Consider the following 72,089-nt stretch of genomic DNA (forward strand, 5'->3'; position numbering starts at 1 on the left):
AGACAATCCGTCGTTTCAATTGTCAGTTCTCCGGCTCCTAATCAGTGGTGGAAATCCTTCTGGGGTCTTCCCCTTCTACCTCGATTCAAGGTGTTTTGTTGGAAGATACTTCATAATGCCCTACCATTATTGGAAACTCTGGCTTCCAGAGGTCTTCCGGTGGATCCACTTTGCTGCTTTTGTCGTCTGCATTCTTAAACGACTGCCCACTTGTTCAAAGATTGTCCCTTAATTAGTTCCCTTCGGGATTTAGCCTTCCCCTCTCTGAATAGTGTGGCCTGGTGGTCTTGCACTTCAAGGAGTCCAAGGATTAGATAGGTCTCACATCCTTCGTCTCCTTCCTATGGACTATCTGGATTATTAGGAATGACAGTGTTTTTTCGACAGGCGGTTTGGTCTCCCTGTTTAATTTCATCGTCTCTCTAGGGAATGGACAGCTAGAGCCCTTCAGGCTCAGGAGTTCCGTCGACACCTTACCTCCTTGGCTGGAATTCCTCTTAAGCCGGTCCACCAAGTGGCTCCTTTGTGTATACAGGGGGATTCTACGGATATCTTAGATCATTGTTTAGTTTTTGATGGAGCCTGGCTTTGCAGTGATAATCGTGCAGGTGCTGGCTGGATTATTTGAGATGCGAACTCTGATAGAGTTTCTCGGGGGTGGAGCGTGTGCTTGTCGGGCTCATAATGCTCTTCAGGCGGAACTGCAGGCCTTCTTAGGGGGCCTCCGGTTGGCCTTGCGCAGGGACCTTCTGCGTATTCTTGTTTATACTGATGCGCTCTGCTCGTTTCCTTGTTCCAGTTGTCTCGGTCCCTTTGATATCTCCTACTTCTGGTTGCTACGGGAAATTCAAGAGCTTCTTCCCCGCTTTTTTGTCTTGTCGGCTATGTAAGGTGCCTCGACAGTGGATCGCTCTAGCACATTGGTTGGCAGTTAGTGCTCGGGATCGTCGCTACCTTTGTTAGTCCTTTTAGTTTTGCAGTTTTTGTTTGTTTTGTTAGTGATCTTTGTCAAAATAAATAAATAAATAAGTAACAAACTATAACCATTACTGAGTAATATTTATTTTGATATCTTATAAACATATATTCAAATGAATTTTTTTTTTCCCAAATGAGAAGCTCTTTTACCATTTCCACTTACAACAAGCATAAGGGTATTAGAGCAAGATAAACTAAGATCTTACTAACTCATCACGCTTATTCACATAGTGTTGCTTATAACACCATTCAGAAGCTGAGATTTGGTATAGGGAGAAGTACATCGTCAACAAAATCATACACACTGTCCGAAACTCCAAATATTAATATTAACTACAGAAACTGATTTCATTTATAATCAAGAAATGACTCTCTATACACAAAAATAATAGTAATAATTTAATCTTGTTCAAGAAAAGAAAAAATAAATCATCAAAACTTCTCAGCCATTATAGCCCATCACATCTCACCTAATGCTTTTTTAATATCACCCTGCAGAACAAGAGGTCAAAGAAGAACATTCAGATTTCTGGAAATATAGCAATGAGAGTGCGAGATGTAAAGATGAGGAAAGACTGGAAGAGCATGAAGCACCTCGATGGAAAGCGGAGGAGTTGTTGTACCATATCGTTTGACGACTTTTCCATCCTTGCCAACGAGGAACTTTGTAAAGTTCCATTTGACACTGTTTCCAAAAAGAGATGAACGCTTACTTGCTTTAAGGAATTTGTACACAGGGGCTGTCTTCGGTCCATTGACGCATACCTGTTACAACAAATTCAAGTACAAACAATTGGGAAGTGGCAGAAAATGTGATATTAGTAGCTTAGTGCTATAGCTGGAAACAGATAGATAAATAATTATGCACAAATATATCAGTAACCAGGTTAGCTTCAGCTCTTGTTAGTGTAATGGGAGTTCAAGGAATACCACTAAACAAGAGTTATTTCTGTAATCTCTACTTTTTTCTTTTCTCACCCACCTTTTCTTTGTTTCATCTTGTTTAAATAGCTGTGTTCGAAAATTGTCTTCTGTCACTTGGGTTCCCCCACCCCACTTGGTCAAGCAGCACACGAAGGGGTGGGTGTGTTCAAGAAAATTTTTAAATGCAAACATCCTAAAGAACTGATGCGATATGCTCCTTGACTATAGATAAGAGAGGTGCATACGAGAAAAAGATAAGAGAGGTGCACTAGTTGCTCGTGCCCACTAATATAGACCCACGGCAGTGAACTATCAACTTAACACACCGTTCACTGGTTCAACACCCCCTCCACCACCCCCCCCCCCCCCCAACCCCAAAAAAAGGGGGGGGGGGCAGTGGGAGCACATTAACTTCCGATGCTCTGACAATACGCAGTGTGGAATTCAAATATGGGAGTGCCAAATGTGCATGATCAAAGTGGCAAAATCACTATTTACAGTGAGTCAGAAACCTAAGACCTGTCAACCAGAGAATATTCAAGTGGAATTCCATTTGACTGTTCACGATATTCTGACCTGATTGTTGCTGTTATTTTTCAAATAATAAGATGCTGATAAATGGAAGCTGCAGGCCAGCTGCTGATCTAGGGCTGAGGAAATTCTTGATTTTTTTTTTTTTTTTTTATTTAGTGGGTTGAAATATACACAACTGTTATATAATTTTCACTTTTAAATCAAATTTCTTTTCAGGAAGAGAAGCTTAATACAACTGCTAGATAAGCAAGCCAGTGACCAAGCCGTACTTAACACTACTTTCATTCCTTGTCGTCAAGCAAATCCATTTTACTTTGAAATAGTTTCTTTGGGCATAATCCCTCAAAAAGTAGGAGGCTCAGGTTTTGATAGCCCTCTAAGATATAAATTAATTATTAATAAATATAATTCATTAAAAATTAAAGAAAATTTCATCATTAAAAAGACAGGAAAATTTCTAAACCTAAACTAATAATAATTTTTTTCCCCTCATTCAATATCAGTTAGATAGGATACACTACCATAAAAAAATCCAAAAGGATGCAGAGGACACCATTCTATGGTCTCTATTGTCTATCACACAAAACCTGCCAACTACAAGTTCAGCCCATGAAATCCAATTATGCCTTTTCAAGTTTCAAACCACAAAGCCAAAAATGGGTAAAATCTAATCATTCCTTTTCAGCCACAAAACTACCAGTGAGAAATACCCAATCTTTCCTTTTCAACCACAAAGCCATAAATGCTCTCCTCCCTCATACTTCCACATAATAACATCATACCAGTAAATGCTTCATGAAAGACCCAAACCACAACCATCAAATCCCAACATATTTCATAATAAGAAACTAATCTACTATACAATAATATACTGCTCTTAGATTCCTCACCAATGGCAAGAAAATATGAAACCCAAAATTTTCACTGTTAGGTACGTAGCACTAACATAAGAAATTTGACACATAGGGTCTAAAGTCTAGCATGTATTGAGCCATACTGAACATGCAGTCAATAAAATTGTTTTGATTTGCCTTAGAGACCTTTGCTTTCCAACTAAGTGATAGAAGACGAAGTATATTTTATAAGGTGTTGTATGAAAGAGTACTCAAAGAATTTTAGAAAAAGGAAAAATCGTCGAACACTCCTAAGAAATTTGTAAGCCACCCTAAAAATAAATAAAAAATCAATGCCTACTCCTGACCTCAACTAAAAAGGAAGTTACAATCAGAACACACTGCATAGTAGGAAGCTGAAAGACAACAAAAAGAAATGTAAAAAAGGCCATGGAATCCTCAATCAATCAAAGCCTTAATCCCATAAGTGGGAATATGACCAAGGGATAATTGAACAAAAACACCTAGATCATAAATGCAAAAGCATCATATTTGTTGCTTCTAAAGACTGGGTACCAAAAGGGAACTTGATTCAAGGTAGAATGAAAAAATATATATAGCAACCAAGAAAATGTTCCAAGGCCATATAACAGCGACATAGTTCTCCTCACAGAGCCTAGATCTCTTTTGTCCCATTACTATAAAATATAAATCATCTCTTGTATCCTCCACATTCTAGATAAAATAAAGTTTCTAACAGACGACATGTGAAGGTATATTATTACTAAACATGAAAAAGGCCACACATCAAAAGAAATCCGCACAAGATTATAAACTAAGGAATGCTCAATGAGGACAAGTATACATTCCACAAAAATGAAACTCCCAGCAAAAAAACTGCAAACTTACCTTTTGAAAAATGGGATACTCAGCACTGAATCTTGTACAAGCAAAATTTGCAGCATCTTCACTTGTCCCAGGTTCTTGCTTTAGAAATTGATTGCAAGGAAAAGCCAAGACTTCAAAACCTGAGATACCAGATGCAAAATGACTTTTTCAATAAAAAAAAAAAGGGGGGGGACAAAAAGGTTTCAGTTGAGTATAAAGAGATCGAAATGAGTGAATAACTTCTCTGAATAAAGCACAGTTAGCACAACTGATTCAATAAAAACTTAAAACAATTTTCATTCACAATCACTCGCCTACGTTTCCTAATCTCTTTTTGTGTCCCTTCACTCACACACCTAGCTCTAAGAAGAAGAAAGGCATTGACATCTCTTAAAAGTCCGAATTAAAGTGAGTACCAACTACCAAGATATTTAATGTCATGTTCACTTCAGACATCCCCTTCAAGCTTCAACCAGTCATAATACATACATATAAGACCCTTCATTGCTAATAGAGAAAATTCGTTTTGGACAATACATTTGTGATGAGTCTTTGGGTTTTTTTTTTTGGATGAATTATTAGTGTGACAATCCAATAATGCAAAGCATGTATTCAATGCACTGTGTCATCCTAGAAAAATCATTTCATTCTTCATTGATGAGATTTTTTTAATTTTATGAATAATTAGTGTGACAATCCAACAATGCAAAGCATTTATTCAATGCATTGTCATCCTAGAAAGATTAGTCATTTCATTCTCCATCGGAACTCCGCCACTAGGTTTTCCGCTGCAGTCCCAAGCCTGGATAAAGGAGGGTTACGATAGGCCAGTGACATCCAATGTAAAACTTTGTCACATTGCTTGACATGAGCCACAATTATTGAGAGTACTACTAGGATCGCTGACCTCTTGGGAAGTTCTCATGTTGGATTAAGGCATTCAAGCAGAAGAAAAAGATGAAACTCATGAAAGTTTAAGTTCTTTTAAATTCTAAGTTCTAGCAACAGGTTCCAAAGATTCCTAGATCACCACCAAGGTTATGAAGGAAACAATTGAGTCAATAACGTGTATCAGACAAAAAAGTCCTGCATATGCCTAGAATCAACACTAATCCATAAGAAATCAATAGGTAAACAATAATAAAAACCCCACAATTTACACTGTATTTGCAACATAGGAAAAGAAAATATATTATTAAAGGTACATATGGATATGGTATTATGATTAAGGACTATTAGACTCCAATGTCCGACACAATTCTTCGTCTAACAGTGATCCAGTAGTAAACAAGTCTACCAACATTATTACTTATTCATTATTCCCATCCCATTTTCAAAACCATGGATTTAAAAAGAGCCATCTCCTGAACCCTACTGCCATCTCGCAAATAGTATCACCAATAGAATCATTATAATCTCTCATTAGTCATACACAACAAATAACCCCCAATCTTTTTTCTCAAATCCTTCCACTTTTCCTCCTGCTCCCAGAACCATCACAAAATAATTTTCTAAATTTGGTCATTTTCTCAATATCTCACACTAATTTCACTAATTGTAGTTCTAACTTCACAAACAAAAGACAATCACAAGTTTATCATACTAATACATAACAACCCAAAAACAAAACAAACAAAAAGCAAAAATCTTACCATTATCCCTGTATTTCTGGTACAATTCTGTCAACTGGGTATAATTTACATTGGTAAACCCACTGCATATACCAACAAAAACAACAAAAACACAAATTCTTACACTATAAACAACAAAATATAATAAATTCAAAAATCAACAAACCAATTTAAATCAATGTAAAGTAGGATTACCATTTTGAAGCAACGTTGACAACCAAAAGAACTTTCCCTTTATACATACTTAGATCAACATCCTTTCCCTTATTATCCTATTCACACAATTGAAATTATAATAAATACCTTACATCCAATTTTGGATTTCTCAAGTGGGATAATACAATTTTTCATATAAATCAACCAAAAAAAAAAAAGAAAAAATTTCAATTACCTTAACAGTAAATTCATGGATGGATTGTTGTGGGACTGATTCAACAGCACCCATTTGAGTGGAAAATGAAATAAAATTAAACAAAAATAAAAAAAAAAAAAAATTATAGTCCCTTTTATCTGAAACTAAGATCGACTAAAGATTGAGTAGATGAAGATGATTGTGTTTGTGTGTGTAGGTTTTTTTTTTTGAGGGAATGTGTTTGTGTGTGTAGGTTGTTAGCTGCCATAAGAAACGCGGCAAACACTGATTTATTTACACAGGATGGTATTGGGTGGGCCTCCAAGGTAGGGGCATTTTCATTATTATTATTTTTATTGGTAGAAAAGCATTAATTAAAAATGTTGGTAGTGGTTGTTCCACCTTAATTAGATTAAATAATAATAATAATAATAATAATAATAATAATAATAATAATAATAATAATAAAAACAATAATCTAATATATATATAAATAAATTAGGCATTTTTCGGGAGCATTTGATGCGCCACATAAGAAAAAGGTATTATTTTGACCAATGAAATTTTAGATTAATAATTTATTTTTAGAATTAAAAAAATTCACTCGCCACCTAAGAAAAAGTGACGAATAAGATTTAAGAATTTTGCCATAAAAATAACGAATAGTGAACAATTGAAATTTAAATTATTTTAAAAACTAATAATTATGTTTTTTACATATATGGATGTAAATCTTTGATCGTAAATATCTTTAATCTCTCCCTAGCAAATATTATAAAAATTAGATATTAAAAATGTACTCATCGAAACGAATAAAACTAAATCTCATATCACTATGTTTTTTCCTTATATACAAAGAGAAATTTAGAAGATTCCCCCTAATTTTTTTAATAGTTAAAAGATTTTAGATGAGACTGACATTTTGAACAGAACGAGTATATAAAAAAACGCATTTGCAAAGAACTTATTTTAATCAATAAATAAAATGATTTGTCATTTATTTTTTATTAAGAAAAATTAAAGAATAAGGTTTGGAATTTTAAATTCAAGCGCCACGTAAAAAAAAATAAACCTATGAAAGATAACTTTAGTGTTAAAATTTAAAAAAAAAAATTATCTTATGATATTAGGAATTTTATTCAAATATCCGATGAATGATCTTCATATTAAAAAAATCTTAAATTAATTAAAAAGATTTACTAGAACCGTGCATCGCACGGGCTTATATCTAGTAATAATAATTATACTCCCTCCATCCCCAATTGATAGTCACTTTTGAAGAAAAATCACGAGAATTAAGGAGAATTAAAGAAAGTATATTGAAAAAGTAAATTTACATTGGGTATGCAAAAAAATAGAGAGAAAAAGTAATTAAAGTACATGGGAAAGTAAAATTTACATTGGAAAGTTAAATTTGCACAAATATTTTTGCAAATGTTAGAGAATTTTGGTAAAAAAATACTATTAATGGTACTTGAAAAAAACAAATGTGACTTACATTTTGGGTGCCCAAAAATGGCATAAGTGACTATCAATCGGGGACAGAGGGAGTAATTATTATTATTATTATTATTATTATTATTATTATTATTATTATTATTATTATTATTATTATTATTATTATCTAAAAAACAAAAGTCATACAACCTACAATAAATTAGTGGGAAGCCGAGATACAATTTGAGCTCCCACTCCTCTAGCTATAGCAAAGCTTACCTTAGTGAAGATATGAGCTGCCGCACGAGCTCCAATGTCTTACGTCGTCGAGAACCACTGAACCCGCTTCAGCAATGCAACAGGCCCCTTCTCTAATCCCACAAGAGAAGAAAAGGAGAAGGGGATGAAACCATATCCATTCGCCCGACAACGAGCTTCGTACTTAACCCGCTTCCAATGAGTCGCATCAACCACAACCCGTCCAGGAACAAAAGTCATCTAGCCCTGTTTATGTCAAAGGAAAAGACCATGTGAAGTCGACACATACATCATGACCACAATTCCATGAATAAAGTAACATATCGGCAGGTCTGAGGGCTCCGTCATTCCTCCCGACAATCCTATGTCAACCTCCTATCTTGCTGAAATCCCAGATGTGTAGCGAATATCAACAAGGGTATCCCGAACAACATTATGTCGATGTTTAATACCCACAATGCCAGCACACGACGACGGATGGTCGCCGAAAATATCCCCAGTAAAAACCCCAAGCAGAGCACGCCGTCGAGATAGAGAACAATGGAACACCCATCCGGTAGAACAGCACACATCGGTATGTTTTCGCGTTCATCGTCTGACTCAACCCAAAAATAGGGACAACCCATAGCCAAGCAAAGGTGTGAACTCCTTGCTGCGATTTCCACAATGCTGATTGACGAGAAGATAAAGAGAATGTGGATTCTAACAAATGTGGTAATCTTTTTGAAATATATATCTACCGATTTCTTCGGGATTTTAGGGGCAGCGATCTTACTAGGATTACTCAAAATTTCATACTCAACCACTCCATTATATAGAAGCAACGCATCCGCGAAGACTCGACCTAGGCCAACAACGCTAGCATGCCGTAAAATCTGTGTCTGCAACCCAACAAACTATAACCGAGAGGCAAGAAAGGCATAATGACTAACATCACCTGCGGAATAAACACCAAGTCCGCCAAATGCAAATGGTAAGGTGGCAAGCCGCTACTGCCCATCGCCAAACCCAGGACCTGAAGCAGTAACGATACGCTCTAAGGACGATCAAAGAGCCTTGTAAAAAGTGCGCTAAGCCACCTCAAAAGTACTAGGAGGACAAGTACGTAGAGAAAATTAGAGTTTAGAAACTCCGGTACATGCCCTAAGTAACAACAACTCACACTAGGGATCATCGAGCTTAGCAACTCTATCCATTAAAGCAATGGTCTTGGTTACCCTCTGTATCACAAGGTCACCTCCAAAACCGGGATCAGAACTAGCTAGACCGCCAAGTAACTTAACACCATGTGAAGGTCGAGAAATATTAGTCGGAAAGACACCCACAAGCCTGCTTCGAGGGTCCTCTAAAGGCCAGAAAACTTCAATTTTTTCCACATTGTGATGTAACCCAAAACGAGGCCCTTCCTCCATGATCAACTCCAAAACTTTCCCTATCACTAAAGTGTCACCAATAACATTGTTGTCATCCAAATACCACGCCTGAAGACATAAGTCAAAAGCATCTCTGTTTTTACAAACCAGGAGCTGTAAAACCAAAGCAAAAAGTAGAGGACCAAGGGGAACACCCTGCTGCACCCCCTGACACGGCCATAAGGATTGGTCCCCATAATATAATCTGGCTGGATTTGAATAGAAAAATTCAACCCATCGCAAAATGCCCATACAATGACGACAAACTTCACGTAACATGACCGTACGATCAATAAGATTGAAGGCATTTTGAAAATCCACTAATAACATAGAAAGACCAACCTCAGAACTGCGATCCTCAAGCAACTGATTGAAAAATACCAAACTACTTAACTTGGAAGTATATTGATAGTATGACATAATGTGTGAGATTTGCTAATGTACAAAATGGCAATATTTTATGGAGTAAATTTTTTTAAGTTAAAGTGGAATGATGATGTGAATTGGAGGGAAAGATTGAAAGGGTCAATGTGGGTGTAAAAATGCAAATAAGTCAATAAAAAAGATTATTGACCTTTCAGCTAGAGACCTTTTTAGTGTATGATCAATATATGATTCCCAAAATAAATAAAAAAATAAGAAAAGGTAAATTATCATTAAAATGAGAACACAAATATAAGTAGGAGGTTTTAAAGAAATAATAGGCTGGCGATTGAATTAGATGCAAGGAGAAAGAGATGATAAAAGCATACTAATGCTATTGCTAACACTAATCTAGGCTACTAAACCTAAAGTATTAAAGAACTAAGAATTGTGAAGCTTAAAGAAATGTAAATTGCAATGTTGTTTTTGATCCCTGATTATGATGTGTCTTACGGTTTATATAGAGAAATTAGATGGAAATTATGCATTGCAGACTTTGCACTTATTTCCCACTTTCTAGTGACAGTTATCGGCCTTATTGAAAACTTTTCCTTTTGACGCTTCAAAGAGTTTGAAAAATTGAACATCAACATTTATCTTATTTGTCGTGTTTCATGTCTTCCATAATCTTCTACAGTCATTGTCCTTTGAAAGATCGCAAGTCTATGAGCTAATTCATTCTCATCCCTTAGAACATGTGTGACAACAACTTCCTATCCTAGCTCCTTAACCATGGTCAAACCATCATTCGATAGCATACAATTTAGCAGCTAGAGAGTTTATTTATTTTTGGGATTGTATTTAGCTAAGAACCCCAGGCCACATATCAGGTTTCATTTTAGCGTCTTATTACCCCTTTACCTGCAACAACTTTGCTAATATGTGCTCCATAAGAGTTCAACTTGAAGAAACCATCCTTGGGGGGACACCAACTCTATTTACCACTATTGTACTATACTTTCTCCTCGCCCTTACAATTCTTAATATGATTAGATAACTGTAGACACCCATTTGTGTCTCCCTAAAATCAAACCCAGTGATGAATACCTTTCACGTCGAATTATAATCGAATGAAGTGAAAGTGTGGAAAGTCTAGTGTTGCGGTTAGTTTTTAAATTCTCTCTTTCTGTTTTCAAAAACCTATTTTATGAAAATAGTCAATCCAGTTTAGTTTGGTCCATGACAAGGGTCCAATAATAGTGTAGTTGGATAGGGCTTGAAAGGAGCTTTCCAACGATATATTATAAGCCCAATTCCGATGAATAATGAGGAAGTTATAACCAAATTACTAAACTGAGCCCGGTTTGATCTTTATATGCGGCCTAATGATCTAGAGGAGAGCCTATTATGAATTATCATTCCTAATGCAATTAGGATTGATTATAGTCTTCTAGAAGCTTCTAGAAGGTTCTTTTGAATCCTAATGTGATTAGGATCGATAATTAAGTTTTATGAGTTTTATTTGGAATAAAAGAAGTGTTTAAAATGAAATTACGATTTTACCCCTCGTACGGACTTTTACGCTTAATTTTATCAAAAAATAGAAAACGTGTGGAAAATCGCATGCAGCGCCGAATGTCAGGTTGTCGCCTAGCAACAGACCCTGTCGCGCGGCGACAGGGGCTATTGAGGCGACAGAGGCGTGTGTTATTCCTCTTCAAACTCTAACTATTTTCATTATAAATAGCGTCCTTAGACCTCAATCACCAATTCTCATCAGTTCTCCATCTAATTCTCACTAACTCTCATCAAGAAATCTTGATATTCTCTCTCTCTCTTTTTCTAAACCAACCCCTTTACCAATAAAATTCTGCATTCACAAGATCTAGACACACCTAACTAAATTCGAAGTTGCCTTCGTCCTAGACGTGAAAGGTTGATATTTCTGAGGGTTTAGTCCCAAATATCTATTTCAATTATTTAATTTAATTGTTTGATTTTATATTTTCTTTGAAGTTACTAACGTGTGTATTTTGTTATTAGAAAGAGGTATGAGGCATCCAAGTAAGTACTTTAATTGTTTAATTGATATTACGGTATAGAAATCATGCTTAGATTGTTATTTTGATTCATAGTATCATGTTATGATATTTTATTGCTTCCTAGTATCATGTTTAAGGTAATAACTAAAAATTCCTAATATCAAGTATGATTGTTGTGAATGCTTCTTATTGTCTTTCCTAATAGCATGTTAATATCATGTTAGGGCTAAAGCTTTGATCTTTAATGTTTAGTGACATGCTAGAGTTTGTTATTAATCTTTTTATTATCATGCCTAAGATCTTGCTATTATTATGCTTTATTGTTAACATGATTATTTTTATTATTATTATTATTGTGTTGCTTGATATTTATTGTTATTGCTTGATCACGCCTTTTATGCATGTTTAAAGGGAATTTGTACTTGTAATCACGCTTAATAAGATAATTAATAATCTTGTTTATGATTAATATGATTATAATTCAAGTGATCGTCAATAATAGATTTATTTGTGCATTAATATTCAACCAACATAGATAAACAGGTTAGGATAAACCTAATGATTGCATGTTATTCAGAAAGCGCACATGAATACGAGAAGAATAAAGTAGAGGCCTATTTTTAGGGCAGGTTTAATCTCTTTTAGATTGGATTTGAACCTTCATCCCCGAACTCCTAGTCTTGGTTCCAGACCTATTGGAGTTGACAATATCTTAGATCGTTAAGGGGGTGTAACCTTCATCCTGTGAACGGTTTACAAGTTCCTAAAACTTGTTGGCGACTCTTTTGCTCTAGCTTCCTTCCCTTTGGACGCCACCATGCTTAAGTGTATGATTACAGTGGGGTTCAAGTTTCGGGTAATGCTTGAAAAATTCCCTACAGTTTTTGGCGACTTCACTGAGGAGGATTTCTATTTTTATTCCAAAAATTTATTTTGGCAATTATTTATAATGAGTGGATGAGACTCGAAAAGTTCTAAGTATTTCATGTGCGTAATTTTGATTAACATTATTGTCATATGCATAAAAAAAAAGGGTTCTCATTGGAAAGATCATCTGTAATGAGTAAAAAAAAACATAGGATTTTTACACGTAGGAAATTTGAGGAATATCTTTCACAACTAGAATCGAAATAATATTGCGAAAGCTGGAAAATTCTAAGAACATAGACAGTTGCTGAGGCATGTAGGATCTGGCGTCTTGGAAAACAGATCCTGTCGCCAAAGATATGGTTCTGTCGCCTGGCGACAGGGCTCATACCCTGGCGACAATCTCTGTTGGCTGGCGCTGCGTTCTTCCAATACCGAGCCAGAAATCTGCCTTCTTGTTTTGCCTAGTTCTAGCACTGTTGGCTCGATTCTACTTCTTGATTGAGTTTTTCTCACTTTTCTAAAACCCATATGTGTTCTACATACGGAGATAACCCTCTGGGAATTCATGCTCCATCTACTTGATTGAACGCTTTGAGCAACAAAGGGTACATCTGAGAATGTTGAATTCACCAAACCATGGAAGCGAGTTTAACTCGCGGGGTCCCATCCACACGCGCCAACCCTTCCAAAGGTAAGGCTTCCACACGGTGCATCCGGACTCATAACCATGGACTTTATTTGACTAACCCATATCGTGAACTTTAGAGAACTAGAGCCATGGTTAGGTTGCAAACTCATTGCATCATATTGTGACTACTTGACTACTTGTGCATCTCTTACTTGTGCATACTTATTATGTGACTAAACTAATCGTTTGGTTTGACTTGTGTTTGTAAATAAGCCTTAATAAACTAACCAATGACTAAAGGGCTTTTCTTAATTAATTGATTAATTAATTTGAGCTAAAAAAAAATTATACCTTAAATCGAGTCTTAGTTCCTTTAAGTCAAACCCGGATTTTTATTCCCGTATATTGTACAAGCGTCAACTTGTTTTGGTCATATCCGGAGTTATAGGAATAACTACGAGTAGTACAACCCATGGATCTGTAGCTCCGAGTTTTATCTTTAATTTGGTGTTGGTTTCATCCCAATCAGATTCACAGATTACAAGTTATGACTAAAATATCACAGCATGTCCAGTTTAATGCATATACATGAAGTCTTAACTAAAGCTATGTTTGGATAACAAAAAATGGAAGGAAAGGTAGAGAAGGGAAAAAAAGGGAGACAAACTTCCTTGTTTGGATAATATGTTGGGGGAGGGGAGGGAGAGGGAGGGATCCATTTTCCCTCCTCCTTTAATAAAGACCATCCCTTCAAAATTACAGAGATTTGAAGGGAAAATGAAGCTCATCATTTCCTCCACTTTCCCGTCCTTCCCCTTCCTCCTATTTCCCTCCCTTCCATTTCCCTTATAATTTGTTATCCAAAAATAGCATTAGTCTTTTCTTGAGTCTAGTCACATAGTCTAGCCACATGGTCATGACACGAGTCTCAACATGTCACCTACACTCACTAGTCTTAGCACACACTTTGTATATGTCACCATGACCATGTCTTAGGTTCATGCATGAGTCATTTTCCATCATTCGAGTGGGGGGTCCAATCTATTCCCATTCTCTTCCACATTCTCTTCCATGTTGAATAGAGCTTGAGTAAAAATAAATAATAAAATACTTATCTCTAATTTCCCTTTCCACAGTACTTGGTGAAGGAGAGAAGGGCGATTGATCAAGGACAAAACCTTCATTCAAGTTCAACTTTTTGATAAACCAATCAGCCGAAAAAGAAAAGCTAAGAAGATAATGGAAAGTCAAGAAGAAGTCAATGAGCTTAAGAAGGAAATGGTTGACGTGACTGAGGGGTTGAAGGCTTTAACCCTTCACATCAATGACCCTGTGAAACAACAACATATGAAGCTCATGAGAAAGCTTGAGAAAAATCTCCAATGACTATAGATTTCAGGGCATTAGCTCACAAGGGGTCTCAGTGAACAAGGAGCTTCTTCCGCAGAATTTCAAAGCCAATGACATCCCTAAGTTCGAGGCAACAGATAATCCTTACTTCCACTTAAGGCCTTTGAAACTATAACGAACATTAAGGGGATTGATAAGAATATTTTTCACTCTTTATTCTCAATGTCTTTAGAAACCGTTTGTCAACATTGGTTCTTTTCTCTTGATAAAGAAAAAACCTCCACTTGGGATGGAATAAAAAACACTTTCATTGACAGATATAAGTGTAATATTCAAGTCGAAATCGATTATAGACAACTTAAGATGCTAAGACAAAAAGAGAATGAAGGCTTTACTTCTTTCTTTAATAAGTGGAGGGAAACTTCCGCTAAGATGATAAAGGTGCCCACCGAAAAAGAATCAGTAAGGATGTTTATCAAGAACCTCCCAGAGAAGTATTCGAAGCATTTAAAATATCAACATAATTTGTATACTTTCAAGGCCGTCTATGACATCGGTATTGAAATCGAAGATGACCTCGCAAAGCAAAAAGCTACAAACAATAGCTAGTAACAATAGTGGCTAGAAAGGAAAGAAGAATAACAATCCTTCTTCTTTCGAAAACGCCCACTCGAGTAACAATGTTAGTACCTTTGACCATAACGGTGTCTTAGCTATGGATAATCAAGGATCTAAAAAGAAACCTAAAGAGAGTTCACACCCATTGGAATGACCTATGATGTTTCTTTTGATCGTCTCTATGATCGAGGATTAATCAAACCTATTGACCCTATCAAGGATCCAACACCAGAAAAGCGATCTTCAAGATGGGATCCTAACTCTTATTGCAAGTACCATCAAGGAAATGGTCACACCACCGATGAATGCTACAGGTTTCAAAATCTCATTCAAGATCTCATAGAAGCAAACAAGATCATAGGAGTTCAACTTTGCTAATATGTGCTCCATAAGAGTTCAACTTGAAGAAACCATCCTTGAGGGGACACCAACTCTATTTACCACTATTGTACTATACTTTCTCCTCGCCCTTACAATTCTTAATATGATTAGATAACTGTAGACACCCATTTGTGTCTCCCCAAAACCAAGCCCGGTGATGAATTCCTTTCACGTCGAATCATAATCGAATGAAGTGAAAGTGTGGAAAGTCTAGTGTTGCGGTTAGTTTTTAAATTCTCTCTTTCTATTTTCAAAAACATATTTTATGAAATTAGCCAATCCAGTTTAGTTTGGTCCATGAAAAGGGTCCAATAATAGTGTATTTGGATAGGGATCGAAAGGAGATTTCCAACGATATATTATAAGTCCAATTCCGATGAATAATGAGGTAGTTATGGCCAAATTACTAAACTGGGCCCGGTTTGATCTTTATATGCTGCCCAATGATCTAGAGGAGGGCCTATTATGAATTATCATTCCTAATGTAATTAGGATTGATTATAGTCTTCTAGAATCTTGTAGAAGGTTCTTTTGAATCCTAATGTGATTAGGCTCGATAATTAAGTTTTATGAGTTTTATTTGGAATAAAGAAGTGTTTAAAATGAAATTACGATTTTACCCCTTGTACGGACTTATACGCTTAATTTTATCAAAAAAAAGAAAATGTGTGGAAAATCGCATGCAGCGTCGTGTGTTAGGCTGCGCCTAGCAATAGACCCTGTCGCGCGGCGACAGAGGCGTGTTTTATTCCTTTTCATTATAAATAGCGTCCTTAGACCTCCGTTTTTAATCACCAATTCTCATCAGTTCTCCATCTAATTCTCACCAACTCTCATCAAGAAATATTTAATTGTTTTAATTGTTTTATTGATATTATGATATAGAAATCATGCTTAGATTGTTATTTTGATTCCTAGTATCATGTTAAGATGTTTTATTGCTTCCTAGTATCATGTTTAGGGTAATAACTAAAAATTCCTATTATCTAGTAACCAAACTTTGCACAAGTGTATGTACACCTCAAAGAGGTCTTTCAAGGGTTGTAATGTGGTTAAGCTGATGGTTTAAAGAAGAAAAGGGTACAAGGCTCAAGACCCAAGAGAATCCCCAAGATGTGTAATTGTGAATTTGAAAATTTTGAATTTTGCAAGTTTATTTTCATTTTTTCTTCTTTCTTTTTATTTTATTTTTATTTTTTTATTCTTTTGAATCAATGTAGGCAATCTCAGATCATGCGGTCCATCACTCACTTAGAATTCATGTTTCTCAGGCACGGTACCAAGCACTCGATGAGAGACGCAATTTGAGACGTGTTCATATCATAGACATTGGAACACTTGCCTTTAGACATTGTTTTATTGTTGCTTTGCTGCTTTTTTTTTTACTTGCTTTTTGAATGTTATACAATTACACATCTTCCAATCCCAGGGTTAAGTGAATGTGGGTTGAAGAAATGAAGGCCAAACGTTAGACGAGGCTCAAAGTGGTTGATGAAGAAATGGAATGTGATTGAACGGTTAACAGGGAATGACAGGGTTGCAAAGGTGCCTCAAGTCATCGGTGTACCTTGCGTTTAGTTCGGTAATTGATATTTTTTTTGTTAATCACATTATTGAATGTAAGAAAGAGATGCTCGTTTATGAAGAAGGTAAGAAATGTGACACATAGACACATGGATAAGGAGAACCTATGCTAGACTTTTTAGGGGGAGGGTTTGAAACAAAAAAAAAAGAAAAAAAACATGAAATCTTGGAGAGAAGCTTGCATCGTGCTTTGTCTTCATGGTTGTTTATGAGTTACTTCTTGCCTCCTAGTGAGGAAAAAAGTTTGTTGTTGTTGATGCTTTGATTGGAAGAAAAGAAGGAAGGAGTGACGTTTCCCTTATTCTTCCAACTATTGCCTTGTAATTTTATACTCAAGTACTGTGTAAGGATGAACTCACTTAATGCATTCACTCAATACTCGGATTGGAAAGGAAGAGTGTATGAAACAATTTTGAAATATGATGGGAAATACTCCACTCATTCCTATTACGACGGAAAACGACGCATGCATGGTCCTAGTATACGATCATAAACAATATAGTGCATTACTCGAAGACAAAGTGTGTGCAATGACTCAATATGTGTGATTAGGTGAGTTTATTAAGACTCATGGTATGATCGCATGGCTAGACATGAGGACGTTTTGAAAAAAAAAGGACCCAATGACCAAATAGCACGGAAGACTAAAAGACAAACTAACTTGATTAATTTTATCCAATTTTAAGGTTTATGCTATTTACTAGGTGAAAACGGACCATTGACAATCATTAGTCATAAATAATATCAACCACAATCAAAGACAAAGAACACATGTTAAGGTTAGCACAAAAATTGATCACAAGAAACTAGAAAGAGGACTAGAATTCTAGAAGAGTTAGGACTCATGGATATAAAAATAAATAAATAAATAAAAATAAAAAACTATAATCTTATATTATATGAGTTGACACGGATTAAAAGACTTGACTAATACTAGCTTGACAAGAAAAGATATTATTTAAAAAAAAAAAAAAGTCGAAGCTAAAAAGACACCTAAACTGGATAGGCTGTAGTATATCAGTTATAACTTTTGATCTGTGACTTGATAGGGACGAAACCAACTCCAAATGAGAGATAAAACTCAGGGCTACAGATCCATAGGTTGCAGAACACATAACTCTTTCTAGAACTCCGGATATGACTAAAACAATTTGACTCTTGTGCAGGATACAGGAATAAAAATTCGGGTTGACTCAAAAATTAAAAAAAAAATCTATGGCTCGACTCTAATAATAATAAAAAAATTGGGTTTGATAAGAGAAAAAAAATAATTAAAAAAAGTCAATAAAAAAATGCACATATAAGCATATCGTCACGCATGATGCAATGAAGTTCGCAACCTAAAGTCAAGTTCTATGTTCGACTATGGTCAAGCTTTTGGGTGTCAAAGGGTACCATGGTTAAGACTTTGGACGCGTTAGCAAGGCAGCCTCCCTTGAGGGTGTATGCCAATGGGCGGCTCCGCGAGTTCGTGATGAAATCGAACTCGACTCCATGGTTTGGGTGGATTTAAAAACTCGGATGAACCCTTATTGACATGAGCGTTTTTGGGTTGATAGAGCTTAAATCCCCCGGGCTAGCCACATACGTAGAAGACGTACTATTGTGGCAAAAAAGGTAACCTAAAAAGCATATGCATATGTGACAATGCCAATTAAATCGCAGGAATACAATTCAAGAATCTTTCAAGTCTCATCCACTCATTTTAATTAAATACCGATCACTCAAATTGATAAATAACCAAGAATCCTCCCCAGTGGAGTCGCCAAATTGTAGGCGTCGCTCGAAGTGCGCCTATATTTAAAGCATGTGGTGAATATGCTTGGCACTCATAGGAAGTGGGAATTGACATAATACGATAAGGGACACGATTAGGGACAAGGAAAGTAGGGAGCCTCCAACAAGTTTTTAAGGAACTTGTAAACCATTCACGGATCATAAAAGGCAACCACGAATAAGGGACAACGATAGGCAACAACAATTGACCCGTGAAGGTTACACCCCCATTCATAATCCATGAGATTACTAACTCCATATGGTTCGGAACCACGAAAGGAGGATCGGGGATGATGGTACGAAGTGAGTCATGGAGTCACATTCGCCCGTATTGGCCTCTACTCGATTCTTATAGTGAAAAGTGATTCCTGCGATATCAAAGGCATACAAACAAAGATTCAATTTGCTCCAAACTATTATCAAGCTAAATTGGTTTAATATTAATGAACATATAATTCTAAAATATTTGTGATCACTTGATTAAACATTAAGATTAAAAAGGATCCTAAACCGGTTGTCCAAATTATCTTATTAGGCGTGATTTTCAATTACATATTCCCTTTAAACATGCAATATGGTGATCAATAAATATAATAGAATAACATCAATATTGGAAGAAATTTAAAAATAATAGTGTTAGCCAAATCAAATAATAATAACCTAATCATGATGCTAGAAATATTAAAATAAAATAAGAGTAATTAAATTAATTAATTACTCACATTCTGCGCGTTCCTTTAAATTGCTACATCATGAATAAACTGTTAGTAACTTCAATAAAAATATAAATCAAATGAAAATTAAATTAAAGTAGAGTTGATTTGGTCCAAACCCTCAGTCAATTATACCTTTCACGCCTTGGTTTAAGTATAGAACTTTGGGTATTGTATGAACTCCTTGGAGTGCTTAATTAGGGAAAGTATTTTGAGAAAATAGGATGGCTAGTATTTAGGCTAAAGAGGGAGAAGAGAATTATTTTATGATCAAGCTTGTTGATGATTGAAAAAGGGGTGATATGACCTTTATTTTAAGGGGAAAAAGAGGGTCGAAGAATCAAGAAAAGATCGAGTTCGAATCGGATTAAAACTCTTGCGATAGACAACAGTTTTTACGGTTTTTGTTTTTATCATATCTTTTGATCCAGAAATCGGAATAAGATAAATAAGATATCGTTGGAAAGCTCTTAAAGTCTAATTTCTAACCCAATTTTAATCAGATTAAAATATTTTGTATAAGTAAAGATATGGCCGAAATAGTGGGACGGTGTCAGTTTTGGATAGAGTTTTTTTATTCATATCTTTTTCGTTATAGCTCGGAATTGATATTATAATATATCATTGGAAAGATAATTTCAAGGTATATCCAACCATATAAAATTTGGATAAAAACTATGATGCACGAAAATAACATCTGTCTATCTTTGAACGTCTTTCAATTCGGATATAAATAGGATTTTCAAAAAAAGGAGTTTTATTCAATTTCAAACTATTTAATCTTATCTTTTCAAAAAGGATAATTAAGATCTTTTAGAAACTTATAGAAGCTTCCAATTAATCCTAATTGGTTTAGGAATGGGATTAAATAAGTTGGACCCTCCACATGATCATTGGGTCGTAGGTAAGGTGGGCTTAGGTTCGGTTTGGGCTCGGTTTAATATTTTGGCCATAACTTATTCGTTATAACTCGGATTTGGGCTTATAATATATCGTTGGAAAACTCTTTTCAAATCCCATCCAACTATTCAATCATTTGACCCAGATTATGGACCAAAATAAACTGGAATAAACATTTTTATATAAAGGACAGGAAATGAATGATTTTAAAGGATACGGAATGAATTATTTTGGATTTAAAGGCACGAAAAGAGGAAAATAAGTTATGGTTTGGGGAAATGGGCTAGGAATTGGTTTGTTTTTATGAAATGGAAATATGGATTTAAGCACTCTAAGATTAAATACTCAACCCGACCAATAATGGCGGTGAAAGGTTGTTCATCATCGGGTTTGGTTTTGGGGAGACATTTTTAGGTGTCTACAGCGCCACGATTTGGCTCTGGCGCCAGACGCTGGATCTAGCGCCAGGCGTTGAACTCTGGCGTCTAGCGCCAAAGCTGTTGTTTGGCGCTAGAGTTGGGATTTCCGTATATATCCCCTTTCTTCCTCATTTCGCCGCTGCTGCTGCTTCTTCTTCGAATTCGCCGCGGAACTTCTCTTTGGTCGTTCTTGCTTGTTTCTCAACCAAATTTGCCCAAATTTGTTACAAATCGAAGCTCTTTTCATCTACTTTCCCGATCTATGTAAGTTTTCTTCAAACTCACTCCGGTTTTTGATGAATTTGACATTCTTTGTTCACGAATTTCTGAAAAATTTGAATCAAATTTTATGCCATTAAATTGGTTAATTATGTTTATATATTGCCTTGGGAGTATTTTGAGACTTGTTTGACTTAATTTGGTGAAGAAACGAACAAATCACCATTGTTGGACCTCTTAAGGTCGGGAAGACAATGTAGCTTGTTCTTGATGTTTTTGCTAGCAATTCTTGTCCAATTTGTCACAATAATTACCATAGTATTGCAAGAAATTGTTTGGATGCTTGGAAAATGTCGTATATGCTCACATTGAAATTGTGCTCTGTTTTAGTACTACGTACTCAGTTTTTTCCGAACATAGGATCATGCGGCTAGGCGAACCTTAGATACTATAGAACCTTAATTTATGTTGATTTTGCACAATGTAGTATGGCTAGACAGCGAGGTTTGGGTTCTTGGTCCCGAGACACACGACGGGAGCATGAGCCCGTAGAGGAGGACGCCAACCTGTCCACTTCTCTCGGTCCCCTCCCTAAGTGGGATGAGCGGACTTTGTACTTCTCCCCCGACCACCACATTTCTAAGAGGGTACGTCATGGGATTACAAGTGGTAGGACTCGTTGCCATGGTTCGGGCAACGATACTCTGGGCAACCTATATAGGGTGTACACCAGCGTTGATGGAGAGTTGAGACTTCTTTGGGAGTCTTATGGGCTGACTGCCCTGTTCGAGGCCGCGGAGGCCATGATTTCTTCCGACGGGGGTCACCGCGTGGCTCGCGCTCTAGTGGAGTTCTTCTGGGACACCACCAACACTTTCCACTTTCCTTGGGGTGAGATGATGGTCACCCCAACCGACTTCAGTCTCATTACGGGACTGGAGTTTAGTTCTACTACGCTGTCGTTCGATTGCAACATCAGCGTCTACTCTCCTAAGGTTGAGGAGTTGTTGGGTCCGATTAATGTTCGGGCTCGTGTTGAGGTGGAGTCAGCACAGTTCAGTGTTAAGGGTATTCGCCGATCAACTCTGACGGCAGCTTTTGAGGATGATGCGACCACCCGAGAGCAGCGGGTGCGCATCTTTGCGCTTATGTTACTGTTAGGGACGTTTTCCCCTGACAAGGGTAGTAGAGTGTTGCTTTACTACCTTCCTTTAGTCTGTGATCTTCACATGATCGGGACTTACGACTGGCTAGCTTGGCCTATGCTAATTTTGTTCGAGCATTGCGAGACTCGTGTCGACACCGGTCCTTCACGGGCAACGTCGCTATGTCCAGCTTCTGGAGAGTCGTAGAGGTATACTTTATCTCCTATAAAGTTAGCTCTAAGCTTTTGTTAGCACTTGCTGATAATTTTTTGTCTTTTATCGCGCCGGCGAGACTGCCGCCACGGGGGTTTCCAGTGAGCGCCTGTTGGGGAGGCCGCCACGTTCGGATGTCTACCACCTATGTTCTAGAGCAGATCCTCTTGGTATGGTTTCTTGCATAGTTGAACACTTTTGTATTACTTAGGTAGATTCTCATCTTATAGGCATTCTTCGCAGGAGCCTGATTTGCAGTATCGGCCGTGGAACGGCTTGGTTTTCCCTAGGTTAGCTGCGCAGTACACTGTTGAGCATCGCTAATTCTTAGGGACGTATAGAGCGGTTGCATACCTTGGAGAGATGGTTGCTATTCAACACTCTTCGGATGCTTTCACCGTTCCTGCTCCTCTGCCGCGTCACATGTTCAATGAAGCGAGGGTGCTCAGTATGTCAGAGAGGGCTGGTACCCCTTGGCGATCTCATGCGGTCCCAAGGCAGTGCTATGAGGAGGAGCTGTTGCCGCTGTTAGCTCTAGCCCCTGTTTTGTCTAAGGAGGCGGCGGTATGATTTTGATCTTTTACCTTTTGCTAAGTAGCCTCCAAGTGATATTTTACTGACCTTGATTTGCTTTTTTCAGGTTGGGCCTACTGAGTTCGTGCCACCTCGTATGTCTATCCATTACCAGGGGACATACGGGCCTATCGAGGAGATGATTCCTCCGGCTCCTGAGGATCAGCGCTTCGTGGAGCGGCCGATTCCTCGCCACTAAACTCGGGTAAGTTTATTTACTTGCAATTTGTTCATATCTGTCATGCATTGTTACTGACTTTATTTCTTTGACAGTTCTCACGCGAGGTGGTCACGGCGATGGCACGGTGCATAGACGCCTTCCTGAGCCAGCTCGTCCGGATGAGGAATGTGGCTACATGTCGTTGCGATGACCCTGTTCAGGATGTAGCTTTTCTCCTTATTTCTGCATTGTTATGTTTCTATTTTGATTGTTTCTGACTTGGTTTCTTCTTACAGGGTCAGCCCATTCCTTCTCGTACTCGGAAAAGACCTAAAGTCCAGAGAGATTCGGCGAGGTCTACCTCGAGACGTCGTCGTACTGGTTCTAGCGGTTGGGGTGGTCGATCTGAGGCTGCTCGGACCGAGGCGGTGGAGGGCTCGGGCTCTTCATCTAAGGGCGCACGTGCTGAGCCGGTAGGCCAGGGAGAGGCTACCTTAGCTCCTAGAGGTGGTGGGATGTACGAGGTTGGCTCGTCATCGCAGAAGCTCAGCCTCAGGGCGACCTTGGGTGGACAGTTCATGTGCTGAGCATACTCCACGTACTGCGCAGTTCTATGATATGATGGGCGTCTCTCATCATCTGCGTCCTCCAGCGCCGTAGTTTGTACCTGTGTTATTTTTTTTTATTTTGACTTGTATAGAACTTTGCCTAATTGACTCGTTTATTAGACAAATTTGTATATACATATTATCATCTATTTATTATGACTTTATTTGTTTTTCTTTTTATTTTTCATTTTTATGTGCATATTTGTGTGTGCAAAGATTGTGATAAAAATAATTTTGCGCAAAAATTCCGTCATTTTTATTATTCATGGAGGGTATCCGACTTTCTCCCCCAAAAAGAAAAATGAAAAATAAAATTGGACTTACAACAAACTTAAAAATAATTTAAGTCTGAATAAAATCCGAAATAGAAAAAATCGAAATTAATATATGAAATTAATTTATAAGGGTATAAGAAGGGATAAAATCGTAAAGCCATTGTTTAGATTCAAATCCGCAAAAAAAAAACGCGGTTTTTGAATAGCTTCCTGATAAGACACGTCAGCGCCACTTGGCGCCACGCGTTTTGCGTTGGCGCCAGGCACTACTGCTGGCGATTGGTGCCAGACTTTGGCGCCAGACGACAGAGTCGTCGTTTGGCGCTGAAGAGTGCTGACTCCGAATCCTTTCCGGATTAAAACTGTATCGAAGTTGCATATAAATAGCCCCCTGGTCTGCCGAATTTCTTCATAATTTCAGCAGATTAAAACATAGTATTAGCTTTTGAAAAAATAATCATCATGTCTTCAATTACTAAGAGTTTTACCAACTTCACTTATGAATGGTGTCGGTCTTTAACTGCCAAAGAGAGAAAAGAATTAGACTTTTTTCATATGGGAGGTATCTATGGTGTAAAGGGGGTAGATCTTGATATAGACGTCATTCATATCGCCTTAGAATATTGGGATATGGATACTCATTGTTTTAGACTATGGTGTGATGAAATTAGCCCTTTACCGGTATAATTCGGTGTTATTTTAGGCTTCCCTTCTTTAGATCTTACGGTAATCCCTAGAATAGATGAGTATTATTATAAAGGCTTTGAGCGCTTCTTCAATTTAAGAGACAAAGATCTAACAAATATTATAGATGGTGGCATAGTTAATTTGAAAGAATTTGCTCGCCATTACTTTGATAGACCTTATTCTGAATCTTTTCATGTTTATAGAAGATGGGATTTTCTCTTTTGCATGCTTAACCAATATCTTTTCACTAGTGGTAGAACTAATGAGGGCCAAGCAATCATATCAACTGTTTTGGAGCAAATCGAATCTAGAAGAAATCCAATGCCATTAATTATTGGAGAGACAATGCTTAGTCTTGATGATTTGAGGAGAAATCCAAAAGCGCCTTTTCGAGGCTCTCTAATTTTATTCCAGGTAGAAAAATAATATTTTTTATTACAGAAATCAAAAACATATTTTTGTATAGTAATATTAATTTTTTTGCATTGAAATTTTGCAGATGTGGCTAATTGAAATCTTCAAAGGACATGAAGAAAAATCATAGTAAAACTGATGTGAAAAGTCATCTAGGTTAAAAGGTGATTCCTGTTAAGGAACGCTTGGGTGAAAAGATTGAAGTCAGAACACCTATGATGCCTAAGAAGAAGAGCTCTACAAAGGATAAAGGCAGAGAAGAAACATGGATTCCTAGCTAAGGGAGAAACTATTTACTCCAAAATTGAATTCAGGTCCTCTAAAGGATGCCTACTAGCTAAAGCCATGGACGATGAAGAGGATGCAGATAAAAATTGGAAGAGATCAAAGAAAGAGAAGAAAGATTGAAGCATTGCTTAACTTTCAATTTATTAGACTTAGTTTAAATTTAAAGTTATTTTGTTTTATTAAGATTTATTTAAATTCCATCAATTATGTAATTTCTTAGTTTATTTTATTAATGAAATTTCAGCTTTTTAATTAAATCATCTCCTGTAAATTTATTTTTTTTAAGGCAATGAAAACAGAAAATTTAATTTTCCAGAAATTTTTTCGAGTACAGAAGACGAAAATTTTACGAAAAACACCGAAATATACCCAGGTACTCCCAGAAAAAACGGCGCTGCTCTTTTACGACTGGCGCCAGCTGCGGCCGTCTGGCGTCTGGTGACAGACGCTGTCGCCTGACGCTACTTTACATCGGTCGGCGACGGGCTTTTTTCTGTGACGCCGATGTTTTGTCGAATTTCTGTCGAATTTCTATTTATATCTGGGATGCGAGGTTTGCGAAAATTAAAGTGGCCGCAACCGTAAAGGGTTGCCTATGTATCCTTTCTTAAGGAATCAGGCCAAACGTAGCTCTCTTGAGTATCCTACTCAAGTAATTATGGGTAGTAATTTTTAAGTTGGTCAAGATTTGTCATGTTCGAGAACTCATTGCCATCCATATCAGTTAATTTTGCTGCACCCCCTGATAGGATTGTTTTGACAATATTGGGTCCGGACCAATTAGGCCTAAATTTGCCTCTTGGATCCAAAACATTTTTTCTTAATGCTTTTAACACCAAGTCTCCTACTTTGATGTTTCTTGTCTTGACCTTCTTATTAAAATTCCTAGCCATACGAGTTTTATAACATTGAGTATGATGTAGAGCTTCTAGTCGCTTTTCATCAAGTAGAATTAGCTCTTCATATCTCCCCCTAGTCCATTCGACTTCATCGAGTTTAGTTTCTAGTGCAATGGGTAGAGATGGTATCTCTAGCTCTACAGGTTGAACGGCATCCATTTCGTAAACCAAGGAGAATGACGTATTTCCTGTTGATGTGCGAATTGACGTGCGATAACCCCAAAGTGCACAATGGAGTTTGTCAGGCCAATCCTTGTAATTTTCTGTCATTTTCTCGATGATAGTCTTTAGATTTTTATTAGCTGGTTCAACTGCTCTATTTGCTTGAGGTCTATAAGGAGAAGAATGATGGTGTTGAATGCCATATTTTTGTAACAATTCTTCACACTCAACTTGAAAGTGAGTTCCGTTGTCACTTATCATTTCATGTGGGACTCCATATCGACAAATAATATTCCTTTCGATAAAGAGTGCTACATGTTTTGCAGTGAGTTTGGCATATGATTGTGCTTCAACCCACTTCGTGAAGTAATCAATTGCTACTAGTATGTATTCATAACCTACTGTTGCTGGAGGAGTAATTTTACCAATAATGTCAATTCCCCATGTAGAGAATGGCCATGGTGAAGTGTAGGTGTAAAGTAGAGATGGAGGAACGGGCTGGAAATTGGGGTAGATTTGGCATTTAGGGCATCTTTTTACATATTGATGACGATCCCTATTCATGGTAGTCCAATAGTATCCTTCTCGCATTATCTTTTGGACTAGCATTTTGCCATTAACATGGGTTCCACAAATGTCTTTGTGGACTATCCTCATAGCTCTTTGAGCATCCTTTTTCCATACACATAAGAGAGCTCGACCCTTAGGTACCCTTTTATGCAACTCGTTGTCTATGAGTACGTATTGGGAAGCCAAGAGTCTTAATGCTCGTTTTGCTCTTTTGTCGGCATGAGGAGGGTATTCTCCTTTGGTGACATAGTTAAGTATATCTGCGTACCATGGTTCTTCTTCTTCTTCTTCTTCTTCTTCTTCTTCTTCTTCTTCTTCTTCTTCTTCTTCTTCTTTTTCTTCATCTTGGATCACTTCATCATCCTCTATATCTTGAAATAAGCCGGTTTGTGCCTTTTCTCTATAGTTAGAGGCATTTGCTCAATTTCCGTAGGAATCCTAACCATTGAGGCTATTCTTGCCAAGGCATCGGAAAATTGGTTTTCCTCTCTAGGTAGATATGTATATTCTACCTTTTCTAACTGATTGGTGAGAGTTTCCAAATAAGTTTGGTAAGGGGCTAGACTTTCGCTCCTTAATTTCCATCTTTTGGAAATTTGGTTGATGATCAATGAAGAGTCCCCGAATATTCGTAATTTCTTCACTCCCAATGCCAAAGTTGTTTCAAGGCCTACCACGCATGCTTCGTATTCAGCAGCGTTGTTGGTAACGTCGAAATCTAGCTTTATGGAGATTGGAACATGCTCCTTTTTAGGTGATACCAGTAATACTCCAACGCCACATCCATTTTGGTTAGAGGCTCCATCGAAGTATAAGGTCCTAGTATCATCTTCTGTGACCATCAAGTCTTCGTCTGGAAATTCATTGTCGTGCATTGGCATTGAATCTTCTATTGGAAAATCCGCTAGGAAATATGAGACCACAAATCCTTTGATAGCCTTTTAAGGCATGAATCTTACATCGAACTAGGCTAAGTTTACTATCCATCTTGATATGCGCCCATTGAGTGTAGACTTCTCGTATAAATACTTAAGTGGATCCATTCGGGAAACTATAAAGACTATATGCACGAGCATATAATGTCTTAACTTGGTTGTGGCCTATACCAATGCAAGACACAATTTCTCAAGCGGTGTATAGCGTACTTCATACTCGAGCATCTTTTTGCTTAGATAGTAGATTGCATTTTCTTTACCTTCTACTTCTTGTGAAAGCATGGCTCCCATTGTCTCCTTGGTCAATGTTAGGTACATCCTAAGAGGTATTCTTGGAAGTGCTGGTGCTAATACGGGAGGATTTACGAGATAGGTGTAGACACTCATTTGTGTCTCCCCAAAACCAAACCCAGTGATGAATACCTTTCATGTCATTGATTATCGAACAAAGTGAAAGTGTGAAAAGTCTAGTGATGAGGATGTTTTTATTAAAATATTTCTTCTTTCTGTTTTTGAAAATATTTCTTTACTTACCTTATTTATGAAAAACGTGCATTCCAGTTTGGTTTGGTCCATGATAAGGGTCCAATAATAGTGTAGTTGGATAGGTCTTGAAAAGATCTTTCCAATGATATATTATAAGCCTAATTCCGATGAATAATGAGGAAGTTATGGCCAAAATACTAAACTGGGCTCGAACCGGATCTTACCTACGACCCAATGATCATGTGGAGGGTCCAAAGGTTTAATCCTATTCCTAAACTAATTAGGATTAATTAGAAGCTTCTATAAGTTTCTAAAAGATCTTAATTATCCTTTTTGAAAAGATAAGATTAAAGAATTTGAGTTAAATAAAAACTTTCCTTTTCTTAAATCCTAATTCTATTCGAATTTAAAGATGTTCAAAGATAGTTAGATTTTATTTTCGTGCCTCATAATCTTTAGAAAAATTTGTAAATTACCACCTAAAAAGGGGTCCTGTTTTGAAATTACCACCCATTAAAACTTTTATTTTAAATAACCACCCATTAAATTAAAAAAGTTTTCAGATTACCACCTTTTCTGTAATTCCGGTGGTAAATCCGTTTGAGGGCCCCACATAACGGCTAAAAACGGCGAATTTGACTCTTTTGAATGTTTCCCTCCTCGTATTTTTCTTTATAAATTACCCAACATCAATTCACAACTTTTGCCCCAAATTTCATCCAAATTTCCTCAAATTGCAGCTGGTACATGTCTGAAATTTTGGAATTAGGGTTCCTGGGGCAATAAAATTGGGGGTTTTATGCAATATTGGAATTAGGGTTCCTAGGGCTTTAAAATTGAGGTTTTTTGCAATTAGGCTACATGTCTGAAATTGTAAAAGGTCCCAATTGCTTACCTCAGGCGTTGCCATTGACATCACCATTTGACAGGAGCTTCACCTACGCACTTTTGGTCCCCAGAAAACACCCCAAGATGGCGACTTCAACAGCAAATGCAAGTACAAATAGGGTCCCAATTTGCAGAAAAAAAATTTTAGGATTCTGATTCAACCCTTAAGGAGTAGTTGCAAAGTTGACAGTGAATTAAAGGAAGAAAAAGGGGAAAGATTGATGCTTTTGGATGAATTAATTAGAGAAATTGATGAGAGAAGATGTTTTTTTGAGTTTAATGTTTCAATCAGAAGGTTAGGTCGAGGGAAATGAAAAAAAAAAGGAAGGAATTTAATAAGGTGGGGCCCTCAACCGGATTTTCCACCGGAATTTCAAAAAAGGTGGTAATCTGAAATGTTTTTTTATTTAATGGGTGGTTATTTAAAATAAAAAGTTTTAATGGATGGTAATTTCAAAATAGGACCCCTTTATAGGTGGTAATTTACATATTTTCCTAATATTTATACAAATTTTATATGGTTGGATAGATCTTGAAATTATCTTTCCAATGATATATTATAATATTAATTCCGAGCTATAACGAAAAAGATATGAATGAGATATGAAACTCTATCTAAAACTGACACCGTTCTACTATTTTGGCCATATCTTTTTATCTACAAATAATTTTAATCTGATTCTAATTTTTTTTAGAAATTAGACTTCAAGAGCTTCCCAACGACATATCATATGCCTTATTTGGACTTCTAGATCAAAAGATATGATAAAAACAAAATCCGCAAAACTGCTGTCCATCAAGTTTTATTTCTATTCGAATTCGGATTCTTTTCTTATTCTTCGACCCTCTTTTTTCTATATAAATAGAGGTAATATCATGATATGATATGATTTATAATATGATATTTTTTTTCAATAAAATTATAATATAATTTGTATATATGAATATTGATATTTTATCGAAAATAAAACTTTGAACTAACAATCTTATTCTAAAATTCTAAACCAACTTTTATCCTACCAAATCTATCTAAATTTATTCAATTTTTTTTATTAAAAAAATGAATCATATGTACGTGTCAAAATAATTCTTATATGTCACCAACGTGGCACGATACTTGGCAAAAAATTGAAATGTCAAGCGTTATCCCGTGGCCTAGCTGCGAGCCTGCGAAACCAACTTAATTTATTAGTGATATGATAGGATATAATCTCATGTAGTTTTTACTACCACATAAACTAATTAAGAACTTTCTCAAAAAAAAAAACACTAATTAAGAATGGTCTTCCGGATAGAAAAAGAATCGCACCCAATTTAATCTAATCAAACCCAATGGACAAATCAACTTAAGGGTGATTTATGAACCTGATTTTTCACTTATTTGAACTTAAAAGATTTTATCAAAATTTATTTTAGTTGTAATTTAAATTTGGGTAACCCTTATCAGAACTTAATTTTTACTGAAGTGAATCTATCTAAATTTATATAAACTTTTTGTCAAAAAAAAAAAAAAGAACTTATTCGACTTGAAATAAGTAAAAATAAGGTGAACAAAATATACCCTTATTATAAGCCTACTCTTTCCATATTTTTTTAAGTGAAACGTTATAATTTTTTACACTATTTATCTAATCCACTTTGATTAATATTACTCCATCAATTTCATAATGCTAGTCTCATTTAAAAACGTTTACATAAATTAAGGAAATTGGAGATTATTGGAATAAAGTACTTAAGGTATAAAACTATATCACAAACTCACTATATACTTAGCATCATATAAACACACTTTTATAGCATAGACTGAATTGACCTGTGAGGGGTTTGTTTGATAGAGCCTTTCATTTTACCTTTAAAAAAAAGGGTCATTTAGTTGACATTTACTACCGGCGAAAGTACCTTGTGTTACATTTGCTGCCCGTTTAATTTTTTATTTAATTTTACTACCACCTAAAATCAAATAACAAAAATTTCACTACCACTTAACGGAATCCATTAAGGTTCCGTTAAGTTTATTAAAAAAAATTAAAAATAAAAATTAAAAAAACCCAGCCACCCCTCCCCTCAACTGCCACCCCTGCCCCTCCCCCCTGTCGGCGCAACCCCCTTCCCTTTCCCCCACACCCTATGTAGCCCCCCGATCCCCCAACCCAAACCAAAAATTTCCCCTTCCCCCTACCAGAATCCGCCACCCCAGCCCCCGTTTCCCCCACCAAAATCAACCCCCTCCCCCTTCCCCCTACCCCTTTCGGCCTTCCCTAAACCTAAACCACCACCCCAAAATCACCATAAGCGAAACCCTAAATTCGTTTTGGGTGGTTTTGGGGTGGTGGTTTAGGGTTAGGGAAGGCTGAACAGGGTAGGGGAAGGGGAGGGGGGTCGATTTCGGTGGGGGGAGCGGGGCTGGGGGCGGATTTCGGTGGGGGGAAGGGGAAAGGGGGGTGGTTTTGGTTCGGGCTGGGGTCGGGCAGCAAGAACATTGGGGAAAGGGAAGGGGGCTGCGTAGAGTGGGGGAAAGGGAGCGGGGTGGGTTTGCGCTGGCAAGGGGCAGGTGGCAGTGAGGGTGGGAGGGTGGCAGTGTGATGGAGGGGTGGCTGCAAGGTGGTGAACGGTGGCTAAACCCAACAAACGAAAATAGTAACGATGTAAGTCATTGGTAGTGAAATAAGTATTTTAGGATTTGGGTGGTAGCAAAATAAAAAAATAAAAAAAAATTAATAGGTAGCAAATGTGACACACAGTTCTTTTGCTGGTAGCAAATGTCAATTTTTTCTAATTTTTATACCAAAATTAAATTTTATAGATCCATCACAATTAGACATTTCTCCCTATCGCATAATGGATTTTTTTCATATCCGACCCAAACAGACCCGACCCGACTTAAAATCCATCCGGTTATTTGGATTGACACCTCTAATCACAATTAGACACTTCTCGCTACTCCATAATAGATTTTTTTCATCCCTAATCCCATGAGTTCATTAGGCACCAGAGTGAGTAGGCGGCCCTTGCTAGGGAGTTATCGTGCAATCATATGATTGAATCCTTCCCATCATCGAAAGAAAAAGAGACAAAAGCAAAGTCATTCTATAGTGGAAAGAAACAAAAAAAAAAATCTACGTTATAACCCTCAACTTTTTTAAATTCTACGTTGTGCCCTCCACTTTTGAAACGTTTACACTGTAACCCCAAGGTACAGTTAGTCATTGTACGGTAATCCACGTCATCAAGCATTTATGACGGACGTTAGGTGGGCATTTAAGACGCCACCTAACTGTACCTTTGTACTACTCTTTTCTCTCTCTCCAAATTTAATTCCCTCCCAAACTCACTCCCTGTTTCATTTCTATTTGAAAAAAAAAATTGATCTGAGAAACCCTAAATTGCAAAACAAAAAGAGCGAATCTTAAATCTGTTGTTGTTGCGATTTGAAGCTAGTAATCTGGTGCGAATTTGGGTCCTGAACTAATCATCATTCTAGGTATGAGTGTTGTCTCTTGTTTGGTTAAATTTTGCGAATTGTGGTTGTATATTGCTGATAAATGTTTGGATTGTGTTGTTGATTGCATAAAGTTGATAAATTTGTTTATTTGTTGTTATAATGTAGTGGTTTTGTGGCATAATTGTTTAAATATTAGGTTAAATATGCAAAATTTAGCTTAAGTATTCTGGGTGTGCATAATGAGTTTTTTTTTCTGGGTTTATGGCATAATTTGAGTTTGATTTTGGTTAAAAGTTGTGTAATGTATGTGCTTGTTATGTGAATTAGAATGTAGTTGATGGTTGTTTGATTGTTGTTTGGTTTGGGTTTAAAATTTGCAGATGGAAGAGGAGAGAATATTCAAAATTCATTATGGTGGAAATTGTGTTGATTTGATTATTGATGATGTTGAAAAGTGTTTGTTAATTGTGTGATAAATGATATGTTTGAGGAATTTGGTAGGAGAGGTTTTGAGTTGCCAGAATACCATGGGTTGCACTACTGTTTTAAAGAGAAAGCAATTAAGTTGGTTGATAATGATACAATGATGACAATGTTTGGAAAAATTGATACTAAAGAGATTGATGTTTGGGTTGGGTGTTTGAGCTAGTGAGCCTTCATTTATATTGAATTTGGCCAAAACTGTTAAACCTCAGCAAGTGCAGCCTAAACCACAGGCCCAAATATCTGCTGGCCCACCTACTCCACAAATTGAACCTCCAGGCCCACCTACTCCACAAATTGAACCTCCTGGCCCACCTCCTCAACAAATTCAACCTCCTGGCCCACCTCCTCAACTAATTGAACCTCCAAGCCCATCTCACTCATCCTCTTTACCGGCTGGCCCATCAGTTGGTAAAGTTGCTTTAAAAACAACTTGTCTTTCTAATTTGTCAACCAAGCCACCTACAATTAAACTTCCAGTAAAGAGCCCAAGACTAATAGCTGCAAAAAATGCATGTATACTTGACTCCCCTCCCTACTCATATCCTGTTCATAACTCCTCTCCACAAAATTAGTTCCCCCGTGTCAACAGTGGTGAGAGGAGATTGCCTAGGATGTTGGAAGAAATGTCCATGTCTCCTCCCCATGTGTCACTAGCTGCCTCCTCTCAATCCCAATTATCTTCACCAACTGAAAGTAGGAGGAGCCCTAGGCTTCTTCTAAGTCAAACCCAAACAACAGTTTTATCTTCTAATACAAACCCTTCTCTTTCTCTAAAGAATCAAAGAGCCAGATCTAAGGCTTTAATCTTCCCTCATGGTAAAAAAAAGGCTCATAGTACTGCTAGGGTGAAGGGGATTAAGATACTACCAACACCTAAATCACAGGACATACCTATAGAACCAAATTCAAGGGGTAGATGCAGGACTAGAGATCCTAATGTCAGATATGAGGGACAAGAGAGTGAGTCCAGTTCTGATTCTGAAGGAGATTAATAACCCCATGATAGTGAAGATGGAGATGACATTGAGATTAGAGATGATGAGGATATAGTGGAGGAGAATCTGAGTGATTTGATGAGCCAGAACTTTGTTGATGGGAATTGGATACCATTTCAATCACATGAGAGGGAATTTGAGTAGGAGGGTTATTTGGGAAAGGTTTACATAAATGGTGAAGTATATGATGATGCTGAGCTAGGCAAGATAAGGCTTAGAGCATGGCAATTGTTTGTTGACAAAGAGCATTTTAAGGATGCCCTTAGAGACTACTGCATCCAGGAAGGTTTTGCCTTAGTTGTGAGGAAGGAAGAATGTGACAGGTACACAGCTGAGTGTGCTGACATTAGGTGCAGCTGGAAAATACATGCAAGCATTCTCCCTGATGGATACACCTGGGCAATTAAGAGTATAAAAAACAAGCATGTGTGTGACATGAATCTCATGAAAAACCCTATGTCTAACTGTCAGTGGGAAGCTAAGAAGAATTTGGAAGAGATTAGAGCCAGCCATGACATCAAAGGATAGGCATTGAATGAACTTTTGTGGGAGAGGTATGGAATAAAAATGGCTGAATCAACTGTATACAAGATGAAAGGGATTGCAATGGGGATGATACAAGGTGGACATGATGATTTATATAGCAAGTTTATTGATTACTGCTATCTTTTAAAGGAGAGGAATCTTGAATCAGTTGCTTTTTGTACATGGAAAGTATTGCAACAGCCTGAGAAGCCTTTGCAGTTCAAGTCTATATTCATCAGCTTTGCATCAAAATTTAGAGGTCTTGTGCAAGGGTGTAGGGGTTTGGTTGGTGTTGATGGGTTCCACTTGAAGGGGAACTATGAAGGAGTGTTGCTGTTTGTTGTCTCCATTGATGCCAACAATGAGATCTTCCTTGTTGTTGCAATGGTGGACTTAGAGAACAAGTCTAGTTGGTGCTGGTTTTTCCACCATTTGAAGACTATCATCACTGAAACTGGAAGAGAGGACTGGACCATAATGTCAGATAGACAAAAGGTAGAAATCTTGTATACATTATGTTATTTCTGTTCTTAACGGTTTAAAATGAATGATGTGATACTGACTGTGTGTTGTTATGTTGTAAATGCAAGGGTATTGACCCTTCACTGGATCGAGTTTGGCCCAAGGTACCTATGAGGTATTGTGCAAGGCATCTTTGCAAGAATTTTAAGTCAGAGTACCCAGTGATGCTGATGCATAAGGTGTTTTGGTCAGTCACAAATGTCTTTGCTGAGTTCAGCTTCAGGAAGGCAATCACCAAGCTTCACGCACTTGTTGGTTTAGGTGCTGTGAAGTGGTTCAAAGAGATAGGGCCACTAGTAAGATGGACAAATGGAGGTTTGATCCACAGCTGTGCTCTGATGAAAACACCAATAATTTTGTTGAAAGCTTCAATAGTACAATTGGTGTGGACAGAATATACCCCATTCTTACTCTTTTGGAAGGTAAAAATTGAAATTCTTTAGTTTTACTCTCCTCTTTTGCACCAAGTTCTAATTGTACTGTGTGTATCTATGTGTGCAGGTGTGAGAAGGATAGCTATGGTGAGGCATGCTACAAGGCAACAAAGAAGTGAGGAAAGGGTTGAAGGTCTTTGCCCTAACATAAGGGAGAGGGTTAGGGATCTTATCAAGGAATCCAGATCTTGCCATGCTTACCCAGCTGGGAGAGGAGAGTATGAAATATCATATGGGAAGAGCATGCTCCCAGTTTCACTTAACTCAATGAGCTGTGTCTGTGGAAGGTGGCAAATAATTGGTGTGTAGGCATGGAATGAGGGCTCTGTTGCATGCTGGAAAGGAACCAACTGACTATGTCAATGAATGGTACTCAGTGGCTAGGTACAAGGCCACTTACAATGGCAACATTTTACCTCTTCTAGATAAAGAGCAATGGCCAAAGTTGGATAACCCAAAACTATTGCCACCACCAATCAAGAGGAGTGTAGGCAGACCCTCTAGGAATAGAAGAAGAGAATAGGGAGAACAAAGGAAAGGGAAGAGAAGTGCCACTATCAAATGCAGAAAGTGCAACCAATATGGCCACAACACTCTCACATGTAAGGGGGGGGCAACTTAGAAGGAGTTGAGGGAACAACAAGGTAAGGCAGCCACCAAGAATGCTAATGGGAAAGGGTCAACAAGACAACAACCTTCATCACATTCATCTGACACCAACCTAATTGACCTTATGATTAACAGCTGTGTAGGAAGCCAGAACTCAACAAGGGAAAGATCACATCAGCAGCAATCTAGAGCACCAACTGGGAGGATGGAAGCTGCAGGAAGAAGTTCCAGCCAGCCAACAAGGCAAAACCCTGCACCATCAAATACAAGAATTGGTGCTTCAAGTCAGCCAGCACCAAGTAGGGTATTTGACTAACACATCAGTCCAAAAAGGCAGAAAATTATGAACAGGCTATCCATGTTGTAACTTGATGTAATTGGTGTTGCATTTTAATTATTTTGGCAGAAACTGGATTAATATGATTAAATGTCCATGGGGGTGAATTTTTTTACTACAAAACTGCAATAATTGCCTAGTTGTGGGGCAATTTTTTGTGTAAACAGTGGTTGTTGTGTATATATGCTAATTCTAGTCTCTTTTGCTATTATATTATAATGGTTTCTGCTTATAAATAAAACAAATGCATTTACAAACACAGAATTACCAAATAAGACTTTTATTTCATAAAATTAACTTGAGTTACAATAAGCTACAATATTAATATGACAATTACAATTAATTACCCCCATTTTTAAATAACAAAATCACAACTAACACATACATAAAAATTCCAACTTTCACTACTTCCTTAACATAAGACACAAAGTATGTCAACTGCAAAACCAATGAATCAATCCCATTGTTGTTCTTCATTGCAGCATTCAACCCCAAAATATCACTTTTGTCCAGCCACTTGAAGAACCCACAATCATTGCACTTGAAAAATGCTTTCCTTAGGTTGCGAATTGTGTTGAAATCTTCAACTTTGCAAGCTTCTGTGGCCTACACCAACATCGTGGACTCACAAACTTCAACGAACTTGACGAATTGGAGGGTAAGGAGTAATGAGATGTAGAAGATGACATGCTTGGTAAAGTGGCAGTGAGAGGATGAAGATGAGAGAGAAATCAATTAAAAACCCTAAAAATTATAATTGGGGAAAAGGGGGAATATGGAAAATAGGGGAAAGTTGTTGATTTGGTGGGAAATAACCCCCCTAACATAACAAATAACTCGAAATAGTAGTTAAATAATAATAATAAACGGAACCTCGTTAACAGACACTTGACGGTAGGATTATATCGTATTTACTAACTATACCTTGCGGTTACAGTGTAGACGTTCTAAAAGTGGAGGGCACAACATAGAATTTCAAAAAATTATGGGTTAAAATGTAGAATTTTTTTAAAAAAAAATTAAATTAAAAAATAAAAAATAAGACAGTTAGCAAAACGAACAAGTGTCCATCACCTTCTCATTCCACATAACAAAAAAGAACGTATAAATACCAATACAAAATTACAAATACGTTCAAAGTTCCCAAAATCTCTCAAACACTCACTTGTCTTTCACTCTTTCACCTTCCACCACTCAACCAAAAACACAAAATGCAAATCCTCCAAACAACATTCACCCTTCCAAAACCCCAATTTCCCCACACTCAACTATCCTCCTCCAATTCAATCTCCCCACTCTCTCTCCTCCCTCACCTCTCCACCCTCTCCCTTCATCACCGCCGTCCACCAACCACTCTCATCCGCATGGGCGGAGGCCCAAGAACCTACCCGGGCGGCGTCTCGAAATGGGAATGGAAACGAATGCAGGCAAAGAAAGCCAAGCAACTCCTCAAAGCCCGCCTCTCTCGCGAGCGTCAGATCTACGAGATGCGTAAGCGTGCTGAACTAAAGGCCGCTGTATCCGATCTTGAACGCCCTTGGGAGGTTGTGCAGAAGGGTGCTCCTAAAAGCTCATCTTCGATTTTCTCCGTTTCGGCTGATGAACAGGTTAAGGTTTTAGCTGATAGGTTTCAGAAACCTGGTGGTTTTGATATGTGGTCTGAAAATGATGGCCCTCAGATTTTTCATACTCATGAGAATTTGCCCTCTGCTAGGTTTTTTCCTAAGGGGGTTGTTCATAGCGTTAAGCCGTATGGTAATTGCATCGATGATGGGTTTAATTCCAGTGGAAATGGGAAATCGAGTGTCGGGAATTCGAGCTCAAAGGGTGGAATTCGGAAGCAAAAGGAGCTTCGTGGCTGCGATGCGGGTTCGAAATCGAGTGTCAATTCCCGCGCGAAGGGTGGAATTCGGAAGTTGCAGGGTGATGGAATTGAGAAGAATTTGATGAATGTGAGGAGAGAAGAGGGTAATGAGGAAGCGAATTCGAAACCGAGGAATGATAAAATTAAAGGGTATGGAAGACGACGTACAAATTCGAAAATTTCTTATGGTGAAGAGGTATATGATATGAGCTTGCAAGGTGATGGAAGTTATGGTTTTAGTGGTAGCAAGAAAGATGATAAATTGAGGAGATAAAATAGGTTATATGTGATGTACATAAGATTTTTTTTGTTTTTATTTGATAATATTGGTGTATATTTGTACTATGTTAGTATGTTTGACTTTAAAAGTGATGAATGAACTAAATTGAACCAAGCTGAAAATGGACTTTCACTACCTAAATAAGTAAAAGTCTTGTTTACTACGGAGTATGTAGAATGCAGTTGTACATTGTAAAAAGGAAAATAATACTTCTATGATACTTCGTATTAAAAATTCATAATTTCATACAGAAAGGGTGTAAATCAAAAGAGCAAGGTTAAAGACACGAGCTTACTATGATTGCATGAATGTATGAAGCTTATGAGCATGAAAATGAACGACATATTCAGATTGTAGCACAACTGCGACAGTACTATGATTGCATGAATGTATGAAGCTTATGAGCATGAAAATGAACCACATATTCAGATTGTAACACAACAGCAACAGAGGTAGTAAAACAAAGTCTAGTATTGGAGCTATGCTATGACACACTATCAATATCCCTTTATTTACATTCGGATGCTTCCTAATGTTTTATTTCTAACCTAGTCCTTATTTGTACGCAGTTGGTAGTCCCGAGTCTGTTGGGAGCTAGTCTCCTTTTTCTCCACGGTCAAAAAAAAAAAAAAAAATTCTAACCTTCATTTTAAAAAAAATTAAAAGTAAAAATAATTGAAATAAAAAAATGACATGCTAACATTAGCAATATAGCATAACATTAGCAATATAGCAGTAAAACAAAACGCTGGAAGGCAGTGCATATATGAAATGAATTGAGAAGAGCACACAGCAATCAAAAGCAGATACTCTTTGGAAATTCACCATTGCCGAAAAATCAGTTAGCAGTTGGATTATATACAAATTTACGCAGCAGGAAAAATGCTCAACTTAAGCCACTCAAATACGAAACATCGTAGTGACTGAACTTATTTAACATTCCAAATATTCACAAACTGGCATTTGCAAAGGTAATTTTCTAAAAATCAAAAAGTTCCCAGTCCTCGTCCAAAAGCTCCTTGACAGGAGTAGCTCCAGATCCAACAGCCTCCTCCCCAACATTGCTTTTAGGTGTTTGACACTCAACTGAGGGTGCTCGGCTCATTTTATTAGGTGTCTCTGGTAACTCCATATGCCCAGTTGCAGGATCTGAAGCCATGCTCTTTACTGAAGAAGTCGACGATGCCATACGAAAACTTGTCTGCTCAATGGAAAGATACTTGCTAAGAGATACACGTTGGTCAAATTTTTCCTTCAATGACTTCACATCCTGACAAATAACAGATATTTCTCCCCTGCAAAGAGGTCAGTCAATTGATACATTAGTAACCACTATAATTCATCCAAAAAAACTGTGCAGACAGATGATAGAGAATAAAAACACCAGTAACTCTCCGGAATTATAAAGAAAAAAAGGTTGGGGTAGGGAATAGATATCACCAAGGGCAAGATAATAACAGGACAATCATGTAGGCAGCCCAACCTCCTCAGTCAGAGAGGTGGGTTCCAACAGAACTCAAAGAAGCAAGCCCCCAAATACTAACGTAAAAGCAGTATGGAGTGGTTGAGTTGTAATGGTTCGTTTTGCAAACCAATAGCCCTAAAAACTGTTACTATAATGACTACTACATGTAGAAAATTTTACAGGGTGCTGAACAAAACTTTTCCTTAATGGCTGTAACCAATTATCAGCTGGGTAATTTAATCTTCCATTAGCTCCTCGTACATGCAAATCTAAATGATTAACTTATCAGATGATACATGCATGATGCATCCTGTTTCACGAGCACACCAGCTGCAACGGGTCATCTTTAGCTACCCCTTTAAGGAGTAATTGAACAAAACTATTCTAAAAGGCAAAAAACAATCACTAAACTTGCCACAGCAGAGCATGAAAAACAATTGAAACAGGTAATAACACCCTCGTGCAAAACCAAGCAAAATAAATTTGTAATGGCAAGCAAGATGAAAGCACCAGTGCTACAGAATTCCGCAATCTACATATAAAGAGTACAGTAAAACTTACTGCAGTTCATCAACAACACGACCTTTCTCCATAAGAAAGTCCCTTAGCTGAATAAAAGAAAAAATGAAAGCTGTTAGGTTATCTTCAATAAAGATGAAATAAAAGAGAATCAACAGAGCACAACCTCTTCAGCAATGGCTGTTTAGCCAGATAAGTTATTGGACGTACAACCTATTCAATCTATTTAGTTTCATTGAAACGTGTGAAATGTCCAATGTTGAAAAAAAAAAGGAACGGATGAAGTATATTTTACAGGTCTATTAAGATAAATTACACCATGAGTTCTTGATTCATGAAACTTGGCATAGCTACATGGCATTAATAACCCAGTCACTGTTTGGACAAACTTCTGGATTTTCTGTTTCCAAGAAGAACTTTTCTAAAAACACTTTCTCGAAAAATAGTTTTAATAATAAGGTGTTTGGCCATGAAGAGTTAAAAATGCTTACAAGAAGCCAAAACAGCTTTACACTGCTTCACCCATCATTTTTCTAGAGTAGGTGCCAAAATGTATTCTAAGTCAATATATCCTCACTGATATTTTTTTTACTAACACAACTCACATGAATACAAAGAGTAATACAGGGAGGTCCCTGTATATCTTGCGTAGATGGCTATACCATGTTTATTAGAAATGTTCAGCTTTTACAGTATTTGTACTAGTTGGAAGACATGGACCTTTGTTGTGGGTAAATTGATTTAATATTTATTGAATCATATCATACTCTTCAAGTCTGCTTTTCCTATTGATATTACTTGATACATTAATTAGTTATTTTTTTAGTTTGTGCTTGAAGAAAGATTGAATTTAGATGATTTAAGATCAAACCCATGAAGCTGATTTTACCGACACAAGCCTTGATCGAAATGAAAAGGCCTAATTTGAACATTTTTGGCACCAATGTAGGCATATATTAACTTGTGTTTGAATTCAGAATATTGATCAGAGTTCTATTTGATTATCAAGTTGTTCTACAACTTACATTTTATTTTATACTTAATGCACAAATTCAACCCATTAATAACTTAAATAACCAATAAGCAAAAATTATAAAAAGCTGATATTTTGAAAAATATATCGTGATGAATCTAACAACATCCCACATGATGACAGGACTATATTTTTCATTATGTATAAATCACAAAACACGGTCAAAGGTAAGTGTGTGAATATTGCTAAAGTCAAAACGTGTCAATTATAAAAATAAGTGTATGAGATATTGACAGTTAGAGTTTTGTTTTCAACAATTTGCATTGTATGGATATACTTCAGGTAGGGTCACCCTTTTTTTATAAGCCATAAACAAGACATTAAAAATAAGGGTTAATCAGGTTGAGTTCAGGTCAGGCCATTTATAACATTTAAGGTCTAGATTTGGAAGCCTGACATGTTTATGTAAGTAGGTTGGGTCCAAGGGTGGTGTTAACTGGTTCTAACTCTGCATTAAAGCAGGTGCAGAAATCTGATTATGGGAGGAGCTAAATTCTTTAAAGGAAAGCATACACTAAAAATAATTGGAGTCCTTCAATGAGCTATTATAATTTATAAATGCATCATTGCATGTAGAAAAGTACAGAAGTAAAACTCTACCTTGGCATTCTCCTCTGCTTCTTGTTGCAATAATTTTGACTCTTGGACCACTCTCTCCATAACGAGTTCTTGCTCAGCAAGAGCCCCTTTTGCTATCTCTTGCTTCTCAAGCATCTCTGTTTCAGCTGCCTTCCTCTCTTCTTCAGATGCAGCTAATCTAGCTTCAAGAGTTTCCCGCGTCTACAAAGAGAGAGAAAACAAACTAGGGAATCAAAAGACGCTTTTGAAAAATGAAAAAGGATCTGCACAATCAAACTAGCAACTAATCATGCATAAGACAATTGGATGGTGAATTTTAAAGTTATATTTCCTCTTTTCCTTAAAATTACAATATTGACTATCACATTTGACAATCCAAACTTTGACCATTAATATTCTAGATTTTCCATCATAAAAAATAACAAAAAGTAGACGCATTGAAAACTTAACATTAAAAATTATCCAACATGATATATATATATTTTTTTATTAATCCCTTTGTTTCTTATTTTATCATCCTATTTAGAATCTCTATGAATTCTTATGCAAATGAAATTAATTACTCTTGATAGATATACAAAGAAAAAAAATATATTCATGAGGAATCTTGTTTAATTCACCTCAATGTGAGGTTTCACAATATCAACTTCTTTATAATGCGTATATGATCAAATTTAGGTTTCAATGTGTGCATTGGAAACCAGACAAACAAGTGAAATAGCCCAATTAAAAAAGATACATAGCAAATTAAATAATGTGGTTATCCAAAGTTAGTATGTGAATAGTGTAAAGTCAAACTATTGCAATTTTTTAAGGAAAATAATGGAAGTATATAGTTCACATATATAGCTAGAAAATAATAATTACCATACATAAAAGTTATGGGTAATTAGAGAGAGAATAATTAGGCTAGTAATTAATTTAGTAATAAAAACACTGATGACTTCAAGATTCAGTTGTACAAATATATTTTATTATACATGAAACTGCACATTTTACCCATTAAAACTAGGGGAAGTAAAAGTTTTTATTAGCCCATATACTAAAAACAAACTTGATTATTCATGCTTCATACTATTGTGTTAACATATATATACCTCATCCCAGAAAGGCAGAAAAGAAGCACAAATTAGCTTTGCCCATAACTTATGAATGAAATGATTATCTCAGAAACACAAAGCATTGCATAAAATACCAAAATAACTATAAATGCTGATTAAAAAGAGCTCAAAATATGCTTTAGAATAAGATTCATTCATCATATGCTAAAATCTAGATGGTATAGTGTTAATGTGTTATAACACAAATATTGACCCCAATAGAAATAAGATTACTAATACTCCATAAATACAGAATTTTAGGGATAAAGAGCACAACATAAGTTATACATGCTTATGCCTTTATTCTTTATTTTTTAGCCCAACAATTGCAAAGGTTGTGGGTTAGTCAGAAATAAGGAATAAATATTGATAGAAAAAACACACACATCTTACACATAGAAAGAATATAATGGCATACCTCATCTAGAATAATAAGTGATTTATCTTTATCATCTGCCAGACCAAGGAGACGTGTCTGAAGCTCCCTTACTTCAGTTGCTAAAATGGACTTCTCCCCATACACTTCGCCAGCATGCTAAATGTTCAATGAGAGGACCAAGGTAAAAAATTATGAAATATGGAGTAAGCTTGCATAAAAATAAAAAAAAAATAATAATAATAATAATAATAAGAATAATAATAAATAAATAAATAAATAAATAAAAATAAAAAATAAAATAATAAAATAATAATGAAGTAAAAAATTACATATCCCCTATCATATTTCTAATATTCGAGAACAACTGACCAAGCATACCATTTCATTTGCTTCCTTTGCATGTTTAAGCATCTTTTTTATTTCTTCCACCTTCTCTAGGATGTCCAACCCTCCCCTGGCAGCAGCAGCTTTAGCTTTTTCTGCCTCTTTTTCCTGATGTTCAACATCCTCAATCAACCTCAATATTGATTCCGTGGCTGAAAGCAGCACATCCTACATTGTAGTTTGAAACCACTTCAAAAAATACTCAGGTGCTTAAACATATTACTTCAATTTGAATCGAAAAATGAGAGCAATTATCCCCCTTCTCTCCATAAATATGAATAACACGCTATCTCTAATCATATCTCTTTTTACACTCTTCTCTATTAAATTACCCACATGGCCATGTCTCCACAAAGCTCTCAACTTAATTTCAACTTATTTTGATTTATCAGACATGATAAGTTAAGTCAACTCAAAGATCTCAGACAAAATAAGTTCAGTCGTTCAGACGTCAGACAATAAAAATTCAAACAAAATTAGTCAAATAGAAATGTTCCTAAAATTTAGTTCCTAAGAAATATAAAGTAAGAGAAGTGCTGGGGGACAGAAGTAGTATGTAGAAATAAAAAATTTATACAAATAAAGGAGCACGTTAAAGCAATGGAGAAGTACAAAAGGAAGATTCAATTCCAAAACTAGAATAATACATAATTGGAGACGTAATCAAGATCTCAAGAAAATAGGTGTTTTTTTTTTTTTTGGTGGTAGGATGGTGATGTGAGGTTTTCTTTATTATTGAACTGTTATTTTCTTTTTTTAATTATTTTTTGTAACAAATTTTTTGCTAACTCAATAATTATAAGTCAACGAAGACACGGTAAATTATAATATACTAAAAATTGAAGCAATTGCAGTACAGTAGTACAAAGTAAACATTTGAATCAAAATGTATTAGTTAAAAGTGTTAAGAGTATGAAACATACTACTTTCAAAAATATTACTAGGGTTACATAATACGTAGTATGCTTCTATACGCAAGATGAGTAAGAAAGCACAATAAGGGCATAGTAAATCATAATATACTTAACTAAAACAATAGCAGTACACTACCAACCAAACTCCAAATACTAAATATTTTAATCAAGCTGTATCTTAAAGTCTAACATACTAGTTTCGTGTACATTTAGTTATTTACTACGGAGTAGTATTGATTACACTACTTCAGCATACATAAGAAATGACCATATAATTCAAAGCTAAAATTAATTTTTTATCACAAAGAAACAACCCTATAATTTAGAAAAATTTGAGATAAAGGACCTTTTATAGTGAGTTGTTTGTAAGAAAGGACCTTATTAAAAAAAAAAAAAAAAAAAAGGTGGCAGATTGCGACCTTATTTCAAAAAAAAAAATTGTGAGATGGGACCTTCTGACAAAATCCGGCCGTTAACCCTCGAAAACCACCTCCATCTCGCCAAAATCCCACCCTGACAACCTCCACTTCGCCTAAATCCCACACCGACCCTCGAAAACCACCTCCACCTCACTTAAATCCCACACCGAACCCCTGGAAAATCATCTCCACTAGGGTGAAACCTCACCCTGACCCTCGAAAACCACCTCCACCTTGCTGAAATCCAACACAAACCCCCGAATACCACCTCCACCTTGCTGATTCCCACACCGACCCCAAAAAACCACCTCCGCCACGCCAAAATCCATCAAAAGGTCCCATCTCGCAACTTTTTTTTCCCATCTCACAACGTTTTTTTTGAAGTAAGGTCCCAATCTACCACTTTGTTTATATAAGGTTCATTCTTACATACAAGTCATTTTAAAAGGTCCTTTCTCGCAAATTTTCCTATAATTTAACTATTTCTACACAATTAAATACTAACAACATCCAAACTCCGGAGCTAGAGCAAAGCAATCAAATTTATCCTACAATGGGAGTATGAAACAAAGGCACTAAAAGTTACATGATCATGGCACTATTAACTATTGAGGTTTTCCTACATTATGACCTTGTAGTGATGTGATATCTCTTACGTCCAAACCGGAATAACTTCTGATGAAAATTTTGACAGCTCAACCATATTGACATATTGGTTCTACACAGTGCCAACTGATTGGAAACGTTGCCAATCCCTAATTCCCTATCAAGAAACGTGCATAAAAAATAAAAATAAAACAACTTTGTTCACCAGAATAATAGAAGAAAGTGTTGCATTGTTCTTTACTACAGTTATTTGCTATACTCTCTCCCAAAAAAAAAAAAAAAAAATAAAACAGTTATTTGCTATACTCCATCAATCAAATACCTCATTCTCATAAAAAGCACAATAAAATTAAAAAGGAAAATATAACAAGCTGCAAATACCTTGTAATTTTTTGCATCTTTAATAATGTCCTCCACCAGGTTAATTCTGCATATTTGGCCAGAATGTGTTACTATAGTGCTTAATGTAATCTCATGACTCTCATCCTCAGCACCAACATCGGCCAAAGAAAAATCCTGTGAGAAATCAGCATCTGCATAGCTACTCATGTGTTTATTATCAACATCAGAAATGGCCATTACATTCTCAGCTTCTGGCTCAGTGACAGATATTGAGCCTGGATCGGCAGAAATGTTCAATCCCAACAAGTTGCAACCTAAAGATTGTTGCTTCTGCTGATAGTCAAATTCTGGAGCATCATTAACATCATTGTGATTCACATCCCAATTATTATTTAAGCTGACATCAGCTTCAGAAGACTCGGTATCTATCTTTGATGATGAAGCCTCGTCATTTTTTTCTACATGCACATCCGGTCTTTTGTCCTCATAATCACGAGAAAGAACAAAGGCTTCAAGCTCATAATCCCCAAATTTCTGAATGCGGTCATCATTGATACTCTCATCAATCAAACTTCCTGATGCAACAACCTTTTCAGCCTGACTAGCTTCAGCAATTGTATTTTCACATCTTACATGAACATCAGTTCTTTCATTCAGAGAATTATGAGAAAGGACAGAGGTTTCACCCTCCTTGAAATCCTGAATGAAATCATCAATAGATTCTTTGCATCTTAATGACACCAAATCATCATTTCTGGTGTTTCCATTTTGTAAGTCATCAATGTCATTTGCATCATAGAAGGATGAAGCCAAAGAATCACCATCAATATTATGGGCATCATTCAGCAGATGAGAATCATTAGCATCTTCTCCTGCAGCTGGTTCCAGAATAGAGGAGCTTGGTACTTGTACTTCAACCATATTCCTACCGTGTTCAACTGCATGGAATATTCTATTTAAATCAAACCAATAAGCAAAAAAAAAAAAAAAAACCTTAAAGCTTGTATAGATAAACAATTCATTGTAAAACAAACTAACTCATCCAAAAATCAGGCTCGTCTCAAATTTTAAAAAGCACATCTGAACACTACAGAAATATAACAAATCAGTATTTTTCATATAATTATGCCTACAATCTCAAAGTTAGGTAAATACTAATAACGAGAAAGGAAAAAAAAACCCAATTTCTACCACAAAAAATCTCTACAAAACGTTGTATAAAATCTTAGATTCTTACCAATAGGAGCAACGGGATCAGGATCAGACTTTTCTCTAATAAAAGGGAGAACATCAGTAAGAATTGATTCCACAGCTTCATCAGGATCCTTTGCATGTTCGATAGCTACAGCTTTCAAAATACGAGCATCCACCTTCACGAAAAAAGAAAAAAAGAAAAAAAAAAAAACCTTATGAACACCTCACTCGAGCAAAAGACGAATCAAGATGTATCCTGATAACTACTACAAAAAAAACCTACAAAATACAAAGTCTCATGGTTGCAAATAATATAAAACGGAGGAAGTATTTTTTCTGCATCAAATCTATTAATCATACAGAAATTGTAACCTGAGCGTGAATGTGGCAATCCATAAAATATCAAATCTATACAGAGAAAAGGCTATACATGGCAGCAATCGCAATTCGTAGAGCATATGAAAAAATTCACACTACCTTATAAACCCCTTTATGAATTCATTATCTCTTGAACAATAATTCATATGTCAATCGAAGCAATGTAAAACAAGTTAATTAACTTATTAAATCAATACCTGAGGAAATAGCTCCTTCAAAGTCTTGTATACTGAATTGAAACCCATTCTTTAAAGCTATTACACCTGTATTGCAGAAAAAAGTTACAAAAAATCATAAAAATATGATCAGAAATTCAGAATTACCCGAATCACATACACGAAAAATAAATTGTACATTCCTACGTAGTATAATTTAGGTTACAAAACTAGTTTAATTTAAATAATCAATCCCAGTAATTCAGAAAAAATAAAAATCAAAACCCTTAAAAAATACAAGAACCCAAAATCTTCCCAAATTTGCAAAATTTAATCAAATCCGATAAAAATTAAAACTTGGAATATAAATCAATTAGGAAAATTGAGTCGTATACTTTAATTTAACAGGAGTGAAACCATGAAAGATAGGGAATTTAGAGGAATTTAGAAAAATCGAGAGATAAAACGATCAAAATTCCGAAGGAAAGAGAGAGAGAAAGTAGTGCAGCATTTACCTAGAAATTGCTACGAGGGAAGAGGACAAGGGCGAGGAAGATTTATAGACTGTTTTTACCTAAGGAGGAAGTAAAAACAAAAACCTCATTGGGTCTACTTAGGTACGTTGATCCAATTGAGGTACCCGCGTTAAGCAATTTTTTTTTTTTTTTTTTTTTTGGGTGACATGAGCTTAAATAAAAAAAACAAAAGTGTGAGAAATTATTAAAAGTTGATAAGTTCTGCCGTTTTGTTGAAACATGTTGCTCAAAATGAGAATCGAAATTGAAATTTGTAGGGTTTAATTAAGATCCAAGGTATCATGTCTTTTAATATACTTATTTAATTTATTTTTTTTTAAGGCATAGGAAATATTATGTAATCCATATGATACAATATCTTTTCTATAGAAATATGATAAGAAAAAATACAATCATATAATTAATATAACCTCCGATTTTTTATAGTTGTAACTTTGGGGTATTATTTGAGAGATATAAAATATTCCAAAGTTGCAACTAAAACTTAAAAATTTGGAGGTAGTATATAAAGCTAAACTATAGCTAGGTCACAAGGTAGCGATGACACTTGGCGTTCTAACTTTTCGCTAAGTGTCGCCCCACGTTGAATAGATTTGAATAGATTTAAATAGACTTTATAAGATAAAAAATTTTGTTTAGAAGTCTATTTGGATAGAATTTTAGGATAAAATTGTTAATTTAGAGTTTTATTTTCGATAAAATACCAATATTTCGGATGTAAAGATTGAATTATAATTTTATTCAAAAAAAAATTTAGATTATAATTCTAAAAAATTATCATATAAATTTATTTTTTATATCATAATATTTTTTTAGAGCGAAGGAAGTGGTTGAAAGCGTAAAACATTCATTTACAATATATACTAATCGGTTAAAATAATATATTTCCTCTTTTTTATTATTATTATTATTTGCATCAGTTTGACCAACACATTTGTCAAGACGCAAGTTTGACCATTAATATCTTTAATTATCTATTAATAAAAACTTTAACAAAATTATATTATGAAACTAGACATTACAAAAATCTAATGATACATTATACAATAACATTTAGTTATTTTATGGAGGTGAAAAAAATAAGTCAACCATGGTATGTGAATAGTGCAAAAGTCAAAGTGATGCATAAAAAAAACGGAGGGAGTACTTCACAATCTAATAGAATTTTATTACTATGTAGACATGTCAATCAGGGTCAAGTCATGAGTCGATTGGGTCACTTCAGGTTACGAGTCAAGAAATGTTCAACCCTTACCCAAAGTTTTAGGTTCGGGTCAACCCAACAGGTTTTGAACATTTATTTAATTTAATTAATTTTTTTTTTGCTAATTTTTTTTTTATTTTTTAATGTATTAAATCGAACATTTCCACCAACATTATTATTAGCCATTACATGTTTACTAGATAGAAAATTATCACAAAAGCACATCAATTCATAACTAATTTTGTATCAATGATATATTTTAAAATTTGACATATAGATTAAAAATTTATCTTAAAATTCAATAAAAAAAAAATTAAAAAAAAAACACTCAAACATCGCACGAGGCACAAAACTAGTTTTAATAATAATAATACGATGTATTGAATTATTGATTGATATCTTTTTTTTATAATAGTAAATTAATTTATTAATAAGAAATCATACGACATCTATAAATATAAACGAATTTAACAAATATATAATTTTGAATCAATAAAACAAAATACAATGTTTAAGAGTAAAAGTAGTATAGTATTCATTTTAAACTAATTTTAGAAAAAACACTTAGAAACATTTGGGATGGATAAGAAATTATTTGGAAGAAAAAAAAAGTTTTATAGATAGTTACATAGCTATTTTCAAGACTAAGGGCCTGTTCTCTTACGTTGAAATTCAGTTCAGTTCATTTCAGCTCAGTTCAGTTCAGTTCAGTTCAGTTCAGCTCCTAATTTCCTTCTCTTATAAAATATTCAGTTCAGTTCAGTTCAGTTCAGCTCAGCTCAGTTCAGTTCAGTTCAGCTTAGCTCAATTCGGTTCAGTTCAGTTCGGTTCAGTTCAGCTGAGTTCAGTCAATGAGAACAAGCCCTAACTATTACTTACTGGGGTTTACAATGGGTTTTCAATTGATTTCGAATTGAATTAACTTTTATTAAGGCACAATTTGAAAAGTTCATCCATATCTCTTTAGTCTATCAAAATTCAAACCAAAACGGATAATTATACTTGTTCAATCATAGAGTATTTTTAGGGAACACAATTATTTGCCTAGTAACAATATATCTAAGCAAATTAAATGTAAAAGGGGTTTGTAATTTTTAATCAAGGTTAATTAATATTTACAGCCTTCTAATGTAATTTTTTATTAAAAATTATTTTTTTTTAGAGTACATGGCCACCAATGATAATTCGAACAAAAAAGGATACCATAATAAAAGTCAAAAGGCCGAAGCTACTAAAGAATATATTCCTTATAAAAAAAATTAAGTACAAACCCTCAATGTATTTAGAAGTAATCACCCCTTTTTTTAAAAAAAAAAAATATATTTTTTAAATTACCATCCCTTAAAATAAAAGTAAGGTGTCACCACCCATTATCTGAGTCCAACCACTTTTTCGACTTGGGGGCCCACATCACGGTTAATTTCTTCTTTTTATATTCCCTTTGCCACTATTTCATTTATTTGCTACAAAAGTAAGAGAATTTGGAGAATGTTTAGAGATTTTTTTAGGACTGTTGGTCGTTAAAATTGAAGTGAGTAAAAAAATCGACGAAACGGATTTATTAAAAAGAATAAACTAGTCATTACATGAATGCAAATTCTTAAGCACATGCTTATGCAGCTAAGCTAGCTACATCACCCCTCAAACGCAATTATTACTTAATGAAACACAGTAGCAACTTTCTTCCTTGAAATTTCTTAATGATCTTCCTGTAGTTTTTCACTTTGCTTTTCTTTTTTTTTCGTCCTTTTTTATGATTCTCTTTCATCTCTTTAATTTCATAATAATAATTTCGATCTCAATTTTCCCTCTCCTATTTCAGTATTATTTTCTCTCTCCTTTTTCTTCTCTTCATTTGACATTTTCTACCTCCTTTGTTCTTTGCATTATTAATCCTAATGAGATCATCAATGAAGGTTATTTTTTGTGTTGTTTATAACTAGTTTTAATTAAGTTAGATTTGGGTTGAGCTTGTAATTGTTTCTAAATTTATAATTTGATGAATAATTTGATGACTTTCGATTTTCTCTTGATAAATTGGTTTTCTGATTTTATAATTTTGATTCATTGGTATTCTAATTTTGATGCGAATATTAATTTAATTGTTTAATTTATAATCATTCTCTCTCTCTCTCTCGATCTCAATCATGTTACAAATCAATAACTATTTTCTCTATAATAAATCAATAATTATTTTTTCTATGATGAATCAAGGTTAATTAGATTATATTCAATTTTTTAGAGTTAGAATAATTAAAATTGAATTTGAGTACAATTTCTGTAAAAAAAAATAAAAAAAAATAATAATAAAAGAAAAAAAATGAACATATAGTAATATAAAAATGAACATTTAGTACACCAAATGTGAATATTTAGTAAAAATGAACATATTTCAACAATTTATTATATATTTATTTTTCGTTAATTATATTCAATGAATTTGAACCTATATAAAAATCATGTTCATTTTTAATGTTCATAACTTTTTTTAACATGTTCAATTTTTTGTACTAAATGTTCATTTATTTAAATTGTGCATGTATTTTAATTTTTATGAAATGTTCATTTTATTAGGTTGAAAGTTGAAATATAAATAGCCCTTTTCTTTTCTTTTTTTTTAATAGCCCTTTTTTAAAAAATATTATGAATATACTCATTTTAGAAAATGAACATACGCATTCAAAATATAACATATGCATTGGTTCAATTTTTGAATACGTATGAACATAAGCATTTTAGAAGGTGAACATGTACATAAATAAATATGAACTTATGGATTTCAAAAAAGTGAACATATGCATGTTAAAAAGTTTACGTAAGCATTCAAAATATGAACATAAGCATTTAAGAAAGCAAACATATACATAAAAAATATGAACATATGAATTTCAGAAAAGTGAACATAAGCATTCAAATATGAACATAAGCATAAACAGACAAAATGAGAACATTTTATGAACATTAACAATATCACAAACTATTGACCCACACCCAATGTTTGGTGAGGCCATTCTCCATTTTCCGCTTTTTCACTTTTCTTCTCCTTGAAAATCGGAAAATTGAACCTTTTTCTCTCCTCTTTCTTCTACCAATTTGCAATTTACTTGGAAGCAATTATGGGTTTGCAATTTCGCACTACTAATTTCGCAAATTGCAATCTGAAATTCACGAATTGCGATTTAAAATTCATGATGTGCGAAGCTGCTGGTGGTGGTTGTGGGAATTGATGCGGTGAGGATGTTGTGACTGATTGTGGAGTTTGTTTCTGGTGGCGATTCGGTGCAGGTGATGGTTTGATGGTGGCTGTGTGCTGCTGTTGTTGGAGTTCGGTGGTGGCTTAATTGCGAGCTATGAGGGAGTATATGAGGCGGCCCGGTGGGATTTACGGTTGCTATTGGTGGTGCGATTTGGTGTTGGTGAATTGGGGGAATAGGGGAGTTGGCTTGGTGGTGGCAACAAGTGTGGAGGAAGGAGTAAGAGCGAACTTTGTTGTGATGGTGGTAAGGGGCGGCGGCAGGGGCGGAGAAAGGAGAGAAAATGTGGTTGTGGTTGTGTTGGTGATGGGTAGGGGCTGCATAGGATTAGAAGAGAGAGAAAGAATGCATGGGGAAGAGAGAAATGGCCATTTTGTGAAGAAGACAACATTATATCAGCCAACACTATGTTATATTATGTTGTTAATTATATAAGAAAACAAATGACCCATATTAGCTAATTAAAATAACATATAAGCTAATTGATGTATGATAATATCATATATTGATAAACGTATCAGCTAACAAAAGAAATCTATGAGCCAACAAAATATATTTATTTGCTAACAAGAGGAGTATATCGGCCAACAAAAGGTATTTATCAGCTAATAAAAGAAATATATCAACCAACAAAGGATGCATATCAGCCAACAAATGAAGCATATCAACAAATAAATGCAACAGGTAAGCAAACAAAATAAACATATCAGCTAACAAAATAAAAATATAACCCAAATATACATATCAACCAACTAAAGAAACATATAAGCTAAATTATGTTTGATTTTAGCCAACAAAAGGAAAAAAAAAAACACATTAGCCAACAAAAGGAATATATTAGCCAACACAAAAACCGTATCAGCCAACACATAAAACATATCAGGCAGCGAGTAAAATATATCAGCCAAGCCTCTCGCACCAAACAGTTCGTGCGTCCGTACGCACGCAATACCTTCTCTAAGAATATTTATCATATGAACAACAAACATTTTATGAAAATAAGGTATCCGTTTGATTTCACTAAATTTTTTAACAATTCCAATAAAATTTCGAACAACAGAGTATCGAACAATATTCAAACAAAAATAAGTGATATTCACATAAATTAAAAAAAATAGTGATATTCACAAAAAATTACCTTTTATTGGAAGATTCCTTTTGATTTTTCATCTCTTCTCAAATATCCATAGTGTTTTCTCATATTGTAAGTGAGATAAAATCATAGAGGAGAAAGAATGAACTTTTTTTTATTTTTTGAGAGAGAAAATTACAATAAGGAGAAATTGAATTTAGAAATTAAATTTTGAAATGACTAAATGATGTTTTGAAAAATTATATTTCAAAAAAATATGGTGTTTGGAAAGTGACCGTTTTTCCGTAAACTTTGTGTGTGTATGAGCTGCATTTTTGTTTGGAACGCATTTGTAATTGGGCTCTTAATGCAATTAGGCTTCTTAATGGGAGCTAGAATAGCTGTTTAGACCAATTGTTATGTGAACCCCTAGGTCGGCAAAATAGCTGGACTTGAACAATTGAAATTTTTTAGCTACAACCCCTTGTAGGTAAAGCTCACTACTCCCCCAATGTACTACGTTTTTTTTTTTTTTTTTTTTTTTTTTTTTTTTTATATATATATATATTTTAAAGTTCCTTTCTAATCCTTCAAGCCATGTATATATGATTTATACTCTAATTTTCTGTTGTTGTTTTTTTTTGCATTTTCTCTCTCTTGTTCTACATTGTTTCTCTCTCATTCAAGGATGAATCATGATATGTCCATTTTATATAGTGTTTTATCCCCGTCCCTTGGTCGTTATTAGTAGTGTTTTTGGCTCTTTCGGGCCACTTTTATTACTAATTTGTGTGTTCTAGTGTTTTCGTAGTTTTAGTTGTATTTTACAGGAAATTGCACTTTTAGAGCATTTTCCCGGGCTTTATGGATCGACTACGGAAGCTAGAAGGACACGACCACTCTTGAAGCCCAGGATCGGTGAGAGCCGGTGATTAAGGGCTCGGTATGTGATACCGGGGCTATTGGATCAATTAATCAAGACCCGATGAGGAAATCCAGATTGGGCCGAGGAATCGAGCCCAATCGAAATCCAAGCCTCAGAGAAGAAGCCGGGCCCGATCGGGCAAGCATACGCCCGATCGGGCGAGTGCACGCAAAAGCAAACCTCAGGAAGAAGCGCGCCCGATCGGGTGAGCGTAGGCTCGATCGGGCGCAGCATACCAAGCAAGGGCAGAGTAAAAAGGCGGGCCCGATCGGGCGGCCCTTCGCCCGATCGGGCGCGTGTTTTTCTTAGTAGCTGATTAGTTTTGTTTTAGTTTTTGTTTTAGGAGTGTTTAAGTACGATTATGTACGAAAAATTGGGATTACCTTCTTTCTTAGACTTTTTCTCTCTACTTAGTATTTTTCTCTCTCTTAAATTCTCTCAAAACTTTTGTTCTTAATACTTCCTTTAATTCCAGATTTATTTTTGGTACAGTTTCTTCCCTTTTAATTTCAGCTATTTTAATTGCTTTTCTTGATTATGCTTTTAATTATTTACTTGGTTGGCTTAGTTATGATGATTAGTGAGTAGTTTCATTCTAGGGTTTATGGGGATCCCTAATTAATATGAAGGGATAGTTTGTTATTATTGATTATTGATATTGCATGATAATTTCCTATTGAATTGTTTTAATTCTTTACAATTAGATTATGAATCGAGCATATGTAATTTGATTGTGAATGTTTAGCGATATTGAATTGATGAATCGAGCAAATGTTGATTTAATATTAAAGGCTAATTTTAATAGGAACTTAGGTCTAGTAAATTGCGAGAGCCTGTTAGATCTATGTTGATTAATAAATTGCGAGAGCCTGTTAATCATGTTATCTGTGCATTGTTAATTATTAATTACTTCGTTCTATCCCGGAATATTAATTATTGGTGAACCTGTGACCCTAGGCTTCCTTATTATTGTTTCTTTTCTCCCTAAACTTATTCTTCGTAGTATAGAATTCATACCTAAAAATATTGGTTACTTAGATAATTTAGATTATAATAATTAATTAGAATTAAAAAGACCTGTTTCCCTGTGGAGTTCGACCCTACTTCCCTATCTACTTTAGTTAGTGATTTAGGTAATTATTTTTTGATTAGGGGATACGACTTTACCCTGTTGCTTGGTATGCTGCGCCCGATCAAGCCTACGCTCACCCGATCGAGCGCGCTTCTTCCTGAGGTTTGCTTTTGCGTGCACTCGCCCGATCGGGCCCGGCTTCTTCTCTGAGGCTTGGATTTCGATTGGGCTCGATTCCTCGGCCCAATCTGGATTTCCTCATCGGGTCTTGATTAATTGATCCAATAGCCCCGGTATCACATACCGAGCCCTTAATCACCGGCTCTCACCGATCCTGGGCTTCAAGAGTGGTCGTGTCCTTCTAGCTTCCGTAGTCGATCCATAAAGCCCGGGAAAATGCTCCAAAAGTGCAATTTCCTGTAAAATACAACTAAAACTACGAAAACACTAGAACACACAAATTAGTAATAAAAGTGGCCTGAAAGAGCCAAAAACACTACTAATAACGACCAAGGGAACGGGGATAAAACACTATATAAAATGGACATATCAAATCATTGATTAGAGTTGTACATTATTTTGATCAATTTGATAATGCTAAATGATCATATTCATTTATGCTAATGCACATGTTGTGGTATTATTATTTACATGAAATATTTTGATAATCAGTAATTTATTTTTATTGTAATTACTATAATTTGCTGTTTTTTTTTATTTTGATAAATGCTAAATGATCTTTAAGATTTTTATTGTTTATTGTTTTGTACTTGTACATATATGTTACTAATTATGTTCATTTGTGTGCAGTGGGTAATAATGATGAAATTCTTTGTAAAGAATTGAAGTAACTAAATATGTGTTGCTTGGTAAGGAAGAAGAAGTTTATGAAAGGTGCAATGATCATTTTGAATCATATTAATCAACATCCTCCAACGGCTCCAAAAAAAGGCCAAGTTTCTTCAAGTGATTCAAGAAATGTTTGTGCCAAGTTCCTTCAAGTGATTCAAGAAATATCAAGTTCCTTTAAATGTGCTTTCAAAGTTCCGGCCTCCAAGTGTTTCAAGAGATGTTCAATTCAAAGTGTTTAATTAATGTGGTAGTTTACATATTTCTTCTAAGTATGATAGGTTGTTAGCTTTTTTTGATACTAAGGTAGCGAATAGGTTGGCAAACAATAATAATTAAGAATTTGGATGGAAACAATATACTATATTGTTAGAGCTTAAACTTTTTCTAATAACTGATATGTAATCAAACATATTTAGTTTTAGCAATGAGCATTTGTCTTTTGGTTATGAACATTTTATTGCATTTTGTTATAGTTGTTATGTAATTGAACATAAAATATTATGATAATGAACATATAAATTCTTGTTGAAGAACATTTTCATTCCAATAATTATACTAATGAATTAAAAAAATATGAATATTAATGTACTTGATCATTTAGAAATCCATAAATGAACATATATTTGAAAAGATCAATATTTTTAGTAATTTGTGCTTCCATAAATCTTCTTTGCTCTTCTTCTATTGCCTCTAGCTTCTGTATTTTCCGGAAATAGCATCAATTGAGCAATGTACTGTATTCTCAGCTTCCTGATTTGGTTTATATGTAATCCAAACAAATTATAATGTGAATATAATTATAAGTATGGTTTAGAATTTTCATCTCTAAATTTTAGTTTATGTTTCGATCACCTACCCTATATGAAACATCACTACAATATAAACCGTGTTTGTATATGCATATATATATATATATATATATATATATATATATATATATATATATATATATATATATATAAACGTTATATTGATATTACATATTTAATAAATGTTCAATTGGCATAACAAAAATGTACATTATTTTTTATATAAATGATCATTGTATCCAAATAAAATGAGCATATATAAATTTTTATATAGAATTTAGAATATACGTGTTCACAAATCTATATATAAATGAACATTATTTTTATATTATGTTACATAAACTTGAAGAATCTATATCAAAGTGTTATTCAAATAAATATTTTGTATACTTAAAGGAATAGCCATAAACACACACACACACACACACATATCAAAAGAATTTTAAGAATAACGTCATGTCAAAATGAACATATAGTCTATTATAAATGATCATTATACCTTGTAATTGCATACATATATTTTTCAACGGGACTGACCACTTGATCTTATTATATACTTTAAAAGTTTAGGATCAACTATATGAGATTTAATTAGCTTGACGCTCTTTTTGTATTTTATCCACTATTGATTGAATAAGAATATCATCGTCATCTCTATTCATACACAATTTTTTTTTAAAAGAAAATAAAATCAATTAGCAATTACAAACTCTTTAATGTAAGTGACTAATTAAATAAACACTTTCAAATCATATAGATTACACACTTACATGTCTCTAGAATCGTCTTCCTTACTCTCGATCTAGAAGATCATATATGCATAATGAAATGAACCAATACAAACATGTATTTAAAAATGAAAATTACTTTATATATAAATGAACATTTTGAATTTCATATATGATCAAATTATTTCAGAGGAATGAAACTTTATAATTTAGGTCGCATATAAACAAAACTACATACTAAAATGAATATTTTTGAATTTCATAAATGAACATTATCTTTCAATTATGTTACATGAACCTAAAGAATCTATATCGAAGTGTTAGTGAAATAAACATTTTTGTATACTTAAATGAACAATCATAGACATATATATATGTGTCAAAAGAATTTCAAAAAAACATCATGTAAAATGAACATATAATATATGATTATAAATGATTATTATACCTTACAATTGCAGACATGTCTTTTTCAACAAGGACACTTGTTATTATATCTTTTAAGAGTTGAGGATCAATTGTATTTTATTCACTCTTGATTAAATAGGAATATCATCATCATCACTGTTTATACAATTTAAAAAAAAATCAATTAAGAATTATATAGCTCCATAATGTAAGTGACAATATCTGATTTATTTTTGAACATTTTTTAAAATAGAATCATCAAAGGTTTATGATGAATTAACAATATGTGATTTATTTTTGAACATATTTTGACATGTGAATGAACATACATTAATATATGTGTGAATATACACATATCCAAATGAACTTCTATATATCAAACTCGAATAAGCATCTATCAATATTAGAGCTAAAATGTATGTAATATATTATTCAAATGACGCTCATGAGCATATAATTTAATATGAAGTTAAACATGTATTATTATAGTTTATGTGGATATTTTCAATATAATAATGAACATGTACGTATTTACATTCAAATAAACATATGTTTAAATACCAGTAAACATTCATTAATATGTAAAGATCGTAAACAAAATTAGGGTAATCTTCTCTCAAGAATGAACCCTAGTAGATGTAAGGTAAGAATGTAAATGATCATATACTAATATCATAATGAACATCTATCAAAATGAAAATGAACATTTGTTTAGCAACCGTCTTCTCTGACGGAACCTTCGAAGTGTTCTTCTCTGTTTCGTTTCTACAAAAATACCACCAAATATAGTAGATTGTAGTTTATTTTGCACAAAAATAAGTGTAATCATTGTAGATTTTGTTTTAGAATATCAAAACACAAATTAAAACATCAAATCTAGGGTTTACACTCAAAATTCTACTAAAATGAACAAAGTCTTACTCTTCTTTTTGGAATCTAGTTGCGATTGAAGAACTTAATCTCGAATGTCAGACATTTTTAGAACTTTTGATGCAATTTGCAGTAATTTTGAAGCAATTTGTAGTGAGTTTCTTGCGAGTTTTTTGGTTTTGATGAGAGAGAATTTGTCAAAAATGGATTTGAAATGATATTTTTGATTTTTTTTTTTGCAATTACCGTGGTTAGTTAGTGGGGGGTAAGTGCAACTGTGCAGGTTGTATGGTTAATGGGGTGTGGTAAGGGTTTTATTGTAATTTCAAGGAAGGGGTAGGTATTAATGGCTAAAGGGGGGTGTAGTGAATAGGAATTACTTGAACAATGGGTGATGACATCTTTTTTTTTTTTTTTAAAAAAAAAATTATTTTAATTTTCTAATTTTAAGAAATGGTTATGTAAAGTATTCAAAAAAGGGCAATTACTTCTAATCAGGGCATTTTGAGAGGTGATTATTTTCAAAATTTCCAACAAAAATTGAATTTTGTTAGACAATTCTAATTATCTAACCGGTACAGTCATGTAGACTAACTACTCAGACGGCACCCATTTTCATTACATAATCTTGAAAACTCAAAAGTACATAATGGCCCCTAATTGCAAAACATTAAATGGAACACCGACAACATAGAATTTTCACAGTAGTAACTGACTGTACGGAAGCAAACGCAAGAGACTATTCAACAAAAATGTTCATCAGATTTGAAACAAGGATATTATTTACTCAGTTGGCATCATATAGGTCCTATCTAAATAGTTGATCTGTCCTTTGTCCTACAAGAAATGCACAGACTTTAGCAGGATGTAGCTTCCAACATGTATAGTAGATTCTTCGACTCAAATGTTAAATCTTTGAGGCACACTGTCAAAATCGTCGAAGTCAAAGCGTTGCCGTTCTTTCCCAACCTGTTGTACACAAGGCCAGTCATCCATATCATTTAGTTGCAGTGATGGACTAAGGTTAGACCAGCATATTCACACAGACTAAGACATCAAATTTACCTTTGCCAAGTACAGTGGATCACACGAAATCTGTTCATCTACAGAAGCTAGTTTCTTTGATAGAGCCATTATCCTTCAAAAGAATTTCAAGAGTTATTGACAAGCATTTTATGAACCAAATGACAGTTCAAATCCCTACATTACAACAGAAACTTACGGAGATAAGCCTGAAAAACAAATAATATCTTAGCATAAACTAACAGACACCAGAACTGTGCAGTGCCAGCACGATAGCAACTACAAATTTCAGCAGTTCAGCTACTCCCCTTCATCATTTCATAGTGTAAAATTACAGCCAACCAAAACCATAGAGGCATAATACCAAAAACAAAACTATAAAGGCAATAACATGTAACGACCAGCAATGATCTACTGATAACAACTCAAACAACTGTGACATTGGACAAAATCACAAAAATATACATAATTTGAAGAAAATACCTCTGAATGGAGCTATCTATGTGTTCAATCATCTCACATGTTTTATACTGTTCTGGTTCCTCGAGGAATCGAACCATTCCATCTTTCTGGTTGATTGTAGCATAAATATGACCGTCTTGAATCTGATAAAAAGAGATTACTAGTGTTTGAATGAATAAATACATAAGAAAGCTTACAATAGATAATTTATTTTTGATGACCTACAAAAACTAAAGATGTTCGTGACAACTGACAAGCCAAGCATAACAAATGACAACAGCAATGTCTAAAATGTCCACAGCCATTAAGGCTCCAGAATTGTATAAATAGTCTAATTTACCATTTGAAGAACATGCATCTCTGCTTCCTTGGGACTGTTCAATTGCACTGTATTGGCTATATCTTGAAGAGATAAAGTCAAGTATGTTTGAGTCAATCTCTGGATATTTCGCTTATATATGGATGAAACAACCTGCTTCACCAATCCAAGGTTGTTATCCTGGAAAACAGATAGAGAAAAGGTTTGTAAAGTTTAGCCCGCTTCCCACTGATCAAGTATATAATGAAGACTAGCTCACAAGTCACCATATTAATAACTCACCCCTTCAAACCTGTCCTTGTTCACCTGAACAAATGTCTCTAGCTCAGCGATATTCCCATTGCTGTAACTATTTACTAGTTCAAGGTACACCTGCATTCAGGTAAACGCGACGAATTTCACTGATGTAATATTATGAAACACTATATTTCAAGATTATCAAATGCATTTAACATTAGCATGTCGCAAGGCGAAGGCGCGCGCCTTTTCTATGCAAGGTGCATGTATGTATATATTTATTTCAAACTATTTTTTACTTTGCTTGTACTTAATACCAATTAAAAAGATTTATAATAAATTAAATAATGATATATGTAAAGCTAAGGTAGTCTTAATTTGAAAAAATGTCCATTCTTCAATTTATAACTTCAATCTTAGTTATTTTCCTTGAGGCGCACGAGACACGCGCCTTCCGTAGGTGACTAAGCCTCGCCTAGCTAAAGCGCATTTCCCAAAGCCAGGGAGCGAGGCGTGCCTAGGCATGCCTTAGGGGCGCTTTTTAAAACCAAGAAAGGAGCGCGCTTCCTAAGCCAAAGAGTACGAAAGCAATACTGTATATGAAAGCAAACTTTAAACAAAAAAGGGCCAATGACGCACACAAGGACTAGTGTCATAGACAAAAGATAACTGACTCATGACACTCCAATCAGGAGCTTTGTGACAGAATATGTTGGCTATCAAATCAATGATAGCAAAATTTGATACAACATGATAAATCAGCTCAAAAATGTATTATAACAAGTTACAAGTTATCAGGGCTCATTTGTATTCTTTTTTTATTCTGTTTTTTTGAAAACTAAAAACAAGAAACAAGAAAAAGTAGTTTGTATTTGTTGTCAGTTTTCAAAATTGTGATATAAATTTGACTAATTTTCATTTTTTCACAAAATCATGTCATATGGCTTTTTTTTTTTCTTTTTTTTTATAATAATAATAAAAAAATAAAAATAAATAAATAAAACTACAGTGATACCGAATGAACTCTTAAATTCCATGTTCTAGTTCATCAATCATACTTGCACAAAACAAAAAAAAACTGAAAAACTACAGTGATACCGAATGAATTCTTAAATTCCATGTTCTAGTTCATCAATCATACTTAAATACTAAAATGTTGAGCTTCTTCACTTCAACTTATTTTAAAAATTTTTACTTGAACTTCTCAGATTTCGATAAAAACTTCTAGTACTTAATACTAAACATCTTATCTGCACACTCATAATAATTATGATAACTACATATTTGGAAAGTATGCAGAGAGAAGAATGTAACAAGATCTCACTTAATAATTCTTCTAATACATTAGTATAAAAATTCGGTCAAAGCTTTGTCAGATAATTACATCAGATCAGACTATGACATACCAGACTTCAATAAAATCAAATCTTCACTAGTTATTTCAGGTGGAGAACAAATTCATTATCACCCTCTCGCAGTTAGGTTTAAAAAACATGTCCAGGCACCAGGCAAACCAAGGCATGGGTCAGGGGTATCATGCACAAAGCTAGACAGCTCGTGCTTCTAAGCTTCCTTTCCCAAGGCAAAGCACCTAGGCTGTCTTTTGTTCATATGTGAGAGAGAGGAGATATGACTTGGAAACACACACACAGATATATATATATATATAGGTTAAAGATTATATTTCAAATTACTCGCCTTTTAAGCCACACTCGCCTTTTAAGCCACACTTGAAATCCTTCATAAGTAATCACTTTTATCAACATTAAGTTTTACAAAAAGCCATCGAAGCCATATTCCTTGAATATTCATATAACCACACGTAAAAAGGACAGCCAAGTCCAACACCATGACGTTTACTCAATCATAGCATCAAAGTCAAAGTGGTGTTTATATAGGGCTGGCAGGAAAAGAACAGGTTCCTCTGTTTGGTTCAATGCCCCTTTATTTCAAAAAAAAAAAAAGGGGAGGGGGGGGGGGGTCTTCCCAAACCTCATGAATCTCACTTCTACCTCAGTCAGTCAGCCCTACAACTCCCAAAAATCATACTGTAACTTGCATTCTCTAAAGACTTCCCTCCAAAAATAATCCATATTGTTTCATGCTCTAATGACCTTTCCTTCATTGTCTGGAAACCACTAGTTGTTATCTCTTTGGCATCTAGGAGCATTATTAATCAAATTATCATCATATCATGTCCGACAAAAGCAACAAAACCATGACTTTGGACCATTATCATCATGTTGTCAATTGAACTTAGTTTCTTTTTCCTATCTCTGTTCTTATAAATCAATTTTGAATTGATTGTGGTGGTTAGGATGTATCCAATGGTAACACAAGAAAAGTATCAACTCAAGAAAAGAGTACAAATAAAGTACTTGCATACTACAAACAAACAAACAAACAAACCAAAAAAAAAAAAAGCATAACACACATGATGATTTTATCTCTACAAATGGGAGCATAATGCACATTACATGAAAGAGCTCCAAATCCTATTCCCAAAGTTGAAAATATTTGAAACAAAAGGATCTGATTTTACCCACTGGCTAGCTCTTTTGGTCTTTCCTTGATAAGTTATTAGGCTACATTAAGAGTTTAAGGCATGCCTTAACACTTGGAATTTGTTTCAAAAGCTGATTTATTATATGGGTCCAGAGCAAGTTTAGCCCCAAGTCTATGTGACATCATTTTTGTGGTCCCCATTGAAAATGATGTCATCAAATTCTTGTTAGGACTCACTAAGATTTACACAAATTTATCACTTTAGCCCTAAGACTTAAATATTTGACATAATTATATGTAGAAAAGTGTAAGGAAAAAAAAAAGGGATAATAAAAATAAAAGTGAGGTGTGAGTAGTGGGTCCCAATCTCAAGTCTTAAGTTGAGTCTTGAAATTTCAAGACTCAATTTGAGACTTGCTTGAGATTTTTGAAGAAAAATGGGAAAAGTCTTAAGCATAAGTCTTAAGACTTAAAATGATGATGTCACCCCAAGACTTGGACCTAAACTTGCACTAAGTCTTTTTTTTTTTCCCCTTCGTAGTGTGTTAATTTTTTGCAGCAGATTAAGGCCTTGTCCGTTTAACCTAATAATAAGTCTTAGGACAATTAGGTTCAAGTTCAAACTAAGTCTGAAAAAGAGTTACCAAGAGTTCTTTTTTTACTACTACGTCCTTAAATTACATTCAAGTTAAAGGTTATCTCAGGGCAAATAATTCTACACAATGTCAACAAAGTGCTAACAGATTCAGATAAGTTTAGATGCAGAAAATTTAATGCAAAAAGAACAAAGCCTTATTTTTGAAGCAAGATTAGATAAAACTCAATTTCCGGAAGTTCACTGTTGATAGAAGAGGTTCTATGTCACAGTTATGTTCTAGTTATGACAAAACCCCAATAAAAAAAACTCGGAGATTAGAGGTGAAATTCAAAACTCAACTTAAAATTTAAGGTGTTTGGCAACGTAGGGGATTAGGTAGAGGTCAGTGACAAGGGTAGTGGTTGTCAAATGACACAAAATTTTACGACGCAAAAAATTATAAGTAGTGGCGCAACATTTCTACCTTCCATTTATAGCTTTCTACCTTCATGTAGTATCTTTGTAGTTTCTTTGGCAGTAATCAATAGGTTTGATTTATGTATAAAGTTATTTTAATGTAGATTAAAATATGGTACAATATGAAAATTTTATAAATATTGTTGAACTTCATTGTGGTCAATTACATAAAGTATTGTCGTTTACTTTTTCCATCATTTGAAAGAGTGTATAGTACACATTAATTGTTCATGCCATCTCCTATCGTAAAGTCATTATTGTATAAGGTATTATTAATAATTTCTTGAAAGCTAGATAGCATAACAAGATTATTGTAAAAATACATTAATTTTGACAAATGATTATTATGCGAAACAATGTAGAATATTAAGTATACGAATATCATTACCTTTACACACCTTTTTAACGTTTGACTTTATTATTGAAAAAAAAATAGATGCACTATTTTTTAAATTTTTTTAAAAAAGGTAATATTGAATACAACCATAAATTTATAATCAACCGTAGCGTGGACCTGTAGTCAAATATCATGTACTGTGACTGAAGGTGGTAGGTGAAGCATCAGCAAGTTATGAAAAATGTCTTTCCCTCTCCCTTCCCCCAACCCCATAATCATCAAATTCTTGTCAACAGAACAAAGAATGCAATTTCTTTACTCATGTGCTTAACATTACCTGAGTTAGATTCTTGATACTCCTTTGAACAACCGTAGATGTATACTTAGGAAAATGAGTGTTGAACTGCCACCAGACATGTAATTGTCAGAGCTAGCACCTTGAAATCTAGATTCTGGGTACCAAAGAAAGAAATGCAAACCCACTAATTTACAGAGATAAGTACCTGCCCATGGTGGATTAGTGAAACCAATATGTACTTTTTGTATGCTTCAACAGCTATTGCATTTAATGTAGACATGGGAGCAGTAACAACCTGCAAAAAATATTGTAATAGCACCATAATCACAGGGACTAAGAGAATAAACTGTGCCTTAACTCTCATCATGCATAACATCAAATTTAAATTTACAGAATAAAAGCAATTTTCATAAGTTGAGAAATCAGAAATAATATAGGACTCTAAGTCAAAGAAAAAACTCACATTGCGAAGAAGCTCCAATGCTTTCTCAAACTTCTTAAGTCCAATACAGATCATTCCCCTACCATTAAAAATCAAAATACTCGGTTCATCACAATTCAACAATCTAATTTGATTGAGGTGGGTGATTTTTACTCACAATGAAAGCTCAAATAATTTCAGCTTTTTTATCCAACAAAATCTCCAAGTTAATAAGATAATGAACAAAAGTAATGCAAAGAAAAACTAAAGGGGTAAATATAATAAAAAAAAAAAAAAAAAGAGTTAGCTTTTTTATTCTACACAACGTCAAAATCTCCAATCTAAAAATAGAAATTAACAAAAGTAATGTAAAGGAAAATAAAGAGGCACTTGTTAACAATAAATCTGAAAAAGCAATTTCTCTTTCAGATGGGAGGGTACACCATAGAAGTTCCCAAGTCCAGTGGAAAAAGTAAATAATTTCATCTGAATTCATAATAAAACTACATTCAAAACAAACACAAGGAAATCTGATGTCTGACATAACTAGACAGAGTCACTTTGAGTACCTCAATCTGCAGAAAGAAAGATAAAGCTTAATAATGTATATGATAAAAATTTGGAAAGCATCTCTGCAAATGGTTTTGATTTTTTTTTTTCTTCCCAATGTTGGCCAGTTAGGACCTTAGTGTAGTCATATATCCTCCATTCTTTTTTAATTGCAACGTTGGGGTTTTCAAGCTTGCCAACACTTATTTTCTACCATCAATGCAATCAATTATTTATACCAAATCTAGAAATTCAATTCTGAGCATAACAGTATAGTTGAAGCTTTCATCTCATCAGGCACCACCAGTAACACTATAATCAGTGTAAGATTGATTTTCAAAGTTAAATTGCGCCTAGGAACTAGGATGTGATTCTCTATTCTCAATTCACAATCTCAAATTCTTAATCAAGATAAGGTTGCCATGACTGAATTATCTCTAAAATGCCTTAGTCCATATATATATATATATATATATATATATATATATATATATATATATATATATATATATATATATATATATATATCTGTCAAAAGATCAAATAAATATCCTACAGAGTTCCCAACTTTCTAGATCCTTAAAATGCATAATGTACCTGCTTTTATTTCCTATCGTTGGCACGAATAGTTAGTCATTAATTCATAAAGTTTCATGGTAAGGGACAAGGTCAAACCAAATTATGTTAGAGAAGCATAGAGATAGGACAACGTCAACAAAATTCAAGACCAATGATAGTAGCAACTCACCCATAGTAACAATAGAGAAATAGATCCCTGGGCTGGTCAACCTCAAAGACATCATCTTCTAACACGGATAGACCACTCTTATAGCACTTTGCTAATATACAGAGAAGAAGAAAGTCGGGGTGCAGAGTAGTCAGATGCTCAGAAGAAGGGCGAATTTTACGGATAGCAGTCAGCATTGGGGCAACACCTCTCATGGGAGCCTCAAGGACTATAAGGTGGTCCTTAAACCTCTTGCAGACACTAATAACTGCCAAAGAAAAGTTTCAAATAGTCAGATTATACCTACAAGACTACCAAGTTTTGACTAAATATATATCCTTATACAAATACGTACACTTATGTTGTGCAAGTTGGATCTGCTCAGCAAGGCAAGAGCTAATAAATCTAGCCACCAATAGAACCACCTCATTAGCTCCATCTCTTGATACTGAATGTGTATAAGCATCCCTGTAAATTACATAGATAAAATCTAAGATTATTCTTGAGAAAAGGGAGATTACATGTGTGAATAAGGGAAAAAGAAAATAGAAAAGTCCTGCTTGGCATCATACACATAGGCTATGTTACTCGGACTCTTTCATTTACCTCACGTGTCCGTGTCGACACGACTCGTGTCGGACACCGACACCGACACCGACACTTGGACACTTCATTTTTAACTAAAAACACAATTTTTTTCAAGAAAATGGGCGAGTCCGATACTTGGACACCCGTGTCTAATTGGACACTTCATCCGAGTCCCATAGCACATAGGTACCGCCATATCACTATACATTAAAAAAATGATAAAAACAATAAATTCATACAGTACCCAGCTAACTTACAAACATGTTAGGTACTAAAAAAGACATGGTTGAAGCTAAAATGTGGTAAAGAACCACCAACACCAGCTTTTGCACACCTTTTCTAGAACTACATAAAGTGATCCTCTGGATATTTGGCGTTAACAAATCCAAGAGGTTGGTTCTGGATTCATATAAAAAGGATGGTTTTCAGAAACAGCAATAAACACTCTGCCCCCTGGCCCTTGCCAATTGCCAGGAGATGTCAGTGCATTTCACAAAATCTTCCTCCCATGATTAACTAAATTTTTATCAGTAAGAAGCCATTAGGCATTAATAAACATATATATAGGTTAAAAAATCAATTGTCAGCTTGAATTAAAATCATAAGAGACCAAGCTAGTGTTTCAGAGAAATAGCTAGGGTTTTATTGTAAAATCCTCACTTTGATCCACAACCTATATATTTTTCTTATACTATGTGCCTAAGTAACAAAAGAAATATTGTTTACAACAAAATTGCTAGACTATAGAGCAATATGTCAATGAATTACAAAGATTATCATTAGCATGTGAATGTAAAGTCAGGGATGAACATAAAATTGCTCTCGAATGACCTAGATAATGAGATTGCAAATCAAGTAGAATTGCAACAAAATTTTAGTCGTTTGATGAGGCATGAACTTTGGCAAACAAAATTGAAGGACAATCGAACAAATCCAAAAGCCTGTCCAAAAAAAAAGGTCTCAAGCTCTAGTGGATTCATGGAAATTAGCAACTCCGAGTCTCAACCTTAACACAAGGACAATTAGCTATAAAGGATAAACAATGCTTCAGGTGTAAGGACATGATCATATTGCTCAGCAATGTCAAGCATAGAAAGAAACCTCAAAGGATTACCAAGCTTTAATGATGCGGCAAAGGAAGAAAAGGAAGAAGAGGCTTGTGTTCTTACTTTGTACAAGACATCACATATCAGGTTTGATAATGGAAAGGATGTTCTCAACTATTGTGGCAAATGGAAAGGACGAAACTTGGCATGTGAAGATTTTGAGGTCTTTACACATGGAAACGACACTACTTGAAGAGAATTAGTAGCGAGAGAGCTTGTTCCGCACAAGTTTGGTGAATGGTAAGCTTTGCTCGATGATTGAGGATAGGGGATAATGTCCTAATGTTGTAGCTAGTACACGGTACAGAAGGACTTGGAATTGCCTACTCGTGATACTCAATTGGTTGGATGAAGATGGTGGGATTTGATTATAAAGCAAGCATTGGTAGCTTTTAATTAATTTGGAGATTATAAAAAGTGGTTTGGTTTTATCTGATTCCAATGATAGGATACAACATCCCGAAGTGTCCTTCATAAGATTGGAAAGTTTTACACCATTGCAGGGATAATGTTTACGAGGTAAAGGTGGAAGCTAACCGATTTCATTTATCATCAAACAAATATGAGCCGAAATTGTTCTTAACATTCAAAGCTTGAGCTCAAATGCTTATACTTTGATAGAACTCCTAACAATGTGGTTACAAGAAAATAAGAGCCACCGCCCGTCCCCTCCCCCCCCCCCTCCCTTCCCCGGCCAATGAAATAACAGCGTGAACAGGGAAACTCGCAGTCAGATTATATATATAATTTTAACCCTTGCCAACGCAAAAAATACTACTTCCTCCTTTTCAAAAAATCGCAACACTTTGACAGAGGAAGTATATAATCATGACGATAGTAGAAATTCAAAAAAACTCATAGCATATATCAAAATCATCCCTGAATTAATTGTGGTGACGCATGAAAAGCTAATTATGACTACTTCATTCCAACAATAATTAAAAAAATAGCAAGATTCATATGAAACAAACTCAAAACATGCTAAATTTACGAACAATCATATCAGTAAAAAAAATACTAACTACAATAACACAATGTCATCCTTCAATCTCATCGCAAAACTAATTGTACACAAAATAAAATAAAGTTGGAAATAGAAAGGGGCTTACAATAAGTAGAGATAACCGAGCGAATGCACTGAAGGATCGAGTTGATGAAGAAAAGGAGCCAACCGAGAGGAATTGTGACGAAGAGAGTCTTCAGCTTGTTTGAGGAAAAGGTGTAGTTGATTCAAATCTCCTACGCTACCAGATAGCCCTTGGATTTGCGCCACCAGCTTCTCCACCGCATCCATGCCGACTGTGGGGGTTCGCGAGCATCATATAGTGAGAGTAAAAAACAATTTCATAATAGTATTATTACAAGCAAATTTGATTTATTTATCAACTTAAGCTCAAACAATCACATTATTTTGGGAAAAAAGATCCAATTTCATAATTCGGTCCTAACCTTAACGAAAAATATCTAATTTCATATTCAATTATATCGAAAAATACATTTATGGAATTCAAAACCAATAGTTGAGATTTATGATGTTTGTAATCTAAGAATTTAGAACCAATAGTTGAGATTTACGAACCCTAAACTTAAAGCACTGATGATTAAATTAGACTAGATAAAATATAAACCCTAGATTGTGAAATTGATATGATGATAACAACAACAAACAATTTACCTTAGAAGCTTGTTCAATGGGGGATACAGCAACAGAGAACGTGAACTGCGCTTTAATGGAGAACGTTGAGTGCGCTTCAATGGAATAACTGAGAGAGGTAGAAATAGAGCCTTGTTAAAAGCCATGACCCGCCATAGTTATAAATGGCTTGGATCCGTCTAATAAGAGTTAATTTTGCAACACTTCACCACAATCCTTCCCAACACTTGATTCTCACGCACTCTTCTCTCTCTCTCTTTTTTTTTTTTTTTTTTTTTTTTTTTTTTTTTTTAATTAATTAATTAATTTATTTGGCATCCAAACAACTTCCACCTCTCTTAACTTCCGCTATTATTTTTCCCGATAACACCCAACTACCCAAAAAAACTACCTATTTGTTATATACCGAGTATTATAGATATATATAAATCAACTTAACATATTTGAAATATAATTTTATTATATATCGAGAACTATATAAAAGTCATTTTCAGGTATTTGAAATATAATTTTGTTATTAGATATTTTTTTATGCATCCCGTGTATTTTGCACGGGTACACTCTAGTAAAAATAAATTGGGCGGGCCTTTATAATCGTCTAATTATGGGGTAGGGTAGGCCTTATAAGTAAATAAAAAATCTCTCCTCTCTCCTCCTTCCTCTCTCTTAAACTCTAGCCTCCATTGTTGAATTTTAAAGGGGCTT

General features: G+C 34.9%; 5 protein-coding genes across 6 annotated transcripts; 2 read left to right on the plus strand and 3 right to left on the minus strand.

Moving 5' to 3' along the window:
• Positions 1-1,211: 1,211 nt before the first annotated feature.
• On the minus strand, positions 1,212-6,448 carry LOC110713461 (probable glutathione peroxidase 5). The gene is made up of 6 exons (XM_021891904.1): positions 6,180-6,448; positions 5,984-6,060; positions 5,810-5,871; positions 4,179-4,297; positions 1,573-1,743; positions 1,212-1,470 (listed from the first exon to the last, which is right to left on the minus strand). Exons 1-6 carry the CDS (start codon positions 6,231-6,233, stop codon positions 1,438-1,440), a joined length of 516 nt encoding a protein of 171 aa, XP_021747596.1. The 5' UTR covers positions 6,234-6,448; the 3' UTR covers positions 1,212-1,437.
• A 28,455-nt stretch (positions 6,449-34,903) lies between these two features.
• LOC110713491 lies at positions 34,904-36,340 on the plus strand. The gene is made up of 4 exons (XM_021891935.1): positions 34,904-35,356; positions 35,452-35,698; positions 35,885-36,035; positions 36,127-36,340. The coding sequence occupies exons 1-4, from the start codon at positions 34,904-34,906 to the stop codon at positions 36,338-36,340; spliced, it is 1,065 nt and encodes a 354-aa protein (XP_021747627.1).
• A 1,277-nt stretch (positions 36,341-37,617) lies between these two features.
• On the plus strand, positions 37,618-39,072 carry LOC110713438. Its single transcript, XM_021891889.1, has one exon. It carries the CDS (start codon positions 37,975-37,977, stop codon positions 38,899-38,901), a length of 927 nt encoding a protein of 308 aa, XP_021747581.1. The 5' UTR covers positions 37,618-37,974; the 3' UTR covers positions 38,902-39,072.
• Positions 39,073-39,679: 607 nt separating this feature from the next.
• On the minus strand, positions 39,680-49,271 carry LOC110713437 (CAP-Gly domain-containing linker protein 1-like). 2 transcript variants are annotated; one of them, XM_021891887.1, is made up of 9 exons: positions 48,890-49,271; positions 48,417-48,482; positions 47,885-48,017; positions 46,687-47,585; positions 44,361-44,534; positions 44,022-44,138; positions 42,525-42,704; positions 40,934-40,980; positions 39,680-40,202 (listed from the first exon to the last, which is right to left on the minus strand). In XM_021891887.1, the coding sequence occupies exons 2-9, from the start codon at positions 48,462-48,464 to the stop codon at positions 39,887-39,889; spliced, it is 1,914 nt and encodes a 637-aa protein (XP_021747579.1). In that variant the 5' UTR covers positions 48,465-48,482; positions 48,890-49,271; the 3' UTR covers positions 39,680-39,886. The 2 variants fall into 2 exon arrangements, with proteins under 2 accessions (XP_021747579.1, XP_021747580.1); XM_021891888.1 differs by lacking the exon at positions 48,890-49,271 and adding an exon at positions 48,770-48,880.
• Positions 49,272-60,668: 11,397 nt separating this feature from the next.
• On the minus strand, positions 60,669-71,606 carry LOC110713331 (COP9 signalosome complex subunit 3-like). The gene is made up of 12 exons (XM_021891789.1): positions 71,406-71,606; positions 70,840-71,029; positions 68,392-68,504; positions 68,058-68,304; positions 66,803-66,860; positions 66,545-66,634; positions 66,379-66,444; positions 62,191-62,280; positions 61,930-62,088; positions 61,611-61,732; positions 61,170-61,242; positions 60,669-61,073 (listed from the first exon to the last, which is right to left on the minus strand). The coding sequence occupies exons 2-12, from the start codon at positions 71,022-71,024 to the stop codon at positions 61,005-61,007; spliced, it is 1,272 nt and encodes a 423-aa protein (XP_021747481.1). The 5' UTR covers positions 71,025-71,029; positions 71,406-71,606; the 3' UTR covers positions 60,669-61,004.
• Positions 71,607-72,089: the final 483 nt, after the last annotated feature.

Source organism: Chenopodium quinoa, unplaced genomic scaffold, assembly GCF_001683475.1.
Source record: "Chenopodium quinoa cultivar QQ74 unplaced genomic scaffold, ASM168347v1, whole genome shotgun sequence".
Lineage (NCBI taxonomy): Eukaryota > Viridiplantae > Streptophyta > Magnoliopsida > Caryophyllales > Amaranthaceae > Chenopodium > Chenopodium quinoa.

What these genes read in the sequence shown, in the direction of transcription:
- LOC110713461 (XM_021891904.1), bottom strand. Translation starts at nt 6,233, where the DNA reads ATGGGTGCTGTTGAATCAGTCCCACAACAATCCATCCATGAATTTACT. An exon ending in TCCATGAATTTACTGTTAAG is followed by an intron (nt 6,061 to 6,179) that starts GTAATTGAAATT and finishes TTGTGTGAATAG; the next exon opens with GATAATAAGGGAAAGGATGT. An exon ending in AGTATCCCATTTTTCAAAAG is followed by an intron (nt 1,744 to 4,178) that starts GTAAGTTTGCAG and finishes TTGTTGTAACAG; the next exon opens with GTATGCGTCAATGGACCGAA.
- LOC110713438 (XM_021891889.1), top strand. Translation starts at nt 37,975, where the DNA reads ATGCAAATCCTCCAAACAACATTCACCCTTCCAAAACCCCAATTTCCC.
- LOC110713331 (XM_021891789.1), bottom strand. Translation starts at nt 71,024, where the DNA reads ATGGATGCGGTGGAGAAGCTGGTGGCGCAAATCCAAGGGCTATCTGGT. An exon ending in CCAACTTGCACAACATAAGT is followed by an intron (nt 68,305 to 68,391) that starts GTACGTATTTGT and finishes TTTCTTTGGCAG; the next exon opens with TTATTAGTGTCTGCAAGAGG. An exon ending in ATAGATAGCTCCATTCAGAG is followed by an intron (nt 61,243 to 61,610) that starts GTATTTTCTTCA and finishes ATTCTTTTGAAG; the next exon opens with GATAATGGCTCTATCAAAGA.
- LOC110713437 (XM_021891887.1), bottom strand. Translation starts at nt 48,464, where the DNA reads ATGGGTTTCAATTCAGTATACAAGACTTTGAAGGAGCTATTTCCTCAG. An exon ending in TGAAGGAGCTATTTCCTCAG is followed by an intron (nt 48,018 to 48,416) that starts GTATTGATTTAA and finishes TTTTTCGTGAAG; the next exon opens with GTGGATGCTCGTATTTTGAA. An exon ending in CGTGTTGTTGATGAACTGCA is followed by an intron (nt 40,203 to 40,933) that starts GTAAGTTTTACT and finishes ACCTCTTTGCAG; the next exon opens with GGGAGAAATATCTGTTATTT.
- LOC110713491 (XM_021891935.1), top strand. Translation starts at nt 34,904, where the DNA reads ATGGCTGAATCAACTGTATACAAGATGAAAGGGATTGCAATGGGGATG. An exon ending in TAATGTCAGATAGACAAAAG is followed by an intron (nt 35,357 to 35,451) that starts GTAGAAATCTTG and finishes TGTAAATGCAAG; the next exon opens with GGTATTGACCCTTCACTGGA. An exon ending in TACCCAGCTGGGAGAGGAGA is followed by an intron (nt 36,036 to 36,126) that starts GTATGAAATATC and finishes ATTGGTGTGTAG; the next exon opens with GCATGGAATGAGGGCTCTGT.